The sequence below is a fragment of the Anomaloglossus baeobatrachus genome, unplaced genomic scaffold, assembly GCF_048569485.1.
Source record: "Anomaloglossus baeobatrachus isolate aAnoBae1 unplaced genomic scaffold, aAnoBae1.hap1 Scaffold_91, whole genome shotgun sequence".
Lineage (NCBI taxonomy): Eukaryota > Metazoa > Chordata > Amphibia > Anura > Aromobatidae > Anomaloglossus > Anomaloglossus baeobatrachus.
Window position 1 is genome coordinate 484,868 of NW_027445305.1, and position 72,089 is coordinate 556,956.

The 72,089-nt window shown below is 47.5% G+C and overlaps 4 pseudogenes; 1 reads left to right on the forward strand and 3 right to left on the reverse strand.

The window, feature by feature from the left end:
- Positions 1–11,473: 11,473 nt before the first annotated feature.
- Positions 11,474–11,680, reverse strand: LOC142289215 (U2 spliceosomal RNA; annotated as a pseudogene).
- A 12,294-nt stretch (positions 11,681–23,974) lies between these two features.
- On the forward strand, positions 23,975–24,181 carry LOC142289205 (U2 spliceosomal RNA; annotated as a pseudogene).
- A 12,215-nt stretch (positions 24,182–36,396) lies between these two features.
- Positions 36,397–36,603, reverse strand: LOC142289208 (U2 spliceosomal RNA; annotated as a pseudogene).
- Positions 36,604–68,754: 32,151 nt separating this feature from the next.
- On the reverse strand, positions 68,755–68,961 carry LOC142289195 (U2 spliceosomal RNA; annotated as a pseudogene).
- Between the last annotated feature and the right edge of the window lie 3,128 nt (positions 68,962–72,089).

Below are 72,089 nucleotides of genomic sequence, written 5' to 3' on the forward strand. Positions count from 1 at the left end.
AAGTCTAGTGAATACACGTCAGCACAGCATTGCAAAATGCGCAAGGGCGTTGGCAAGGAACAAGGAAGTGGACGTGATGGTGGTGCAGGCAGAGGCCGAGGTCGTGGGCAAGCTCTAATTTTGCCACAACAAAGGGCCACATCTAGTCGCTCGCACGTCCTGTCCCAAATTCTTGGGGACCGCAGCAGTACACCGCTCTTGAACCAAGACCAGTGTCAACAGGTTGTTAGTTGGATAGCGGATAATGCTTCCAGTCAGATTGGCACCACCACAAACACTCTGTCTTCCACACGGTCAAGTGTCAGTAGCCGTGATACTGCACCGCACATTTCAGAACCTGATCCTCCTTCCTACCACAAGGCTGAGTACACGTCCTCGGACATTAATGATCCCACACTTGGACACTCGGAAGAGCTGTTCACGTTTCCATTCGCACATTCTGGCCTCTCGCCAGCTCATGTTGAAGTGGGTCATGAGGAGATCGTATGTACAGATGGCCAAATATTTGAGCAGCCACGTTCTCACGAAGTTGGCAACGTGTCTCAACAAGGGGTGGACGATGATGAGACACAATTGTCAGGAAGTCAGGAGGAGGAGCAGGGTGCGGAAGAGGAAGACGACGTGGTGGATGATCCAGTAACTGACCCAACCTGGCAGGAGGATATGCAGAGCGAGGACAGCAGTGCACAGGGGGAGGGAGGCGTAGCATCCCAACAGGCAGTAAGAAGCAGGGTGGTGGCTCCAGGCAGAAGTCAGGCAACCGTTCCCCGGAACAACAACACGACACAAGGTGCCTGTACAAATGTTAGGTCTTCCCGAGTCTGGCAGTTTTTTAAGTTGGATCCAGATGATTCTAAAAAGGCCATTTGCAACACCTGGCGTGCCAGCATCAGCAGGGGTACCAAAACTAGCAGCCTGACCACCACCAGCATGATCAGGCACATGTCAGCCAAGCACCCGACTTTGTGGGAAGTACAACAGAGTCGAGGAGCAGTGCTTGCTAATGTCACTGCTACGTCTTCGCTGGTTGTGCATGCGAGCCAATCCCCTGTCCATGCTGCCTGCGAACAAGCCTCCTCCGGTCCTGCACCTGCAGTTGCCTACTCAGAAATAACACCATCATCAAGCACGTACTTGTCCCAGCGCAGCGTTCAGTTATCCATTCAGCAAACCTTTGAACGCAGGCGCAAATACACTGCCAACACCCCACATGCCACAGTTCTAAATGCTAACATTTCGCGACTGCTTGCGCTGGAAATGTTGCCTTTTAGGCTGGTGGAGACAGAAGCATTCCGCGACCTGATGGCGGCAGCTGTCCCACGTTACTCGGTCCCCAGCCGCCACTATTTCTCCCGGTGTGCCGTCCCCGCGTTGCATAACCACGTGTCACAAAACATCACACGTGCCCTGAACAACGCTGTTTCACCCAAAGTCCACCTAACCACAGACACGTGGACAAGTGCTTGTGGGCAAGGCCGCTACATCTCATTGACGGCACACTGGGTTAATATTGTGGAAGCTGGGACCCAGTCTGAGCGAGGGACGGAACACGTCCTTCCCACACCAAGGTTTGCAGGCCCTACCTCAGTCAGTGTTTCACCCACACTCTACAGCTCCGGAATGTCATGCTCTTCAGCCTCCTCCTCCTCCTGCGCATCCTCATCCACTGTACCCTCCACACCAGTCCCAAGCTGGAAGCACTGCAGCACTGCCTCGGCGAAGCGGCAACAGGCTGTGCTGAAGCTAATCTGCATAGGTGACAAACCCCACAATGCAGAAGAGCTGTGGACAGCTCTGAAACAGCAGGCAGATCACTGGCTCACACCTCTGAACCTAAAGCCAGGAAAGGTCGTGTGTGACAATGGCCGGAACCTGGTGGCGGCTTTGAGGCGAGGCCAGCTGACACATGTTCCATGCGTGGCCCATGTGCTCAACCTCGTGGTTCAGCGGTTTCTAAAGTCATACCCAGAGCTGTCTGATCTGCTGGTAAAAGTTCGCCGCCTGTCTTCACATTTTCGAAAGTCACCTACTGCTTCAGCCGGCCTTGCCGGCTTTCAGCGCAGTTTGCATCTTCCGGCTCACAGACTGGTGTGTGATGTCCCCACGCGTTGGAATTCAACTCTGCACATGTTGGTCAGGATATGTGAGCAGAAGAGGGCAGTTGTTGAGTACCTGCATCACCTAAGCCGTCGGGAAATGGGTCAAACTCCACACATAACACCTGAGGAGTGGAGATGGATGTCCGACCTATGTACCATCCTCCAAAACTTTGAGGACTCCACCAAGATGGTGAGTGGTGATGACGCCATTATTAGCGTCACCATACCGCTACTCTGCCTTCTAAAACGGTCTCTGCTCAAAACCAAACATGATGCATTGCAGGCGGAGCGCGATGAGTTGCAGCAAGAAACAGTAGTGGGTGTGGGTGATAACACACAGCCCAGCCTCGTCTCATCACAACGTGCAGTGGAGGACTATGACGAGGAGGAGGATGAAGACATGGAGCAAATCTCCGGCCAAATTGAGGATATGACATGCACACCAGTCATATCCTCGGTTCAGCGTGGCTGGCCAGAGGACAGGGTAGATGAGGAGGAGGAGGAGGAGGAGGAGGAGGAGGACAGCATGTTCAGTCAACGTGTTGGTCAGGCTACTGAAGTCCTGGCTGTTAAGAGTCTGGCGCACATGGCTGACTTTATGGTAAGCTGCCTGTCTCGTGACCCTCGCGTTAAGAACATCTTGGCCGACAATCATTACTGGTTGGTAACACTGTTAGACCCACGCTACAAGGAGAACTTTATGTCTCTTATTCCCGAGGCGGAGAGGTCAACCAAAATGCAGCAGTTCCGGAAGGCCATAGTCACGGAAGTAGGCAAAGCATTCCCCTCACAAAACGCTAGCGGCATAGGTCAGGAATCAGTGGACAACCAAGGCGTACAGCCGAGAGAGGCACAAGTCCAATCCGCCAGAGGTAGGGGAACAGTCTTTAAGATGTGGGACAGTTTTCTCAGCCCCTCACGTACCACAGCCCCTGAGGTGCGGGGTAGTGCCACAAGAAATCCTAAGTTTGCCCAGATGCTCAAGGAGTACCTTGCAGATCGAACAACTGTACTCCGACATTCCTCTGTGCCTTACAATTATTGGGTATCCAAGGTGGACACGTGGCATGAATTGGCTCTCTACGCCTTGGAAGTCCTGGCCTGCCCTGCCGCTAGCGTTTTGTCAGAGCGTGTTTTTAGTGCCGCAGGTGGAATCATTACAGATAAACGCACCCGCCTGTCAACTGAAAATGCTGACAGGCTGACTCTGATCAAGATGAACAAGGGTTGGATTGGGCCAGACTTCACCACACCACCAGCAAATGAGAGCGGAATTTAAAGTTTGTAACGGGAATTTGCCATGTACCTCCAGTCACCCATGGGTACACACTTCTGGACTTTGGATAATCGCTGGACTGCTCCTCCTTCTCCTCATGCGCCACCATGATGACCGTTACAAGAGTTAGGCCTTTGTTTCAGGTATACCCCCAGTGGTAAATTTTTTCGCCCATTCTTTGCAGAATGGACATTACAACGACAGGAGACCCGCTCCTTTGCAATGGGAACAATGTTTTGAGGCCCTCATGCACGTCTCTATGCAGGGACAACGTGGAGCCTCCCAATTTTTGGCTGCCCTGCCAAAGGGCTATACTATAATACACCCACTTCCTGACAATGGACACTTAATGTTTTGAGGCCCTCATGCACGTCTCTATCCAGGGACAACGTGGAGCCTCCCAATTTGTGGCTGCCCTGCCAAAGGGCTATACTACAAAAGACCCACTTCCTGACAATGGACACTTAATGTTTTGAGGCCCTCATGCACGTCTCTATCCAGGGACAACGTGGAGCCTCCCAATTTTTGGCTGCCCTGCCTAAGGGCTATACTATAATACACCCACTTCCTGACAATGGACACTTAATGTTTTGAGGCCCTCATGCACGTCTCTATCCAGGGACAACGTGGAGCCTCCCAATTTTTGGCTGCCCTGCCAAAGGGCTATACTACAAAAGACCCACTTCCTGACAATGGACACTTAATGTTTTGAGGCCCTCATGCACGTCTCTATCCAGGGACAACGTGGAGCCTCCCAATTTTTGGCTGCCCTGCCTAAGGGCTATACTATAATACACCCACTTCCTGACAATGGACACTTAATGTTTTGAGGCCCTCATGCACGTCTCTATCCAGGGACAACGTGGAGCCTCCCAATTTTTGGCTGCCCTGCCAAAGGGCTATACTATAATACACCCACTTCCTGACAATGGACACTTAATGTTTTGAGGCCCTCATGCACGTCTCTATCCAGGGACAACGTGGAGCCTCCCAATTTTTGGCTGCCCTGCCAAAGGGCTATACTACAAAAGACCCACTTCCTTCCAATGGGCACTTCAGGTTTACAGGCCCTCATGCACGTCTCTATCCAGGGACAACGTGGAGCCTCCCAATTTTTGGCTGCCCTGCCAAAGGGCTATACTACAAAAGACCCACTTCCTTCCAATGGGCACTTCAGGTTTACAGGCCCTCATGCACGTCTCTATCCAGGGACAACGTGGAGCCTCCCAATTTTTGGCTGCCCTGCCTAAGGGCTATACTATAATACACCCACTTCCTGACACTGGACACTTAATGTTTTGAGGCCCTCATGCACGTCTCTATCCAGGGACAACGTGGAGCCTCCCAATTTTTGGCTGCCCTGCCTAAGGGCTATACTACAATAGACCCACTTCCTTACAATGGGCACTTCAGGTTTACAGGCCATCATGCACGTCTGTATGCAGGGGCATTGGTGAACCTCACAATTTTGGACTGCCCTGGCAAAGGAAAATACTACAAAGACTCAGTTCCTCAAAATGGGCACATTAGACTCAGAGGCCTTTATGTACGTCTCTTCTCAGGGACATCGGAGTGCCACACAATGTTTTACGTAAAATCTTTCATGTATTGATCTCAAAAAGTAACATACATTAGCTCTATCTCACTATTGGGTATGTGCCCATAACATTTCCGCTATGAAAAATCATTTTGGTGTCATTTTGGAAGGTTTTCTGGTGAGTCCGTAAAAATGGCGTAAAACGCGGACAAAATTATTCACAGCTGTGACTTTTGAGTGATAAATGCTTCAAGGGGTCTTCCCCATGCTGTTGCCATGTCATTTGAGCACTCTTCGGAGACTTTTGTGCCATTTTTAGGGTTTCTACATGCTGCCGGTGGTCATTTCACAAAAATACTCGGGTCTCCCATAGGATAACATTGGGCTCGGTGCTCGGGCCGAGTACACGAGTATCTTGGGAGGCTCGGCCCGAGCTTCGAGCACCCGAGCTTTTTAGTACTCGCTCATCACTACTAATAAACCTAAAAAATAAAAATAAATTGAATAAAAATCATGAATGTTGTGTTATAACAGGAAATTCGGTGTAAGAATGAATATCCGGGATGAGAGTTCAGCGAATGAGTTATAGAAATTGTTACAAAAAGGAGTGTGTACGGTTTATGCGTAAATTTTCAGAATGCGTACATGAAAATTATATGTATGTGAGAATGTCCCCCATGCTTTGTAAAAAGTTATTTATGAAAATGTAAATAAAATATATAAAAATGCCTAATTATTTATAATTTATGAGAAAGATATATATGTATGGAAGAATGTTATAAGGTGTCCAAGAACCATAAAGAAAAAGGGTGCATATATAATGTTAGAGGTCTAGAGTTCCACCAGGCTATATCACCCCTAAAGAAATAGAAAGAAGACCTTACTACCTGTGTACCCCAAAAAAAGCTATATTTCTTAGCCAGGATTATGGTGGAGATATGCACAAGTGAAATAAGAATATAAAGTAATACAATAAGATTATAAAACCAATATGTGTGCATTCATGCACCACCCGGTACGCTACCCTTGCCAAATTGCTCACTCTAGATCCCCACACGATCCATGAAGCCGTTCCCCCGGTCACACCGCCTGCTGCCGGTTCCCACTCATCCCTGGGGGAGTTAGGCGAGTGGTATCGAGAGCTACATGTCGGCACTGATGATACCCCCATACACCACAAGGAAGGGGTATACCGGGTGGTACAGGAGTATGAGCGGGTTTTTAGCAAGCACCCTCTAGATTTTGGGCAGATTAAAGGGGTTCAACACCACATCCCTACCGGTACACACTCCCCTATTAAAGAGAGATACAGGCCTATTCCCCCTGCGCACTACCAATGCGCCAAAGACATGTTGAGGAACATGAAGGAGGCAGGGGTTATTAGGGACAGCTGTAGTCCCTGGGCCGCTCCGTTGGTGCTGGTTAAGAAGAAGGATGGCACCATGCGGATGTGTGTGGATTACCGGAAGATTAACCAGATAACGCATAAGGATGCTTACCCTCTGCCCCGCATCAAAGAGTCCCTGGCCTCGCTGAGAACCGCTAACTACTTCTCCACCCTTGACCTCACCAGCGGGTACTGGCAGGTGGCCGTGGCACCGGAAGACCGAGAGAAGACTGCCTATGGAACCGTTTTGCTGTACTTGGATGATGTGATTGTGTACTCACAGACGTATGAAGCCCACCTGGAGCACCTAGCCGAGGTGTTCGCGTCCCTTGCCAAGTATGGGATGAAGTTGAAGCCCTCAAAGTGTCATCTGCTGAAACCCAGAGTGCAGTACCTAGGACATGTGGTTGGTGCGGAAGGTGTCGCCCCCAACCCCGAGAAGATCACCGCCATCCAAGACTGGCCGAGACCGACCACAGTGAGGGAAGTGAGGCAGTTTCTGGGCCTGGTGGGATATTACCGTCGCTTCATTAAGGGGTACACAAAGATGGCTGCCCCCATGCAAGACCTCCTCGTAGGACAGACCAAGGGTGGTAGATCCCTAGTAGCCCCATTGGTGTGGGAAGAAAAGCATGAGGAATCCTTCCGCCAGCTGAGAACAGCCCTGACCGGAGAGGAAATCCTACCGTACCCTGACTACAGCCGCCCATTCATCCTCTACACCGACGCCAGCAATGTGGGCTTGGGGGCTGTTCTATCCCAGGTCCAAGACAGAAGGGAAAAGGTAATAGCTTATGCTAGCCGAAAACTCCGACCGACTGAGAGGAACCCTGAGAACTACATCTCCTTCAAGCTTGAGCTCTTGGCACTGGTGTGGGCTATCACCGAGCGGTTCCGCCATTACCTGGCAGCAGCCAAGTTCACCGCGTACACAGACAATAACCTGCTGACCCATCTAGATACGGCCAAGCTGGGCGCGTTGGAGCAGCGGTGGGTGACCAGGTTAGCCAACTACGATTTCACCATCAAGTACCGGGCCGGCCGTACCAACGTCAATGCCAATGCACTCTCCCGGATGCCCCACCTGTCGGAAGAGGGGCCAGAGGATGATGACCTCGAAGAGATCGAGTTGCCTGCATTTCACCGGCCATTCACTGAGAAGGTGCACGTCTACCAACAACGGGTGAACCTGGATCCGCTGCCCCGACAGGACTGGCAGGAAGCTCAGGACCAGGCACCTGCTGTCCGCCTGGTCAAGACTCTAGTGGAACAGGGTTCTGCTGGGATAGACCCTGCTGCCCCTGCCGAAGCCCAACGTCTGTGGCAAGAACGGACCCGGCTATACCTACACCAGGTGAAGTTGTATCGCGAGCTGATTAATCCAAAGACTCACGAGAAGATCCGCCAGCTGGTGATTCCCCAGGCTAACGTGCCCACCGTCCTGCAAGCATACCATGATGGTGCAGTGCACTTCGGGTGGAAGAAGCTAGAGATGTTGTTAAGAGAGCGGTTCTATTGGAGTGGAATGCGGGAATCTGTGGAGGCCTGGTGCCGAGAATGTGGCCCTTGCGCATTGAGAAGGAAGGACGAGGCCAGCCAGAAGGCACCCCTACACCCGATCATTACACACCAACCGCTGGAGCTGGTTGCCCTTGACCATGTAAAGCTCACCCCCAGCCGAAGTGGGTACACCTACGCTCTGACCATCGTAGACCACTACTCGAGGTTCCTGGTGGTTGTCCCAGTTAAGGACTTAACCGGCCGCACCGCTGCTAAGGCTTTCCAGGCTTATTTCTGTTGACCGCATTGGTACCCGGAGAGGGTGCTTACCGACCAGGGTCCGGCCTTTGAAGCAGAGGTATTCCAGGAATTCTGCCAGTTGTACGGCTGCAAGAAAATCCGGACCACGCCTTACCACGCCCAAACCAATGGCATTTGTGAAAAGATGAACCACTTGGTCCTGGGCCTCCTCAAGACGTTACCACTGGAAGAGCGGAACCTGTGGCTGGAGAAGCTACCTGACCTGGTCGATATGTACAACAACATCCCTTCCAGCTCTACGAAATGCACTCCAGCATACCTGATGAGAGCTCGTCCCGGCCGGCTACCAGTGGATCTGGAAATGGGCTTGGAAGCTTCAGAAGCACTCCTGTCGACAGCTGAATGGGACACTCGGCGGAGGACACAGTACCGACAGGTCCAGGAGTATGTTGAAAAGAACTTGTGCCGGAGTCGGGGACAACAGGAGCAGTGCTTCAACAAGAAGGCGCCTGCCGGTTCCTTCCAACCTGGGGATGTAGTGCTGAAGCGGAAAAGAAGGGCCCACAAGCTGGATGATCAATGGGAAAAAACCCCGTATGTAGTCCAGCCCACAGGATGGGAGAATGGGAAGGCCTACCAGATCAGCCGTGACCAGGGGGGGACTTTGGCCACGGTTTCCCGAGACCACCTGAAGAAGTGCCCACCAGCATTGAGAGTAGCGGATGAGGCTCCAGTTCCCAGTCCAGTGGAGAAGGAAAAAGAGGTAATCCACACCATGATGGGTGATTTTCCAGCAGACTGGCCTACACAGAACGGTGCGGTGATCCTTCCAGTGATACTGTTCCCACAACCCGTGGATGAAGAAATGATGGAAACGGTTAACCGCGAGCCAGTGCCCAGGGATGTACCTGTACCCAGCTCCCCTACGCCTCCGCCTGCCCCACATGATAGCAGGGAGGAGGAACTGACTGTTCCCTCTGCCCCACTGCCTGTCACCACTGACACCGGACCCCGAAGGTCCACTCGCCCCAACCTAGGTAGACCCCCACTTAGGTACAGGGAAACTACTCTTTAAAAGGGGGGGGGCTTTATGTGTTGAGTGTACCAGTTTGAAAGTTTTAAATGATAAGTAAAGATGATCAACCAAAGAAGTTTACCTGATTGAACCGTGATTAAACCGGCCGTTGCCGGCAACTGTTGTCCCCGTAGGGACTGTGCAACCATTGCGTAAGGAACTGCTTACGGACAAGCCCGAGAACTTGCAGGGCAACCACAAACTTAGCGCAATGTAAATAAAAATGTTTGTTGGCTTGACACCGTTACCGCCTCCGGAGAGGCTGATTTGGGAGGATGGGCCTGGAGGAAAGGGATGGCCTAGGCCCGCCACTACCGTAACCGGTGGCGATCCTCCGGGGGTTCAGGGGTCCCCTTGGACGTGGGCCCCCTGAAAGAGACAGAACCCGCTCGGGCAACTTGGTGCTGGACTGGGGTCAAGGGGTGCTGCCCGCTTCTTAGGAGCAGCATCAGGGCCAGGTTGTTTGGGTGGGAGAAGAGCGGAAGCTGTACCGTTGTAAAATGTTTATGATGCTTTTACATGTTTTACCGTTTTATTCTTTTTCAGTTGTGAAAATAAAACCGGTGATGGACGGGCAGCCCGCGGACGGTCTGCATTTTACTATAGGGGAATGTGGCGCCCTGGACAAGCCAGGTCGTCACAGGTACTACACCAACACACTCTACACTCCGGCTAGGCACACCGAAGCTAAACACAAATCCTAGTTGCCTTCCTCCAGGGGCTGATGTCCACACCAGGGGGTGGGCCAGGCGGTTGATCCCACCCACCGAGGAGTTCACAGTCCTGGAGGCGGGAAAAGGAGTCAGATTAGAGATCAGTTTTGGAGTTAGAGAAGTGAAGAGGAGAGGAGACTGACCGTGTCCGGGTGTGTGGCCCGGGCACTCAACAAGGTTGGCAGACGGTGGTGACCTTCTGCAGGAGAGGCTGATTGGAGTGAACCGTACGGACCGGGGATGGGCGGTGGCCCGCCGGTACCAGATCGGGGAGTGAAGAGAAGCCAGCACCATCCGGCAGGGCCTACGGACCCCGACCAGGCTAGGAGTCGCCGTAAAACCGGTCAAATCCGTTAGCGACAGGAACCTCCAGGGTTTCCCAGCAGTCAAGACCCGATTGAAGGCAACAGCTCACACCGTAGAGGGAAGCACAGTCACCGCCAAGGCTACAGTTCCCAGGGCCAGAGCCTGCGGGCAAAAGGGGCTCCCTCAGCATCCATCCAAGCTGGGGAGCGGGTTACCGGTGGGAAGCCCGCTAGATTTTGGGGGAATAAAAGGGGTCCAACACCACATCCCCACAGGTGCACACCCACCCATCAAAGAGAGCTATAAGCCAATACCACCTTCACATTGCCAGTGTACCAAGGACATGTTGAGCAACATGAAGGCGGCTGGGGTTATCCGTGACAGTTGTAGCCTTTGGGCAGCTCTGTTGATCCTATTAAAAAAGAAGGACGGCACCACTCCCCGTATTGAGGAATCGCTAGCTGCATTGAGAACTGCAAATTATTTTTCTACCCTTGATCTCACTAGTCACTATTGGCAAGTGTCCGTTGCTGAGGCAGACCGGGAGAAGACCGCCTTCGCCACCCCTATGGGTCTCTGCGAGTTCAAAAGCATGCCCTTCGAGCTGTGCAATGCGCCAGGAACCTTCCAGAGGCTGATGGAATGCTGCTTGGGACAAGATTTTAGGGTGTATAAAAAGGGAGATTAGATCCCGTGATCCCAACGTATTGTTACACCTCTATAAATCACTTGTAAGGCTACATCTGGAATATGGGAACCAGTTTTGGGCTCCACATTTTAAAAAGGACATTCAGAAGTTAGAGTCAGTTCAAAGGTGGGCAACTAGACTACTACAAGGAATGGAAGGCCTCCCATATGATGACAAGTTGAAAAAGTTATTAAGTGATTATTGGCTGCAATGGGGCTTTCTGGCTGGTGCCAGCCTCTCTTCTTAGCACACAGGAACCACAATCCCTACACCATGCTTCAATGGATTCTCTCATCCCAGCCCAGTAAAACTACATATTTTACACAGTCATAAGCAGCCAAAAGGGATCTATTCTATTCAATTGCAAATGATCTAGATAAGACTGAGAATAAGATACTGCACGGGACATAGCAGAGTTGGTCAAGTTGAGTGGAGATGAGTTTGCTATTTGGCACAGCTTTTTGCATCAATAAAGCAAGTAAAAGGTGTGAAAGATAAAAAAAAGGGTGAAAGTGTGAAAAGTGAATTGGCCAAATTGAGGTGCATATAAAGTTTTTGCTTTCTTTCAATTCACTAATGGGGCTCATTTGAATCAGGTGAATTGAGCTCTGCTTTTGGAAACTGGGTTAAGAAGGGGTGCACCGGTCCTGGAGGTACTGCAATACCAGGTCAATGCGTGGAGTGGACAGAGCAAGATTTTTTCCATCTCCTTGTTCTAAAAATCCATTTAATATATGGTCCCCAGAGAGGGGACGTATCAGATATTAAACTGATAAGAACAGATTTAATTTTTTTTTTTTTCTGTTTATCAGTAGGACTTCAAAATAACAAAGGTGATCGCCTCCCGTTGCCTGGGAACCGTCCAGGCACGAGAGGGCTATGTGTCACCAGAAGGCGCACACACTTCCTCAAGGCCGGCAGACGTGCAATCCCAGGCACCTTCCAGTACCGACCAAGGTAGCGTCCTCCGAAACTACACTTGATCTTAGCCAAAAGGCCGAGAAGCTATAACCCGAATTGGTTACGGCCTTGAGTGGCACCCTGGCCTATACCGGACACATCTTAGGGAGAGGGAGACAAACCCACGCCTACAGAAGACATTTTGTCACCCAAGCCAACCCTTGAAAAGGCTGTTTTGCAGAGCAAAAACAAGAAGAATGGTGCTTTTTGCAGCCGCCGCCCACTGCAATGAATCTGAATAACTCCTCCTTTTGGACACAAGCACCTCCCCTCCCCCTTGCAGTCTTTCCAATTCATGATACAAAAAGACGGACGGACAGGACAGGACAGGACAGGCTGCCTGACTTTCCGTCACTGCCACCCTTTGCCATCCTTGCCCGTAGAAAGCCCTTTCATCATCCCCAAACCCTAATCTTTTCCCTTCCCTTCCCAGATGCGTCTCACTCCCTTTCATTAGGAAGTGAGCGCAGCCTTTTCTCCGTTCTGCACATGCGCGACGTTAAACACAAATGCGCAGGCGTGCGTTCCATTACCCTCACTGCATTCCACTCCCATACAGGAAGTGGGCGCAGCTATTACTACGGTCGCACATAAAAGAACCCACGGCCACCACTGCACATAGCTGACTCCACCACAGGACACCCACTTCTACACCAACGCAGGTAAGACAGGATCGGCACCTCTATGCTCCCGTTACAATCAGGCTCAGTCACCATGTGATAACGCTCTCAACTCTTTAGTTGCAGGCTCCCCTTGCTTCACCTCCACTGGCTGTGCTGCCATTTCCTCTCCCACCTGGAAGGTATACTTTATTCCACTATTTTCCTGTTTCTCTCTTCCCCCTTTTCCCATAACCTACTTTTATCTGCATTTGTGGGGTATCTATATGCTATTTACATCATAGTTTTATTCATTAATATGGAAGGGAAGAGTGCCCATGAGAGTGTTGAACTGCGGAGAGCAAGAGATTAAGCTGCTCCGATTTGCCACCATTGATAAGCTGTTCTCAGTAGATACACATGCTATCCAAACAGCAGCATCCACCATTGCTTCAGCCCACCCATTCAGTGACAGCTCACCAAGTCAGCCAGAGGAGTGGTGTAAGGAATTACACGTAGGCACTGACTCCACACCTTCACATCACAAGAAGGGGGTCTACAGGCTAGTGCAAGAATACGAGCAAGTCTTCAGCAAACATCCGCTAGACTTTTGAAGAATAAAAGGGGTCAAACACTACATCCCCACAAGTGCACACCCACCCATCAAAGAGAGATATAAGCCAAAACTACCTGCACATTACCAGTGTACCAAGGACATGTTGAGCAACATGAAGGAGGCTGGGGTTATCCGTGACAGTTGTAGCCTCTGGGCAGCTCCGTTGGTCCTGTTAAAGAAGAAGGACAGCACCACTCCCCTGTATTGAGGAATAGCTAGCTGCATTGAGAACTGCAAATTATTTTTCTACCCTTGATCTCACTAGTCGCTATTGGCAAGTGTCCGTTGCTGAGGCAGACCGAGAGAAGACCGCCTTTGCCACCCCGATGGGTCTCTGCGAGTTCAAAAGCATGCCCTTCGAGCTGTGCAATTTGCCAGGAACCTTCCAGAGGCAGATGGAATGCTGCTTGGGACACCGAAACTTTGAAACGGTACTGCTATACCTTTATGATGTTATTGTTTATTCTAAAGCAAACAAGATTTTAGGGTGTATAAAAAGGGAGATTAGATCCGGTGATCCCAACGTATTGTTACCCCTCTATAAATCACTTGTAAGGCCACATCTGGAATATGGGGTAAAGTCCTGAGCAGGTTGATAACCATTGGTTTGAGCATGGTAGGGTGTAGTGCGCATCTTCCTGCATCGGTAAAAGCTGCAGAAGTCCTTGAAGATTTCCGCTTCAAAGGCTGTGCCTTGATCTGTGAGGACTCTCTCTGAGTAGCCATGAGGTCTGCATAAGTGTGCTTGGAAGACCTTCGCTGCAGTATGGGCCATTAGATCTTTGACTTGTACCACAACCATAAATCTCGAGTAGTTGTCTACCATCGTAAGTGCATACGTGAGCTCGCCTCGATATTCTGCAACAAAACTCCCTTTTTCGATTTCAGTTTCAGCAAACACTCCTCTTCCTGTAGAAAATATTTATCATTACCTAAGACAGTCATTCTAATGCATGACAATATTAAGGCAATTTAGTTAAAACTTGTTTTAACTCACCTTTAAGGGGATTGATGTATTTCATGGTCAATCCAGGTTTGTCAGTGATGGCACTGACATAATGTATGGCGTCTTTTTCGGGCGTTATCCTTTGCCTTTTCATTGTGAAAATCCAGTTGCCTATATCAAAGCAAATTCTACTACTTGTAAAGTATGCAGAAAATGAAATGTAGAACATATAACATCAACTGCTTAGGAACGCATCATAGGTTAGTACTTAAAAGGATATTGTCATGTTCTAGTCATAATGCAAGCTGGACATTTTTCATGTTACCCTGTAATCGCCGGCCTGTTCTAATGCTCACAAGCCAAGATATAGGCTCAGCTGCTAAGGCTTCCCTCTGCCTTCTGAATGAAACTTGAATATGTCTGGGTCACTGTGTATATAGCAGGTGCTCAGAAAAAATAAGAGTCAATTCAATAGAAATAGCTCTGGCACACTATAGTGATCAATAACGTAAGAAAAGAACTCTTGGAATGCTGAAAATTCTTTATTTGTGCAAAAGGATAATTCATCCAACGTTTCGACCTTGTTTTTAGGTCTTTATCAAGGATAAAGTTATCTAAGATCATAAAGGGTTACAAAACCATATAAACACGTAATTAGTACATAGTACAACATAACAGTACAATATATTGCTACTTGAGAGTACAATGGGTCAAATGACCATGATGCACATACAAAAAATTTTTCCAAAGCCATAGTGAAAACATTTGTACTGAGGAAAGAAAATTTCCACATGACCTATCTGGAGAAACATTCTGGATCAAACAACCAAAAATAGTCAAGCAGGTAAATACACACCTATATGGATAACAGGATGATATGTGTTCAATTGTATAGCGTCATTGCCATTAAGGTACAAATGGAAAACTTGCAATCCTATATAGTGAAGGAAATGAACACATATCATATCAAAGAACACAGGAACATGGGTGTGAGAAAAACCTCAATGTTTATACTTTGTTCTTTATAATGGTGTGAACATGTATATGTCTCAGTACCTTATGCACTTGAGAATTCTAGTGAGTAGATCATGAAAGCCTATTTCAGAACTGGAATCGGTAAATAATTGTAGGTGGAATCTAAATGAAAAGATGGTACAAGTGTTATCATGACACGTGGGCTATAACACAATGGACCGTGTGACAAAGAAGAAAGGAGAGAAAGAAGAGGAAGAAAATGCAACTACCTGTAACATTACGTGATAGTCACTGGTAAGTATCACTTGACAATTCAAGTGAAAAAGGATTCCTTTATTAAAGGGTTCTCAGTCGCCTCAGGATCATGAAATACTAGGGTAAATGATATGAGAATGGGTAAGAAGCACCACTAAAGGAAATATGAGATGCAGGACATATATCTATAAACCCCTGAACTACATGATAGAAATAAAAAGAAGAAAAAAGAAAAAAAAGAAGAAAGAAGAAGAACACATAGAATGCGGAAAGAGAATGGGTACAACTACCTGAGTTACTGCAGGGAGGCCCCTGGTTGGTATTGTGAGGGTTAGTGGAATTCCTTCACTGAAGGGTTCTCAGTTGCCTCAGGTTCATGAAAAATGCTATAGACAAATAATGCCCGGAGAAAAGGGGTTCATATACAGCGAATAATGGTAATACAAGGTACATGTGTCACATGTAATAGTATATATATATATATTGTACTAAGCTCTACACCAGAAATAGAAAGTAGTCCCTCTGCCTTCTGTCTAGGTGCCCTGAGTTATGTCCTGTAAACTGTCACAGGGACCCAGACACACATGTGTAGTAGGGGAATATCCCTGCTGAGATGCCAGTGCTAGAGCACTCGTTTGCTGTGGAGTTGAACGCTATGTGAGCAGTTCTTACCTTCAATGAGCAGAAGTCTCTTTTTTCAGATTTCAATATCTCTGTGGGTATCTGGCAGAAATATGGAATACTCTTTACTGCTAAGACCCTGTACACCACTCCCACTAAAGGGGGCTTTACACGCTGCGACATCGCTAATGCGGAGTCGTTGGGGTCACGGAATTTGTGACGCACATCCGGCCGCATTAGCGATGTTGCTGCGTGTGACACCGATGAGCGATTTTGCATCGCTGCAAAAACGTGCAAAATCGCTCATCGGTGACATGGGTCTCCATTCTCGATTATCGTTACTGCAGCAGTAACGATGTAGTTCGTCGCTCCTGCGGCAGCACACATCGCTCCGTGTGACACCGCAGAAACGAGGAACCTCTCCTTACCTGCCTCCCAGCCGCTATGAGGAAGGAAGGAGGTGGGCGGGATGTTCCGGCCACTCATCTCCGCCCCTCCGCTGCTATTGGGCGGTCGCTCAGTGACGTCGCTGTGACGCCGCACGGACCGCCCCCTTAGAAAGGAGGCGGTTCGCCGGTCACAGCGACGTCGCCGGGCAGGTAAGTATGTGTGACGGGTCTGGTCGGTGTTGTGCAGCATGGGCAGCGATTTGCCCGTGTCGCGCAACAGATGGGGGCGGGTATCCACACTAGCGATATCGGGACCGATATCGCAGTGTGTAAAGTAGCCTTTAATAAACTGTGTAAAGGATTTTAAGTAAAAATCCACAATAAACCAGCGCTAGATGGGTTTTTATAATTTTATTAATAGACCACAAATAAAAAATTTTTTGCTATCCTTGTTTCAAGACAGAGTATTTGATAATATACAATACACTGATTATTACTAAAACCAAGGACCACATAAAACAAGGACCACATAAAATAAAAAATGAAAGTAATGAGAATAAAATTCTTTTGTATAACCAATTAACTTCGAGGTGATACAATATTCACATTGATTTAGTTTTACCAGTCTAATGTAATGCCCCGGCCGGTGGCATATATTTTGTTTGGTTAATAATTTAGACTTATACAATGAAAGATGTACTATACCACCCCTGGCTAACTTACAAGTTTTAAGTTGTACAATATAAGTTTGCGACGTTATATTCATATATAGGAAGGCAAACAATATTGGCAATTTAGTGGCACCCACCATACGTAATCTTACAGCACCTAATAAGGGAGGATTATTTGGCCTGAAAGGTTTTTTTCCATGCAAAAGCTGTATAGTATGTAAGAATACAAAAAATATTTCACGGAAATCCTTCTTACAGGGGCAGTCAGAAGTCATGATTAGAGAATTTATTACATGTCAATCAAAGGGAGTAGTATATTGCATTCAATGTCCCTGTCAGAAAAAATACATTGGGAGAACTATTAGACCCCTATGGAAAAGGGTGGGTGAGCACATTAGAAGTGTTAAAAATAAATGTACTAAGCACCCCCTATCCAGACATTATGTGTTAAAACATGGAGGGTCCTTTAAAGGATCCCAAGTATGGGGCGTACAAAAAATAACTAAGGATTGGAGAGGTGGCGATTTCATTAAAAAAATGTCACGAGCAGAAAGCCAATGGATTTTTGAATTGAACACCTTGAAACCATATGGACTCAATAATGATATAGAACTGTTTGCTTTTAATTAATTTATATTTTTATAGGTAGAGGAGTAATAGGTACTGATAATAATACGGAGAGAAGGAAAAAAAAAAAAAAAAAAAAAAAAGCGATTGTCATGGAGATATATGTGTATATATGCATAATATATATTAAAATTGGTGCTTCACTTGCCCAAGGTTGATGTAGATATAAGGGGCTTTTCATATTATAGCAAATTTATATTACACCTTTATGATGTCCTTTTGTTAAATTTATTGTTGAAAAAAAGCATATGCATATATACACATTGTCTTCCCAGTATATGATGATACAAGCAAGGCTATATATAGGTCTTTTTAGAAAAACCTTTAGAAAAACCTTTGCACATAATTATATTATATGGCTATTATGAACGGTCTTTCACAAATTGATATATGTAGTGGTCATTGAATGTTGGTTGAATTTAAACATTGTTTAATTTTATGCAAATTATAACCAATTAAATATATGCATAAATAGTGCTCTAGGCAACAGCTGAGTTATCCTTGAGGAAGGGGGCCGTTACACGCCCCCGAAACGCGCGTCGGATCAGGACTCTGTTTTTGCCTACCTCACCTGTGCGGTGATAACCTGCCAAGTAATCTCTCCCTCGTGTGGAATCAACCGGCTTCCACTGGACACGGTACGGATTGCCTGCTGGAGAGGTTGAGAGGTTACCGCTGACATTTCCTTTGTCTGCAACCAGGATACATTGGTACCTCCAGCGGTTCTGCATTGCTCGTTTGGAAGCGGATCGGAGCCTTGTGTGGTGCTAACCTGCCAAGCAACTTCCTCCTGTGTGGAATCAGTCAGCTGACACTGGATACGGTCTGGACTGCCCGCTGGAGAGGCTGAGTAGTTACCGCTGATCTTATTGTTGTCCGCAGCCAACATCTTGGTGCTTTCAGTGGCTTCGTACTGCTTGATTTCGAAAGTACATTTGGGAGAATACGGGACCGGCTGGTTTGTGGCCTTGTGAAGTGTTATAAAGGCTCTGTAAAGAGGGATGTCGGTAACCATACATCTCCCCCAGAGCCAGCACTAGTCGCGGCCACTGGCCTCAAAACGTCCGCTCTGGAAGTCTAACAGGTCAATCCTGTACATAGCGGTTCCAGCCTAATCAACGGAGAAATCCGGGGTGTTTTTTGCGGTCAAGTTGTTGTGAGGTTTATTCCCCCAGGCCCTGGGGGCGAATATAACGTCGCAAACTTATATTGTACAACTTAAAACTTGTAAGTTAGCCAGGGGTGGTATAGTACATCTTTCATTGTATAAGTCTAAATTATTAACCAAACAAAATATATGCCACCGGCCGGGGCATTACATTAGACTGGTAAAACTAAATCAATGTGAATATTGTATCACCTCGAAGTTAATTGGTTATACAAAAGAATTTTATTCTCATTACTTTCATTTTTTATTTTATGTGGTCCTTGTTTTATGTGGTCCTTGGTTTTAGTAATAATCAGTGTATTGTATATTATCAAATACTCTGTCTTGAAACAAGGATAGCAAAAAATTTTTTATTTGTGGTCTATTAATAAAATTATAAAAACCCATCTAGCGCTGGTTTATTGTGGATTTTTACTTAAAATCCTTTACACAGTTTATTAAAGGCTACTTTACACACTGCGATATCGGTCCCGATATCGCTAGTGTGGATACCCGCCCCCATCTGTTGCGCGACACGGGCAAATCGCTGCCCATGCTGCACAACACCGACCAGACCCGTCACACATACTTACCTGCCCGGCGACGTCGCTGTGACCGGCGAACCGCCTCCTTTCTAAGGGGGCGGTCCGTGCGGCGTCACAGCGACGTCACTGAGCAACCGCCCAATAGCAGCGGAGGGGCGGAGATGAGTGGCCGGAACATCCCGCCCACCTCCTTCCTTCCTCATAGCGGCTGGGAGGCAGGTAAGGAGAGGTTCCTCGTTTCTGCGGTGTCACACGGAGCGATGTGTGCTGCCGCAGGAGCGACGAACTACATCGTTACTGCTGCAGTAACGATAATCGAGAATGGAGACCCATGTCACCGATGAGCGATTTTGCACGTTTTTGCAGCGATGCAAAATCGCTCATCGGTGTCACACGCAGCAACATCGCTAATGCGGCCGGATGTGCGTCACAAATTCCGTGACCCCAACGACTCCGCATTAGCGATGTCGCAGCGTGTAAAGCCCCCTTTAGTGGGAGTGGTGTACAGGTTCTTAGCTGTAAAGAGTATTCCATATTTCTGCCAGATACCCACAGAGATATTGAAATCTGAAAAAAGAGACTTCTGCTCATTGAAGGTAAGAACTGCTCACATAGCGTTCAACTCCACAGCAAACGAGTGCTCTAGCACTGGCATCTCAGCAGGGATATTCCCCTACTACACATGTGTGTCTGGGTCCCTGTGACAGTTTACAGGACATAACTCAGGGCACCTAGACAGAAGGCAGAGGGACTACTTTCTATTTCTGGTGTAGAGCTTAGTACAATATATATATATATACTATTACATGTGACACATGTACCTTGTATTACCATTATTCGCTGTATATGAACCCCTTTTCTCCGGGCATTATTTGTCTATAGCATTTTTCACGAACCTGAGGCAACTGAGAACCCTTCAGTGAAGGAATTCCACTAACCCTCACAATACCAACCAGGGGCCTCCCTGCAGTAACTCAGGTAGTTGTACCCATTCTCTTTCCGCATTCTATGTGTTCTTCTTCTTTCTTCTTTTTTTTCTTTTTTCTTCTTTTTATTTCTATCATGTAGTTCAGGGGTTTATAGATATATGTCCTGCATCTCATATTTCCTTTAGTGGTGCTTCTTACCCATTATCATATCATTTACCCTAGTATTTCATGATCCTGAGGCGACTGAGAACCCTTTAATAAAGGAATCCTTTTTCACTTGAATTGTCAAGTGATACTTACCAGTGACTATCACGTAATGTTACAGGTAGTTGCATTTTCTTCCTCTTCTTTCTCTCCTTTCTTCTTTGTCACACGGTCCATTGTGTTATAGCCCACGTGTCATGATAACACTTGTACCATCTTTTCATTTAGATTCCACCTACAATTATTTACCGATTCCAGTTCTGAAATAGGCTTTCATGATCTACTCACTAGAATTCTCAAGTGCATAAGGTACTGAGACATATACATGTTCACACCATTATAAAGAACAAAGTATAAACATTGAGGTTTTTCTCACACCCATGTTCCTGTGTTCTTTGATATGATATGTGTTCATTTCCTTCACTATATAGGATTGCAAGTTTTCCATTTGTACCTTAATGGCAATGACGCTATACAATTGAACACATATCATCCTGTTATCCATATAGGTGTGTATTTACCTGCTTGACTATTTTTGGTTGTTTGATCCAGAATGTTTCTCCAGATAGGTCATGTGGAAATTTTCTTTCCTCAGTACAAATGTTTTCACTATGGCTTTGGAAAAATTTTTTGTATGTGCATCATGGTCATTTGACCCATTGTACTCTCAAGTAGCAATATATTGTACTGTTATGTTGTACTATGTACTAATTACGTGTTTATATGGTTTTGTAACCCTTTATGATCTTAGATGACTTTATCCTTGATAAAGACCTAAAAACAAGGTCGAAACGTTGGATGAATTATCCTTTTGCACAAATAAAGAATTTTCAGCATTCCAAGAGTTCTTTTCTTACGTTATTGATCACTATAGTGTGCCAGAGCTATTTCTATTGAATTGACTCTTATTTTTTCTGAGCACCTGCTATATACACAGTGACCCAGACATATTCAAGTTTCATTCAGAAGGCAGAGGGAAGCCTTAGCAGCTGAGCCTATATCTTGGCTTGTGAGCATTAGAACAGGCCGGCGATTACAGGGTAACATGAAAAATGTCCAGCTTGCATTATGACTAGAACATGACAATATCCTTTTAAGTACTAACCTATGATGCGTTCCTAAGCAGTTGATGTTATATGTTCTACATTTCATTTTCTGCATACTTTACAAGTAGTAGAATTTGCTTTGATATAGGCAACTGGATTTTCACAATGAAAAGGCAAAGGATAACGCCCGAAAAAGACGCCATACATTATGTCAGTGCCATCACTGACAAACCTGGATTGACCATGAAATACATCAATCCCCTTAAAGGTGAGTTAAAACAAGTTTTAACTAAATTGCCTTAATATTGTCATGCATTAGAATGACTGTCTTAGGTAATGATAAATATTTTCTACAGGAAGAGTAGTGTTTGCTGAAACTGAAATCGAAAAAGGGAGTTTTGTTGCAGAATATCGAGGCGAGCTCACGTATGCACTTACGATGGTAGACAACTACTCGAGATTTATGGTTGTGGTACAAGTCAAAGATCTAATGGCCCATACTGCAGCGAAGGTCTTCCAAGCACACTTATGCAGACCTCATGGCTACTCAGAGAGAGTCCTCACAGATCAAGGCACAGCCTTTGAAGCGGAAATCTTCAAGGACTTCTGCAGCTTTTACCGATGCAGGAAGATGCGCACTACACCCTACCATGCTCAAACCAATGGTTATCAACCTGCTCAGGACTTTACCCCATATTCCAGATGTGGCCTTACAAGTGATTTATAGAGGGGTAACAATACGTTGGGATCACCGGATCTAATCTCCCTTTTTATACACCCTAAAATCTTGTTTGCTTTAGAATAAACAATAACATCATAAAGGTATAGCAGTACCGTTTCAAAGTTTCGGTGTCCCAAGCAGCATTCCATCAGCCTCTGGAAGGTTCCTGGCAAATTGCACAGCTCGAAGGGCATGCTTTTGAACTCGCAGAGACCCATCGGGGTGGCAAAGGCGGTCTTCTCCCGGTCTGCCTCAGCAACGGACACTTGCCAATAGCGACTAGTGAGATCAAGGGTAGAAAAATAATTTGCAGTTCTCAATGCAGCTAGCTATTCCTCAATACAGGGGAGTGGTGCTGTCCTTCTTCTTTAACAGGACCAACGGAGCTGCCCAGAGGCTACAACTGTCACGGATAACCCCAGCCTCCTTCATGTTGCTCAACATGTCCTTGGTACACTGGTAATGTGCAGGTAGTTTTGGCTTATATCTCTCTTAGATGGGTGGGTGTGCACTTGTGGGGATGTAGTGTTTGACCCCTTTTATTCTTCAAAAGTCTAGCGGATGTTTGCTGAAGACTTGCTCGTATTCTTGCACTAGCCTGTAGACCCCCTTCTTGTGATGTGAAGGTGTGGAGTCAGTGCCTACGTGTAATTCCTTACACCACTCCTCTGGCTGACTTGGTGAGCTGTCACTGAATGGGTGGGCTGAAGCAATGGTGGATGCTGCTGTTTGGATAGCATGTGTATCTACTGAGAACAGCTTATCAATGGTGGCAAATCGGAGCAGCTTAATCTCTTGCTCTCCGCAGTTCAACACTCTCATGGGCACTCTTCCCTTCCATATTAATGAATAAAACTATGATGTAAATAGCATATAGATACCCCACAAATGCAGATAAAAGTAGGTTATGGGAAAAGGGGGAAGAGAGAAACAGGAAAATAGTGGAATAAAGTATACCTTCCAGGTGGGAGAGGAAATGGCAGCACAGCCAGTGGAGGTGAAGCAAGGGGAGCCTGCAACTAAAGAGTTGAGAGCGTTATCACATGGTGACTGAGCCTGATTGTAACGGGAGCATAGAGGTGCCGATCCTGTCTTACCTGCGTTGGTGTAGAAGTGGGTGTCCTGTGGTGGAGTCAGCTATGTGCAGTGGTGGCCGTGGGTTCTTTTATGTGCGACCGTAGTAATAGCTGCGCCCACTTCCTGTATGGGAGTGGAATGCAGTGAGGGTAATGGAACGCACGCCTGCGCATTTGTGTTTAACGTCGCGCATGTGCAGAACGGAGAAAAGGCTGCGCTCACTTCCTAATGAAAGGGAGTGAGACGCATCTGGGAAGGGAAGGGAAAAGATTAGGGTTTGGGGATGATGAAAGGGCTTTCTACGGGCAAGGATGGCAAAGGGTGGCAGTGACGGAAAGTCAGGCAGCCTGTCCTGTCCTGTCCTGTCCGTCCGTCTTTTTGTATCATGAATTGGAAAGACTGCAAGGGGGAGGGGAGGTGCTTGTGTCCAAAAGGAGGAGTTATTCAGATTCATTGCAGTGGGCGGCGGCTGCAAAAAGCACCATTCTTCTTGTTTTTGCTCTGCAAAACAGCCTTTTCAAGGGTTGGCTTGGGTGACAAAATGTCTTCTGTAGGCGTGGGTTTGTCTCCCTCTCCCTAAGATGTGTCCGGTATAGGCCAGGGTGCCACTCAAGGCCGTAACCAATTCGGGTTATAGCTTCTCGGCCTTTTGGCTAAGATCAAGTGTAGTTTCGGAGGACGCTACCTTGGTCGGTACTGGAAGGTGCCTGGGATTGCACGTCTGCCGGCCTTGAGGAAGTGTGTGCGCCTTCTGGTGACACATAGCCCTCTTGTGCCTGGACGGTTCCCAGGCAACGGGAGGCGATCACCTTTGTTATTTTGAAGTCCTACTGATAAACAGAAAAAAAAAAAAATTAAATCTGTTCTTATCAGTTTAATATCTGATACGTCCCCTCTCTGGGGACCATATATTAAATGGATTTTTAGAACAAGGAGATGGAAAAAATCTTGCTCTGTCCACTGCACGCATTGACCTGGTATTGCAGTACCTCCAGGACCGGTGCACCCCTTCTTAACCCAGTTTCCAAAAGCAGAACTCAATTCACCTGATTCAAATGAGCCCCATTAGTGAATTGAAAGAAAGCAAAAACTTTATATGCACCTCAATTTGGCCAATTCACTTTTCACACTTTCACCCTTTTTTTTATCTTTCACACCTTTTACTTGCTTTATTGATGCAAAAAGCTGTGCCAAATAGCAAACTCATCTCCACTCAACTTGACCAACTCTGCTATGTCCCGTGCAGTATCTTATTCTCAGTCTTATCTAGATCATTTGCAATTGAATAGAATAGATCCCTTTTGGCTGCTTATGACTGTGTAAAATATGTAGTTTTACTGGGCTGGGATGAGAGAATCCATTGAAGCATGGTGTAGGGATTGTGGTTCCTGTGTGCTAAGAAGAGAGGCTGGCACCAGCCAGAAAGCCCCATTGCAGCCAATAATCACTTAATAACTTTTTCAACTTGTCATCATATGGGAGGCCTTCCATTCCTTGTAGTAGTCTAGTTGCCCACCTTTGAACTGACTCTAACTTCTGAATGTCCTTATTAAAATGTGGAGCCCAAAACTGGTTCCCATATTCCAGATGTAGCCTTACAAGTGATTTATAGAGGTGTAACAATACGTTGGGATCACGGGATCTAATCTCCCTTTTTATACACCCTAAAATCTTGTCCCAAGCAGCATTCCATCAGCCTCTGGAAGGTTCCTGGCGCATTGCACAGCTCGAAGGGCATGCTTTTGAACTCGCAGAGACCCATAGGGGTGGCGAAGGCGGTCTTCTCCCGGTCTGCCTCAGCAACGGACACTTGCCAATAGTGACTAGTGAGATCAAGGGTAGAAAAATAATTTGCAGTTCTCAATGCAGCTAGCGATTCCTCAATACGGGGAGTGGTGCCGTCCTTCTTTTTTTAACAGGATCAACAGAGCTGCCCAAAGGCTACAACTGTCACGGATAACCCCAGCCGCCTTCATGTTGCTCAACATGTCCTTGGTACACTGGCAATGTGAAGGTGGTATTGGCTTATAGCTCTCTTTGATGGGTGGGTGTGCACCTGTGGGGATGTGGTGTTGGACCCCTTTTATTCCCCCAAAATCTAGCGGGCTTCCCACCGGTAACCCGCTCCCCAGCTTGGATGGATGCTGAGGGAGCTCCTTTTGCCCGCAGGCTCTGGCCCTGGGAACTGTAGCCTTGGCGGTGACTGTGCTTCCCTCTACGGTGTGAGCTGTTGCCTTCAATCGGGTCTTGACTGCTGGGAAACCCTGGAGGTTCCTGTCGCTAACGGATTTGACCGGTTTTACGGCGACTCCTAGCCTGGTCGGGGTCCGTAGGCCCTGCCGGATGGTGCTGGCTTCTCTTCACTCCCCGATCTGGTACCGGCGGGCCACCGCCCATCCCCGGTCCGTACGGTTCACTCCAATCAGCCTCTCCTGCAGAAGGTCACCACCGTCTGCCAACCTTGCTGAGTGCCCGGGCCACACACCCGGACACGGTCAGTCTCCTCTCCTCTTCACTTCTCTAACTCCAAAACTGATCTCTAATCTGACTCCTTTTCCCGCCTCCAGGACTGTGAACTCCTCGGTGGGTGGGATCAACCGCCTGGCCCACCCCCTGGTGTGGACATCAGCCCCTGGAGGAAGGCAACTAGGATTTGTGTTTAGCTTCGGTGTGCCTAGCCGGAGTGTAGAGTGTGTTGGTGTAGTACCTGTGACGACCTGGCTTGTCCAGGGCGCCACATTCCCCTATAGTAAAATGCAGACCGTCCGCGGGCTGCCCGTCCATCACCGGTTTTATTTTCACAACTGAAAAAGAATAAAACGGTAAAACATGTAAAAGCATCATAAACATTTTACAACGGTACAGCTTCCGCTCTTCTCCCACCCAAACAACCTGGCCCTGATGCTGCCCCTAAGAAGCGGGCAGCACCCCTTGACCCCAGTCCAGCACCAAGTTGCCCGAGCGGGTTCTGTCTCTTTCAGGGGGCCCACGTCCAAGGGGACCCCTGAACCCCCGGAGGATCGCCACCGGTTACGGTAGTGGCGGGCCTAGGCCATCCCTTTCCTCCAGGCCCATCCTCCCAAATCAGCCTCTCCGGAGGCGGTAACGGTGTCAAGCCAACAAACATTTTTATTTACATTGCACTAAGTTTGTGGTTGCCCTGCAAGTTCTCGGGCTTGTCCGTAAGCAGTTCCTTACGCAATGGTTGCACAGTCCCTACGGGGACAACAGTTGCCGGCAACGGCCGGTTTAATCACGGTTCAATCAGGTAAACTTCTTTGGTTGATCATCTTTACTTATCATTTAAAACTTTCAAACTGGTACACTCAACACATAAAGCCCCCCCCTTTTAAAGAGTAGTTTCCTTGTACCTAAGTGGGGGTCTACCTAGGTTGGGGCGAGTGGACCTTCGGGGTCCGGTGTCAGTGGTGACAGGCAGTGGGGCAGAGGGAACAGTCAGTTCCTCCTCCCTGCTATCATGTGGGGCAGGCGGAGGCGTAGGGGAGCTGGGTACAGGTACATCCCTGGGCACTGGCTCGCGGTTAACCGTTTCCATCATTTCTTCATCCACGGGTTGTGGGAACAGTATCACTGGAAGGATCACCGCACCGTTCTGTGTAGGCCAGTCTGCTGGAAAATCACCCATCATGGTGTGGATTACCTCTTTTTCCTTCTCCACTGGACTGGGAACTGGAGCCTCATCCGCTACTCTCAATGCTGGTGGGCACTTCTTCAGGTGGTCTCGGGAAACCGTGGCCAAAGTCCCCCCCTGGTCACGGCTGATCTGGTAGGCCTTCCCATTCTCCCATCCTGTGGGCTGGACTACATACGGGGTTTTTTCCCATTGATCATCCAGCTTGTGGGCCCTTCTTTTCCGCTTCAGCACTACATCCCCAGGTTGGAAGGAACCGGCAGGCGCCTTCTTGTTGAAGCACTGCTCCTGTTGTCCCCGACTCCGGCACAAGTTCTTTTCAACATACTCCTGGACCTGTCGGTACTGTGTCCTCCGCCGAGTGTCCCATTCAGCTGTCGACAGGAGTGCTTCTGAAGCTTCCAAGCCCATTTCCAGATCCACTGGTAGCCGGCCGGGACGAGCTCTCATCAGGTATGCTGGAGTGCATTTCGTAGAGCTGGAAGGGATGTTGTTGTACATATCGACCAGGTCAGGTAGCTTCTCCAGCCACAGGTTCCGCTCTTCCAGTGGTAACGTCTTGAGGAGGTCCAGGACCAAGTGGTTCATCTTTTCACAAATGCCATTGGTTTGGGCGTGGTAAGGCGTGGTCCGGATTTTCTTGCAGCCGTACAACTGGCAGAATTCCTGGAATACCTCTGCTTCAAAGGCCGGACCCTGGTCGGTAAGCACCCTCTCCGGGTACCAATGCGGTCAACAGAAATAAGCCTGGAAAGCCTTAGCAGCGGTGCGGCCGGTTAAGTCCTTAACTGGGACAACCACCAGGAACCTCGAGTAGTGGTCTACGATGGTCAGAGCGTAGGTGTACCCACTTCGGCTGGGGGTGAGCTTTACATGGTCAAGGGCAACCAGCTCCAGCGGTTGGTGTGTAATGATCGGGTGTAGGGGTGCCTTCTGGCTGGCCTCGTCCTTCCTTCTCAATGCGCAAGGGCCACATTCTCGGCACCAGGCCTCCACAGATTCCCGCATTCCACTCCAATAGAACCGCTCTCTTAACAACATCTCTAGCTTCTTCCACCCGAAGTGCACTGCACCATCATGGTATGCTTGCAGGACGGTGGGCACGTTAGCCTGGGGAATCACCAGCTGGCGGATCTTCTCGTGAGTCTTTGGATTAATCAGCTCGCGATACAACTTCCCCTGGTGTAGGTATAGCCGGGTCCGTTCTTGCCACAGACGTTGGGCTTCGGCAGGGGCAGCAGGGTCTATCCCAGCAGAACCCTGTTCCACTAGAGTCTTGACCAGGCGGACAGCAGGTGCCTGGTCCTGAGCTTCCTGCCAGTCCTGTCGGGGCAGCGGATCCAGGTTCACCCGTTGTTGGTAGACGTGCACCTTCTCAGTGAATGGCCGGTGAAATGCAGGCAACTCGATCTCTTCGAGGTCATCATCCTCTGGCCCCTCTTCCGACAGGTGGGGCATCCGGGAGAGTGCATTGGCATTGACGTTGGTACGACCGGCCCGGTACTTGATGGTGAAATCGTAGTTGGCTAACCTAGTCACCCACCGCTGCTCCAACGCGCCCAGCTTGGCCGTATCTAGATGGGTCAGCAGGTTATTGTCTGTGTACGCGGTGAACTTGGCTGCTGCCAGGTAATGGCGGAACCGCTCGGTGATAGCCCACACCAGTGCCAAGAGCTCAAGCTTGAAGGAGATGTAGTTCTCAGGGTTCCTCTCAGTCGGTCGGAGTTTTCGGCTAGCATAAGCTATTACCTTTTCCCTTCTGTCTTGGACCTGGGATAGAACAGCCCCCAAGCCCACATTGCTGGCTTCGGTGTAGAGGATGAATGGGCGGCTGTAGTCAGGGTACGCTAGGATTTCCTCTCCGGTCAGGGCTGTTCTCAGCTGGCGGAAGGATTCCTCATGCTTTTCTTCCCACACCAATGGGGCTACTAGGGATCTACCACCCTTGGTCTGTCCTACGAGGAGGTCTTGCATGGGGGCAGCCATCTTTGTGTACCCCTTAATGAAGCGACGGTAATATCCCACCAGGCCCAGAAACTGCCTCACTTCCCTCACTGTGGTCGGTCTCGGCCAGTCTTGGATGGCGGTGATCTTCTCGGGGTTGGGGGCGACACCTTCCGCACCAACCACATGTCCTAGGTACTGCACTCTGGGTTTCAGCAGATGACACTTTGAGGGCTTCAACTTCATCCCATACTTGGCAAGGGACGCGAACACCTCGGCTAGGTACTCCAGGTGGGCTTCATACGTCTGTGAGTACACAATCACATCATCCAAGTACAGCAAAACGGTCCCATAGGCAGTCTTCTCTCGGTCTTCCGGTGCCACGGCCACCTGCCAGTACCCGCTGGTGAGGTCAAGGGTGGAGAAGTAGTTAGCGGTTCTCAGCGAGGCCAGGGACTCTTTGATGCGGGGCAGAGGGTAAGCATCCTTATGCGTTATCTGGTTAATCTTCCGGTAATCCACACACATCCGCATGGTGCCATCCTTCTTCTTAACCAGCACCAACGGAGCGGCCCAGGGACTACAGCTGTCCCTAATAACCCCTGCCTCCTTCATGTTCCTCAACATGTCTTTGGCGCATTGGTAGTGCGCAGGGGGAATAGGCCTGTATCTCTCTTTAATAGGGGAGTGTGTACCGGTAGGGATGTGGTGTTGAACCCCTTTAATCTGCCCAAAATCTAGAGGGTGCTTGCTAAAAACCCGCTCATACTCCTGTACCACCCGGTATACCCCTTCCTTGTGGTGTATGGGGGTATCATCAGTGCCGACATGTAGCTCTTGATACCACTCGCCTAACTCCCCCAGGGATGAGTGAGAACCGGCAGCAGGCGGTGTGACCGGGGGAACGGCTTCATGGATCGTGTGGGGATCTAGAGTGAGCAATTTGGCAAGGGTAGCGTACCGGGTGGTGCATGAATGCACACATATTGGTTTTATAATCTTATTGTATTACTTTATATTCTTATTTCACTTGTGCATATCTCCACCATAATCCTGGCTAAGAAATATAGCTTTTTTTGGGGTACACAGGTAGTAAGGTCTTCTTTCTATTTCTTTAGGGGTGATATAGCCTGGTGGAACTCTAGACCTCTAACATTATATATGCACCCTTTTTCTTTATGGTTCTTGGACACCTTATAACATTCTTCCATACATATATATCTTTCTCATAAATTATAAATAATTAGGCATTTTTATATATTTTATTTACATTTTCATAAATAACTTTTTACAAAGCATGGGGGACATTCTCACATACATATAATTTTCATGTACGCATTCTGAAAATTTACGCATAAACCGTACACACTCCTTTTTGTAACAATTTCTATAACTCATTCGCTGAACTCTCATCCCGGATATTCATTCTTACACCGAATTTCCTGTTATAACACAACATTCATGATTTTTATTCAATTTATTTTTATTTTTTTAGGTTTATTAGTAGTGATGAGCGAGTACTAAAAAGCTCGGGTGCTCGAAGCTCGGGCCGAGCCTCCCAAGATACTCGTGTACTCGGCCCGAGCACCGAGCCCAATGTTATCCTATGGGAGACCCGAGTATTTTTGTGAAATGACCACCGGCAGCATGTAGAAACCCTAAAAATGGCACAAAAGTCTCCGAAGAGTGCTCAAATGACATGGCAACAGCATGGGGAAGACCCCTTGAAGCATTTATCACTCAAAAGTCACAGCTGTGAATAATTTTGTCCGCGTTTTACGCCATTTTTACGGACTCACCAGAAAACCTTCCAAAATGACACCAAAATGATTTTTCATAGCGGAAATGTTAAGGGCACATACCCAATAGTGAGATAGAGCTAATGTATGTTACTTTTTGAGATCAATACATGAAAGATTTTACGTAAAACATTGTGTGGCACTCCGATGTCCCTGAGAAGAGACGTACATAAAGGCCTCTGAGTCTAATGTGCCCATTTTGAGGAACTGAGTCTTTGTAGTATTTTCCTTTGCCAGGGCAGTCCAAAATTGTGAGGTTCACCAATGCCCCTGCATACAGACGTGCATGATGGCCTGTAAACCTGAAGTGCCCATTGTAAGGAAGTGGGTCTATTGTAGTATAGCCCTTAGGCAGGGCAGCCAAAAATTGGGAGGCTCCACGTTGTCCCTGGATAGAGACGTGCATGAGGGCCTCAAAACATTAAGTGTCCAGTGTCAGGAAGTGGGTGTATTATAGTATAGCCCTTAGGCAGGGCAGCCAAAAATTGGGAGGCTCCACGTTGTCCCTGGATAGAGACGTGCATGAGGGCCTGTAAACCTGAAGTGCCCATTGGAAGGAAGTGGGTCTTTTGTAGTATAGCCCTTTGGCAGGGCAGCCAAAAATTGGGAGGCTCCACGTTGTCCCTGGATAGAGACGTGCATGAGGGCCTGTAAACCTGAAGTGCCCATTGGAAGGAAGTGGGTCTTTTGTAGTATAGCCCTTTGGCAGGGCAGCCAAAAATTGGGAGGCTCCACGTTGTCCCTGGATAGAGACATGCATGAGGGCCTCAAAACATTAAGTGTCCATTGTCAGGAAGTGGGTGTATTATAGTATAGCCCTTAGGCAGGGCAGCCAAAAATTGGGAGGCTCCACGTTGTCCCTGGATAGAGACGTGCATGAGGGCCTGTAAACCTGAAGTGCCCATTGGAAGGAAGTGGGTCTTTTGTAGTATAGCCCTTTGGCAGGGCAGCCAAAAATTGGGAGGCTCCACGTTGTCCCTGGATAGAGACGTGCATGAGGGCCTCAAAACATTAAGTGTCCATTGTCAGGAAGTGGGTGTATTATAGTATAGCCCTTTGGCAGGGCAGCCAAAAATTGGGAGGCTCCACGTTGTCCCTGGATAGAGACGTGCATGAGGGCCTCAAAACATTAAGTGTCCATTGTCAGGAAGTGGGTGTATTATAGTATAGCCCTTAGGCAGTGCAGCCAAAAATTGGGAGGCTCCACGTTGTCCCTGCATAGAGACGTGCATGAGGGCCTCAAAACATTAAGTGTCCATTGTCAGGAAGTGGGTCTTTTGTAGTATAGCCCTTTGGCAGGGCAGCCAAAAATTGGGAGGCTCCACGTTGTCCCTGGATAGAGACGTGCATGAGGGCCTCAAAACATTGTGTCCATTGTCAGGAAGTGGGTGTATTATAGTATAGCCCTTAGGCAGGGCAGCCAAAAATTGGGAGGCTCCACGTTGTCTCTGGATAGAGACGTGCATGAGGGCCTCAAAACATTAAGTGTCCATTGTCAGGAAGTGGGTCTTTTGTAGTATAGCCCTTTGGCAGGGCAGCCAAAAATTGGGAGGCTCCACGTTGTCCCTGGATAGAGACGTGCATGAGGGCCTCAAAACATTGTTCCCATTGCAAAGGAGCGGGTCTCCTGTCGTTGTAACGTGGAGCCTCCCAATTTTTGGCTGCCCTGCCAAAGGGCTATACTACAAAAGACCCACTTCCTGACAATGGACACTTAATGTTTTGAGGCCCTCATGCACGTCTCTATCCAGGGACAACGTGGAGCCTCCCAATTTTTGGCTGCCCTGCCTAAGGGCTATACTATAATACACCCACTTCCTGACAATGGACACTTAATGTTTTGAGGCCCTCATGCACGTCTCTATCCAGGGACAACGTGGAGCCTCCCAATTTTTGGCTGCCCTGCCAAAGGGCTATACTATAATACACCCACTTCCTGACAATGGACACTTAATGTTTTGAGGCCCTCATGCACGTCTCTATCCAGGGACAACGTGGAGCCTCCCAATTTTTGGCTGCCCTGCCAAAGGGCTATACTACAAAAGACCCACTTCCTTCCAATGGGCACTTCAGGTTTACAGGCCCTCATGCACGTCTCTATCCAGGGACAACGTGGAGCCTCCCAATTTTTGGCTGCCCTGCCTAAGGGCTATACTATAATACACCCACTTCCTGACAATGGACACTTAATGTTTTGAGGCCCTCATGCATGTCTCTATCCAGGGACAACGTGGAGCCTCCCAATTATTGGCTGCCCTGCCAAAGGGCTATACTACAAAAGACCCACTTCCTTCCAATGGGCACTTCAGGTTTACAGGCCCTCATGCACGTCTCTATCCAGGGACAACGTGGAGCCTCCCAATTTTTGGCTGCCCTGCCAAAGGGCTATACTACAAAAGACCCACTTCCTTCCAATGGGCACTTCAGGTTTACAGGCCCTCATGCACGTCTCTATCCAGGGACAACGTGGAGCCTCCCAATTTTTGGCTGCCCTGCCTAAGGGCTATACTATAATACACCCACTTCCTGACACTGGACACTTAATGTTTTGAGGCCCTCATGCACGTCTCTATCCAGGGACAACGTGGAGCCTCCCAATTTTTGGCTGCCCTGCCTAAGGGTTATACTACAATAGACCCACTTCCTTACAATGGGCACTTCAGGTTTACAGGCCATCATGCACGTCTGTATGCAGGGGCATTGGTGAACCTCACAATTTTGGACTGCCCTGGCAAAGGAAAATACTACAAAGACTCAGTTCCTCAAAATGGGCACATTAGACTCAGAGGCCTTTATGTACGTCTCTTCTCAGGGACATCGGAGTGCCACACAATGTTTTACGTAAAATCTTTCATGTATTGATCTCAAAAAGTAACATACATTAGCTCTATCTCACTATTGGGTATGTGCCCTTAACATTTCCGCTATGAAAAATCATTTTGGTGTCATTTTGGAAGGTTTTCTGGTGAGTCCGTAAAAATGGCGTAAAACGCGGACAAAATTATTCACAGCTGTGACTTTTGAGTGATAAATGCTTCAAGGGGTCTTCCCCATGCTGTTGCCATGTCATTTGAGCACTCTTCGGAGACTTTTGTGCCATTTTTAGGGTTTCTACATGCTGCCGGTGGTCATTTCACAAAAATACTCGGGTCTCCCATAGGATAACATTGGGCTCGGTGCTCGGGCCGAGTACACGAGTATCTTGGGAGGCTCGGCCCGAGCTTCGAGCACCCGAGCTTTTTAGTACTCGCTCATCACTACTAATAAACCTAAAAAATAAAAATAAATTGAATAAAAATCATGAATGTTGTGTTATAACAGGAAATTCGGTGTAAGAATGAATATCCGGGATGAGAGTTCAGCGAATGAGTTATAGAAATTGTTACAAAAAGGAGTGTGTACGGTTTATGCGTAAATTTTCAGAATGCGTACATGAAAATTATATGTATGTGAGAATGTCCCCCATGCTTTGTAAAAAGTTATTTATGAAAATGTAAATAAAATATATAAAAATGCCTAATTATTTATAATTTATGAGAAAGATATATATGTATGGAAGAATGTTATAAGGTGTCCAAGAACCATAAAGAAAAAGGGTGCATATATAATGTTAGAGGTCTAGAGTTCCACCAGGCTATATCACCCCTAAAGAAATAGAAAGAAGACCTTACTACCTGTGTACCCCAAAAAAAGCTATATTTCTTAGCCAGGATTATGGTGGAGATATGCACAAGTGAAATAAGAATATAAAGTAATACAATAAGATTATAAAACCAATATGTGTGCATTCATGCACCACCCGGTACGCTACCCTTGCCAAATTGCTCACTCTAGATCCCCACACGATCCATGAAGCCGTTCCCCCGGTCACACCGCCTGCTGCCGGTTCCCACTCATCCCTGGGGGAGTTAGGCGAGTGGTATCGAGAGCTACATGTCGGCACTGATGATACCCCCATACACCACAAGGAAGGGGTATACCGGGTGGTACAGGAGTATGAGCGGGTTTTTAGCAAGCACCCTCTAGATTTTGGGCAGATTAAAGGGGTTCAACACCACATCCCTACCGGTACACACTCCCCTATTAAAGAGAGATACAGGCCTATTCCCCCTGCGCACTACCAATGCGCCAAAGACATGTTGAGGAACATGAAGGAGGCAGGGGTTATTAGGGACAGCTGTAGTCCCTGGGCCGCTCCGTTGGTGCTGGTTAAGAAGAAGGATGGCACCATGCGGATGTGTGTGGATTACCGGAAGATTAACCAGATAACGCATAAGGATGCTTACCCTCTGCCCCGCATCAAAGAGTCCCTGGCCTCGCTGAGAACCGCTAACTACTTCTCCACCCTTGACCTCACCAGCGGGTACTGGCAGGTGGCCGTGGCACCGGAAGACCGAGAGAAGACTGCCTATGGGACCGTTTTGCTGTACTTGGATGATGTGATTGTGTACTCACAGACGTATGAAGCCCACCTGGAGCACCTAGCCGAGGTGTTCGCGTCCCTTGCCAAGTATGGGATGAAGTTGAAGCCCTCAAAGTGTCATCTGCTGAAACCCAGAGTGCAGTACCTAGGACATGTGGTTGGTGCGGAAGGTGTCGCCCCCAACCCCGAGAAGATCACCGCCATCCAAGACTGGCCGAGACCGACCACAGTGAGGGAAGTGAGGCAGTTTCTGGGCCTGGTGGGATATTACCGTCGCTTCATTAAGGGGTACACAAAGATGGCTGCCCCCATGCAAGACCTCCTCGTAGGACAGACCAAGGGTGGTAGATCCCTAGTAGCCCCATTGGTGTGGGAAGAAAAGCATGAGGAATCCTTCCGCCAGCTGAGAACAGCCCTGACCGGAGAGGAAATCCTAGCGTACCCTGACTACAGCCGCCCATTCATCCTCTACACCGAAGCCAGCAATGTGGGCTTGGGGGCTGTTCTATCCCAGGTCAAAGACAGAAGGGAAAAGGTAATAGCTTATGCTAGCCGAAAACTCCGACCGACTGAGAGGAACCCTGAGAACTACATCTCCTTCAAGCTTGAGCTCTTGGCACTGGTGTGGGCTATCACCGAGCGGTTCCGCCATTACCTGGCAGCAGCCAAGTTCACCGCGTACACAGACAATAACCTGCTGACCCATCTAGATACGGCCAAGCTGGGCGCGTTGGAGCAGCGGTGGGTGACCAGGTTAGCCAACTACGATTTCACCATCAAGTACCGGGCCGGCCGTACCAACGTCAATGCCAATGCACTCTCCCGGATGCCCCACCTGTCGGAAGAGGGGCCAGAGGATGATGACATCGAAGAGATCGAGTTGCCTGCATTTCACCGGCCATTCACTGAGAAGGTGCACGTCTACCAACAACGGGGCCTCCCATATGATGACAAGTTGAAAAAGTTATTAAGTGATTATTGGCTGCAATGGGGCTTTCTGGCTGGTGCCAGCCTCTCTTCTTAGCACACAGGAACCACAATCCCTACACCATGCTTCAATGGATTCTCTCATCCCAGCCCAGTAAAACTACATATTTTACACAGTCATAAGTAGCCAAAAGGGATCTATTCTATTCAATTGCAAATGATCTAGATAAGACTGAGAATAAGATACTGCACGGGACATAGCAGAGTTGGTCAAGTTGAGTGGAGATGAGTTTGCTATTTGGCACAGCTTTTTGCATCAATAAAGCAAGTAAAAGGTGTGAAAGATAAAAAAAAGGGTGAAAGTGTGAAAAGTGAATTGGCCAAATTGAGGTGCATATAAAGTTTTTGCTTTCTTTCAATTCACTAATGGGGCTCATTTGAATCAGGTGAATTGAGTTCTGCTTTTGGAAACTGGGTTAAGAAGGGGTGCACCGGTCCTGGAGGTACTGCAATACCAGGTCAATGCGTGCAGTGGACAGAGCAAGATTTTTTCCATCTCCTTGTTCTAAAAATCCATTTAATATATGGTCCCCAGAGAGGGGACGTATCAGATATTAAACTGATAAGAACAGATTTAATTTTTTTTTTTTTCTGTTTATCAGTAGGACTTCAAAATAACAAAGGTGATCGCCTCCCGTTGCCTGGGAACCGTCCAGGCACAAGAGGGCTATGTGTCACCAGAAGGCGCACACACTTCCTCAAGGCCGGCAGACGTGCAATCCCAGGCACCTTCCAGTACCGACCAAGGTAGCGTCCTCCGAAACTACACTTGATCTTAGCCAAAAGGCCGAGAAGCTATAACCCGAATTGGTTACGGCCTTGAGTGGCACCCTGGCCTATACCGGACACATCTTAGGGAGAGGGAGACAAACCCACGCCTACAGAAGACATTTTGTCACCAAGCCAACCCTTGAAAAGGCTGTTTTGCAGAGCAAAAACAAGAAGAATGGTGCTTTTTGCAGCCGCCACCCACTGCAATGAATCTGAATAACTCCTCCTTTTGGACACAAGCACCTCCCCTCCCCCTTGCAGTCTTTCCAATTCATGATACAAAAAGACGGACGGACAGGACAGGACAGGACAGGCTGCCTGACTTTCCGTCACTGCCACCCTTTGCCATCCTTGCCCGTAGAAAGCCCTTTTATCATCCCCAAACCCTAATCTTTTCCCTTCCCTTCCCAGATGCGTCTCACTCCCTTTCATTAGGAAGTGAGCGCAGCCTTTTCTCCGTTCTGCACATGCGCGACGTTAAACACAAATGCGCAGGTGTGACGCCCTAGCAGCAGTCGGACTGCTCGGCAGACACTTTGATGAAAAACCAAAAGGTTTTTTACGGGGGAGAATATTTGTGACGCCACCTGCGGTGTGCGGTAATAAGGAATACCGCCGCTGCTGTATGGGAGTGCCGGGGCTGATGGTGTTGGGGCAGCCTGGTGGTGATTCCCTCCGCAGGTAGGGGCCCCGGGACTCAGGGTAGGGAATAGGTAGGAACAGCCTATATTGATATAGGGCCGGCAGGACGCTGGGGGCCAGGGTACTCACTCAGGTGTGATGACGCATTCAGTGGACACAGACTCTGAGGTAAACAAAGTCTCTTGGTACTGCTGCACTCGGTGACTGCACGTGCGGTGGTCCCTTTCAGTGATTCTGTGGTGGACTGGAGCCTTCCTCCATACACTGTATACTGTGTGTGTCCCTGGCCCCGTTGGCTTGAAACCTTCGGGTCCCGTCCCTCTTTTTAATTGGGACCTGCTCTTAGCAGCTGGCACGTGGGATTTTCTGTGACTGCTCTGTGTGGGAAGTCCTATCCCTCCGCTGTGCTGACGCCGCTAATCTCTGAGCCGTCAAGTACAGGCCACTGTCTGCGACCCAGCCAGGCTCTCCTCAGGGAGCTCTTAATCCCCAGGTCCTCTCTCTTTTTCAGTTACTACCAACTGTCTAACTGACTCCTCCCACCAGCCTGTCTGACTCATAGGTGGGCGGTTCCTTTCCCAGCTGGAACCACGCCCCTGGTGTGCCTGACAAGTGTAGTGTTTGGGTGACTAGGATTTGTGCTGTTAGTACAGAATCACTGTTGCGGACCCCGGAACCAAGGAGGGTGGGCCCTGCACCAAGGATAGAGAATAGTGCAGTTCCCTGTGACACCCTGGATTAGTCCAGGGGCGTCACATTCCCCCTTGGTTAAACGTAGCTCGTCCCCGAGCTACAGTGCACCCAGAGTGTTTATTTTTATCTGCAAAAAGTGAACATTTTAATAAGAAAAACATATCTATCCATCCCACGCAGGGGAGGCACTTGAACCCAACGTTTCGCTTTCCCAGTCCTTCATCCCACCCCCAAAGTTCCAAAAGGAGGCAAGCCACCGTTCCTGTTGGTGGCCAGACCTGGGCCATATGTCTCCCAGGTCTCTCCTCCACCTGTGTCTTCTCCTGTAGGTGGGGATGCAGTCCGTGGCTATGAATGGGAAATAACCATTTACAATAGCACCAGTTCGTGCTGGCTACCACCAGTCCTGTAGCCAAAGGTCCATTTTCAATAAAACTTATCATTGGTCGTCAATCAGGTCATGAATCCAGGTAATTAAAATAAAATCAACATTCTTCTTATCAACACTCTATATCAACATGTCTTACATGACTATCTTTAGCATGGAAAATAGTAGAATTAAAAGCATGGAAAATACTAAACATTTTTAAATTTACTCTATATTTAGACTATTTACATTAGGGTAGAGTAGCCGGGTTCCGCTACCATTCCTCATCTCTGAACCTATGTGGGGGCTGACCAAAGTTCACACGGGTGGACCTTCTCAGCTCCTGGCTTCCCTCTAACCCTTGTACTGTGGTGTTTGCTACTACCTGTTCCCCACTACTGGTGCTAGGTGTTGTAGGTGGTAATCTACGTGTTCGTGGTGCTGGTATGGGTACTTCTCTAGGTGCAATGATTTCAGGCCTCCTTGGTTCTGGTTCTTCCGCGGGTTGCGGGAATGTGAGTACAGGCACAATCACTGCTCCATTGTACATAGGCCAATCTTCCGGGAAGTCACCTAGGATGGTGTGGATCACTCTCTTCTTTTTCTCAGTCACTTGAGGTTGGGGCTGTTCTTCCTTCTGGATGTTCAGGGGTTAAGGGCACTTTTTCAAGTGGTCACGGGAAATTACAGCTGTGGTTCTTCCTTGGTCCTTGCTGACAAGACAGGTCTTCTGGTTGTTGAAATTGGAAGGCTGGACCACATATGGCTCTCTTTCCCACTGGTCGTCCAGTTTATGCATCTTTCTTTTTCTTTTTAAGACCACTTCTCCTGGTGAAAATGGAGGGGCTTGGGCTTGCTTGTTAAAGCTTCTTTCTTGCTTTTCCCTACTTTGGTCCAGATTCTCCTCGACATACTCTTGAATTTGCCTGTATTGAGCTCTACGCTTGGTATCCCAATCTGCATTTGGGGAATAAACTTCAGGCATCTCAACTTCCATCTCCAGATCCACTGGCAGTTACTGAGGCCCGGTCCTGATCTGTCCAGGTCTCCGCCTCCAGCTCTGCGGCGCCTGATAACTGGCCGAGTAGTACAGACGCTTGCTGCCGGTCATTCATCCCAAACATATCCAGGAGTGTGCGGATTTTTCTTTTGAATCCTTGCAGAGTGTCAGGGGAACCATCATATTGTGGTAGCCAGGTAGCGCCTGGCACATACGGTAAAGTCATTGGCATTATCTGCGCGGTCGCTCGTGCGTCCATGTCACCTTGATCTTGAGGGGGAACTGCCGCTGCGCTCGCTTCACCCGGCGCCGACATCTTTCTATGCCCCCTTGGTTTTCAGCAGCAAGATGGCGGCAACTGAATTTTTTTTTTTTTTATTCACTTTGGGCTCAACAGTTTTGGAGAAGGCGCACGTCACCCAGGTTAGTGGGTCCAGTCCAATCCTGTTCGTGACGCCAAAAATCAATGTGTGACGCCCTAGCAGCAGTCGGACTGCTCGGCAGACACTTTGATGAAAAACAAAAAGGTTTTTTACGGGGGAGAATATTTGTGACGCCACCTGCGGTGTGCGGTAATAAGGAATACCGCCGCTGCTGTATGGGAGTGCCGGGGCTGATGGTGTTGGGGCAGCCTGGTGGTGATTCCCTCCGCAGGTAGGGGCCCCGGGACTCAGGGTAGGGAATAGGTAGGAACAGCCTATATTGATATAGGGCCGGCAGGACGCTGGGGGCCAGGGTACTCACTCAGGTGTGATGACGCATTCAGTGGACACAGACTCTGAGGTAAACAAAGTCTCTTGGTACTGCTGCACTCGGTGACTGCACGTGCGGTGGTCCCTTTCAGTGATTCTGTGGTGGACTGGAGCCTTCCTCCATACACTGTATACTGTGTGTGTCCCTGGCCCCGATGGCTTGAAACCTTTGGGTCCCGTCCCTCTTTTTAATTGGGACCTGCTCTTAGCAGCTGGCACGTGGGATTTTCTGTGACTGCTCTGTGTGGGAAGTCCTATCCCTCCGCTGTGCTGACGCCGCTAATCTCTGAGCCGTCAAGTACAGGCCACTGTCTGCGACCCAGCCAGGCTCTCCTCAGGGAGCTCTTAATCCCCAGGTCCTCTCTCTTTTTCAGTTACTACCAACTGTCTAACTGACTCCTCCCACCAGCCTGTCTGACTCATAGGTGGGCGGTTCCTTTCCCAGCTGGAACCACGCCCCTGGTGTGCCTGACAAGTGTAGTGTTTGGGTGACTAGGATTTGTGCTCTTAGTACAGAATCACTGTTGCGGACCCCGGAACCAAGGAGGGTGGGCCCTGCACCAAGGATAGAGAATAGTGCAGTTCCCTGTGACACCCTGGATTAGTCCAGGGGCGTCACACAGGCGTGCGTTCCATTACCCTCACTGCATTCCACTCCCATACAGGAAGTGGGCGCAGCTATTACTACGGTCGCACATAAAAGAACCCACGGCCACCACTGCACATAGCTGACTCCACCACAGGACACCCACTTCTACACCAACGCAGGTAAGACAGGATCGGCACCTCTATGCTCCCGTTACAATCAGGCTCAGTCACCATGTGATAACGCTCTCAACTCTTTAGTTGCAGGCTCCCCTTGCTTCACCTCCACTGGCTGTGCTGCCATTTCCTCTCCCACCTGGAAGGTATACTTTATTCCACTATTTTCCTGTTTCTCTCTTCCCCCTTTTCCCATAACCTACTTTTATCTGCATTTGTGGGGTATCTATATGCTATTTACATCATAGTTTTATTCATTAATATGGAAGGGAAGAGTGCCCATGAGAGTGTTGAACTGCGGAGAGCAAGAGATTAAGCTGCTCCGATTTGCCACCATTGATAAGCTGTTCTCAGTAGATACACATGCTATCCAAACAGCAGCATCCACCATTGCTTCAGCCCACCCATTCAGTGACAGCTCACCAAGTCAGCCAGAGGAGTGGTGTAAGGAATTACACGTAGGCACTGACTCCACACCTTCACATCACAAGAAGGGGGTCTACAGGCTAGTGCAAGAATACGAGCAAGTCTTCAGCAAACATCCGCTAGACTTTTGAAGAATAAAAGGGGTCAAACACTACATCCCCACAAGTGCACACCCACCCATCAAAGATAGATATAAGCCAAAACTACCTGCACATTACCAGTGTACCAAGGACATGTTGAGCAACATGAAGGAGGCTGGGGTTATCCGTGACAGTTGTAGCCTCTGGGCAGCTCCGTTGGTCCTGTTAAAGAAGAAGGACAGCACCACTCCCCTGTATTGAGGAATAGCTAGCTGCATTGAGAACTGCAAATTATTTTTCTACCCTTGATCTCACTAGTCGCTATTGGCAAGTGTCCGTTCCTGAGGCAGACCGGGAGAAGACCGCCTTTGCCACCCCGATGGGTCTCTGCGAGTTCAAAAGCATGCCCTTCGAGCTGTGCAATTTGCCAGGAACCTTCCAGAGGCTGATGGAATGCTGCTTGGGACACCGAAACTTTGAAACGGTACTGCTATACCTTTATGATGTTATTGTTTATTCTAAAGCAAACAAGATTTTAGGGTGTATAAAAAGGGAGATTAGATCCGGTGATCCCAACGTATTGTTACCCCTCTATAAATCACTTGTAAGGCCACATCTGGAATATGGGGTAAAGTCCTGAGCAGGTTGATAACCATTGGTTTGAGCATGGTAGGGTGTAGTGCGCATCTTCCTGCATCGGTAAAAGCTGCAGAAGTCCTTGAAGATTTCCGCTTCAAAGGCTGTGCCTTGATCTGTGAGGACTCTCTCTGAGTAGCCATGAGGTCTGCATAAGTGTGCTTGGAAGACCTTCGCTGCAGTATGGGCCATTAGATCTTTGACTTGTACCACAACCATAAATCTCGAGTAGTTGTCTACCATCGTAAGTGCATACGTGAGCTCGCCTCGATATTCTGCAACAAAACTCCCTTTTTCGATTTCAGTTTCAGCAAACACTACTCTTCCTGTAGAAAATATTTATCATTACCTAAGACAGTCATTCTAATGCATGACAATATTAAGGCAATTTAGTTAAAACTTGTTTTAACTCACCTTTAAGGGGATTGATGTATTTCATGGTCAATCCAGGTTTGTCAGTGATGGCACTGACATAATGTATGGCGTCTTTTTCGGGCGTTATCCTTTGCCTTTTCATTGTGAAAATCCAGTTGCCTATATCAAAGCAAATTCTACTACTTGTAAAGTATGCAGAAAATGAAATGTAGAACATATAACATCAACTGCTTAGGAACGCATCATAGGTTAGTACTTAAAAGGATATTGTCATGTTCTAGTCATAATGCAAGCTGGACATTTTTCATGTTACCCTGTAATCGCCGGCCTGTTCTAATGCTCACAAGCCAAGATATAGGCTCAGCTGCTAAGGCTTCCCTCTGCCTTCTGAATGAAACTTGAATATGTCTGGGTCACTGTGTATATAGCAGGTGCTCAGAAAAAATAAGAGTCAATTCAATAGAAATAGCTCTGGCACACTATAGTGATCAATAACGTAAGAAAAGAACTCTTGGAATGCTGAAAATTCTTTATTTGTGCAAAAGGATAATTCATCCAACGTTTCGACCTTGTTTTTAGGTCTTTATCAAGGATAAAGTTATCTAAGATCATAAAGGGTTACAAAACCATATAAACACGTAATTAGTACATAGTACAACATAACAGTACAATATATTGCTACTTGAGAGTACAATGGGTCAAATGACCATGATGCACATACAAAAAATTTTTCCAAAGCCATAGTGAAAACATTTGTACTGAGGAAAGAAAATTTCCACATGACCTATCTGGAGAAACATTCTGGATCAAACAACCAAAAATAGTCAAGCAGGTAAATACACACCTATATGGATAACAGGATGATATGTGTTCAATTGTATAGCGTCATTGCCATTAAGGTACAAATGGAAAACTTGCAATCCTATATAGTGAAGGAAATGAACACATATCATATCAAAGAACACAGGAACATGGGTGTGAGAAAAACCTCAATGTTTATACTTTGTTCTTTATAATGGTGTGAACATGTATATGTCTCAGTACCTTATGCACTTGAGAATTCTAGTGAGTAGATCATGAAAGCCTATTTCAGAACTGGAATCGGTAAATAATTGTAGGTGGAATCTAAATGAAAAGATGGTACAAGTGTTATCATGACACGTGGGCTATAACACAATGGACCGTGTGACAAAGAAGAAAGGAGAGAAAGAAGAGGAAGAAAATGCAACTACCTGTAACATTACGTGATAGTCACTGGTAAGTATCACTTGACAATTCAAGTGAAAAAGGATTCCTTTATTAAAGGGTTCTCAGTTGCCTCAGGATCATGAAATACTAGGGTAAATGATATGAGAATGGGTAAGAAGCACCACTAAAGGAAATATGAGATGCAGGACATATATCTATAAACCCCTGAACTACATGATAGAAATAAAAAGAAGAAAAAAGAAAAAAAAGAAGAAAGAAGAAGAACACATAGAATGCGGAAAGAGAATGGGTACAACTACCTGAGTTACTGCAGGGAGGCCCCTGGTTGGTATTGTGAGGGTTAGTGGAATTCCTTCACTGAAGGGTTCTCAGTTGCCTCAGGTTCGTGAAAAATGCTATAGACAAATAATGCCCGGAGAAAAGGGGTTCATATACAGCGAATAATGGTAATACAAGGTACATGTGTCACATGTAATAGTATATATATATATATATTGTACTAAGCTCTACACCAGAAATAGAAAGTAGTCCCTCTGCCTTCTGTCTAGGTGCCCTGAGTTATGTCCTGTAAACTGTCACAGGGACCCAGACACACATGTGTAGTAGGGGAATATCCCTGCTGAGATGCCAGTGCTAGAGCACTCGTTTGCTGTGGAGTTGAACGCTATGTGAGCAGTTCTTACCTTCAATGAGCAGAAGTCTCTTTTTTCAGATTTCAATATCTCTGTGGGTATCTGGCAGAAATATGGAATACTCTTTACTGCTAAGACCCTGTACACCACTCCCACTAAAGGGGGCTTTACACGCTGCGACATCGCTAATGCGGAGTCGTTGGGGTCACGGAATTTGTGACGCACATCCGGCCACATTAGCGATGTTGCTGCGTGTGACACCGATGAGCGATTTTGCATCGCTGCAAAAACGTGCAAAATCGCTCATCGGTGACATGGGTCTCCATTCTCGATTATCGTTACTGCAGCAGTAACGATGTAGTTCGTCGCTCCTGCGGCAGCACACATCGCTCCGTGTGACACCGCAGAAACGAGGAACCTCTCCTTACCTGCCTCCCAGCCGCTATGAGGAAGGAAGGAGGTGGGCGGGATGTTCCGGCCACTCATCTCCGCCCCTCCGCTGCTATTGGGCGGTCGCTCAGTGACGTCGCTGTGACGCCGCACGGACCGCCCCCTTAGAAAGGAGGCGGTTCGCCGGTCACAGCGACGTCGCCGGGCAGGTAAGTATGTGTGACGGGTCTGGTCGGTGTTGTGCAGCATGGGCAGCGATTTGCCCATGTCGCGCAACAGATGGGGGCGGGTATCCACACTAGCGATATCGGGACCGATATCGCAGTGTGTAAAGTAGCCTTTAATAAACTGTGTAAAGGATTTTAAGTAAAAATCCACAATAAACCAGCGCTAGATGGGTTTTTATAATTTTATTAATAGACCACAAATAAAACATTTTTTGCTATCCTTGTTTCAAGACAGAGTATTTGATAATATACAATACACTGATTATTACTAAAACCAAGGACCACATAAAACAAGGACCACATAAAGTAAAAAATGAAAGTAATGAGAATAAAATTCTTTTGTATAACCAATTAACTTCGAGGTGATACAATATTCACATTGATTTAGTTTTACCAGTCTAATGTAATGCCCCGGCCGGTGGCATATATTTTGTTTGGTTAATAATTTAGACTTATACAATGAAAGATGTACTATACCACCCCTGGCTAACTTACAAGTTTTAAGTTGTACAATATAAGTTTGCGACGTTATATTCGCCCCCAGGGCCTGGGGGAATAAACCTCACAACAACTTGACCGCAAAAAACACCCCGGATTTCTCCGTTGATTAGGCTGGAACCGCTATGTACAGGATTGACCTGTTAGACTTCCAGAGCGGACGTTTTGAGGCCAGTGGCCGCGACTAGTGCTGGCTCTGGGGGAGATGTATGGTTACCGACATCCCTCTTTACAGAGCCTTTATAACACTTCACAAGGCCACAAACCAGCCGGTCCCGTATTCTCCCAAATGTACTTTCGAAATCAAGCAGTACGAAGCCACTGAAAGCACCAAGATGTTGGCTGCGGACAACAATAAGATCAGCGGTAACTACTCAGCCTCTCCAGCGGGCAGTCCAGACCGTATCCAGTGTCAGCTGACTGATTCCACACAGGAGGAAGTTGCTTGGCAGGTTAGCACCACACAAGGCTCCGATCCGCTTCCAAACGAGCAATGCAGAACCGCTGGAGGTACCAATTTATCCTGGTTGCAGACAAAGGAAATGTCAGCGGTAACCTCTCAACCTCTCCAGCAGGCAATCCGTACCGTGTCCAGTGGAAGCCGGTTGATTCCACACGAGGGAGAGATTACTTGGCAGGTTATCACCGCACAGGTGAGGTAGGCAAAAACAGAGTCCTGATCCGACGCGCGTTTCGGGGGCGTGTAACGGCCCCCTTCCTCAAGGATAACTCAGCTGTTGCCTAGAGTACTATTTATGCATATATTTAATTGGTTATAATTTGCATAAAATTAAACAATGTTTAAATTCAACCAACATTCAATGACCACTACATATATCAATTTGTGAAAGACCGTTCATAATAGCCATATAATATAATTATGTGCAAAGGTTTTTCTAAAGGTTTTTCTAAAAAGACCTATATATAGCCTTGCTTGTATCATCATATACTGGGAAGACAATGTGTATATATGCATATGCTTTTTTTCAACAATAAATTTAACAAAAGGACATCATAAAGGTGTAATATAAATTTGCTATAATATGAAAAGCCCCTTATATCTACATCAACCTTGGGCAAGTGAAGCACCAATTTTAATATATATTATGCATATATACACATATATCTCCATGACAATCGCTTTTTTTTTTTTTTTTTTTTTCCTTCTCTCCGTATTATTATCAGTACCTATTACTCCTCTACCTATAAAAATATAAATTAATTAAAAGGAAACAGTTCTATATCATTATTGAGTCCATATGGTTTCAAGGTGTTCAATTCAAAAATCCATTGGCTTTCTGCTCGTGACATTTTTTTAATGAAATCGCCACCTCTCCAATCCTTAGTTATTTTTTGTACGCCCCATACTTGGGATCCTTTAAAGGACCCTCCATGTTTTAACACATAATGTCTGGATAGGGGGTGCTTAGTACATTTATTTTTAACACTTCTAATGTGCTCACCCACCCTTTTCCATAGGGGTCTAATAGTTCTCTCAATGTATTTTTTCTGACAGGGACATTGAATTCAATATACTACTCCCTTTGATTGACATGTAATAAATTCTCTAATCATGACTTCTGACTGCCCCTGTAAGAAGGATTTCCGTGAAATATTTTTTGTATTCTTACATACTATACAGCTTTTGCATGGAAAAAAACCTTTCAGGCCAAATAATCCTCCCTTATTAGGTGCTGTAAGATTACGTATGGTGGGTGCCACTAAATTGCCAATATTGTTTGCCTTCCTATATATGAATATAACGTCGCAAACTTGTACATAAATATTGTATAACTTAAAACTTGTAAGTTAGAAGGAATCACGCACAAGTGGGCGGGGCCTGTTCTTCGTGTTTCCTAAGCTAGGAGTCAGGTCTCCTTGTGTCTCTGTGATATACTTACCTATCTCTCTTCTAGAGCCGCTCCTGCCTCGCCATCCGGTCCTGCCGATTCCCGAACCCCGAACGCTGACTATCTGCCATCCCGTCAGTCCGTACCATCTCTGATCCCTGTGGTGACCCGTCCTCTCGCTCCATCGGTTCCGGACTGTTGATGTGACGATTCATGGAAGAAGTTGTCAAACTGCTGAGGTTTTGACCTCTACTATGAGAATCATGACAAATTTTACATATCACATGATTTGGGCGATCTTTTTCTATGTCAAAAAAGGACCAGGCTAGGCAAGGCTTAGAGGCCATGCGACCTGTTGATCCACCCCGAATAATGCTCATAGGCAGTGTGGTGGCTGAGGATGCAGTTGTAGACGTGCTACCAGTGCTCCGACTCTGTCCAGGAAGGCGCAAGGTAACTTCGTCGTCGGTTGCATCCTCCTCCACCGCCTCTGTTGACCTCCTCGAGTGCCTGACTGGGGGTTGACAGTAGGTGGGATCTAGAACTTCATCATCAATTGTTGTGTTTGCACTCCCCTTCCCCTCAGACCGAGCCTCTTCTTGCCCTGACCGAATATTTAAGTTGTCATCCCAATCGGGTATCTGCGTCTCATCTTCATCAGTATGTTCCTCATTGTCTATAACCACAGGTGTTACAGTTTGTGACAAAGGGTCAACATTATGCTCAGAAACTTGGTCCTCACGGCCTGAATCAGAGTCACAAAGGTTCTGGGCATCACTGCAGACCATTTCCTGTTCTGTACTCACTGTAGCTTGGGAGCAGACCTCTGATTCCCAGGCTATAGTGTGACTGAACAGCTCTGCAGACTCAGCCATCTCAGTTCCACCATACTGTGCAGGGCTGATGGAGACTTCAGAGCTGGGAGAAATCAAGTGTGATTGGGATGACAACTCAGAGGACTGGTGTTTTTTGGATGCGGTACTTGAAGTGGCTGAGAGGGCACTTGTTGGACCACTTGAGATCCATTCAAGCATTTTCCTTTTTTGCCCATCATCTACCTTTCTTCCTGTTGTTCGTGTCCGTAAAAAAGGGAGCACATCGGATTGTCCACGGTAAGTAGTAGACATCTTACTTTTGCTGGTAGATGGTCTATCTTCAGCAGATGATAATGGAGCTTTGCCACTTTCCCCACAGACAAAACCTTTTTTGCCTTTTCCACCACGCCTCTTCCCCTTTCCACCAGCATCTGTCATTTTGCCACTCATGTTGATTGCGACAAGATTGTGGACTGAAAATGTGGTAGTAAAAATTGAGAGGTGGTGAAGATTGCAGTGGTGGTCTAGCTTTATTAACAGCAGAATAATAAAGAATAAATATCCCTGAATATGCAACGCAGGCAGATGCGCTCTGCAAATGTCTTGGCACTAGTGGGACTATAGCAAAGTCCAATAGCCACGTATAGCATGCCACTAGGTACACTGAGTGTTTGCTAGTATAATGGCTAAGTTAAAATTAGTTGGAGTGTGCAACGCAGGCAGATGCGCTCTGCAAATGTCTTGGCACTAGTGGGACTATAGCAAAGTCCAATAGCCACGTATAGGATGCCACTAGGTACACTGAGTGTTTGCTAGTATAATGGCTTACTTATAATTAGTTGGAGTGTGCAACGCAGGCAGATGCGCTCTGCAAATGTCTTGGCACTAGTGGGACTATAGCAAAGTCCAATAGCCACGTATAGGATGCCACTAGGTACACTGAGTGTTTGCTAGTATAATGGCTTACTTATAATTAGTTGGAGTGTGCAACGCAGGCAGATGCGCTCTGCAAATGTCTTGGCACTAGTGGGACTATAGCAAAGTCCAATAGCCACGTATAGGATGCCACTAGGTACACTGAGTGTTTGCTAGTATAATGGCTTACTTATAATTAGTTGGAGTGTGCAACGCAGGCAGATGCGCTCTGCAAATCTCTTGGCACTAGTGGGACTATAGCAAGGTCCAATAGCCACGTATAGGATGCCACTAGGTACACTGAGTGTTTGCTAGTATAATGGCTTACTTATAATTAGTTGGAGTGTGCAACGCAGGCAGATGCGCTCTGCAAATGTCTTGGCACTAGTGGGACTATAGCAAAGTCCAATAGCCACGTATAGGATGCCACTAGGTACACTGAGTGTTTGCTAGTATAATGGCTAAGTTAAAATTAGTTGGAGTGTGCAACGCAGGCAGATGCGCTCTGCAAATGTCTTGGCACTAGTGGGACTATAGCAAAGTCCAATAGCCACGTATAGGATGCCACTAGGTACACTGAGTGTTTGCTAGTAAAATTGCTTAGTTTAAAAAAGTTGGAGTGTGCAATGCAGGCAGACGTGCTCTGCAAATGTCTTTGCACTAGTGGGACTATAGCAAAGTCCAATAGCCACAGATAGGATGCCACTAGGTACACTGAGTTTTTGCTAGTATAATGGCTTATTTATAATTAGTTGGAGTGTGCAACGCAGGCAGATGCGCTCTGCAAATGTCTTGGCACTAGTGGGACTATAGCAAGGTCCAATAGCCACGTATAGGATGCCACTAGGTACACTGAGTGTTTGCTAGTATAATGGCTTACTTATAATTAGTTGGAGTGTGCAACTCAGGCAGATGCGCTCTGCAAATGTCTTGGCACTAGTGGGACTATAGCAAGGTCCAATAGCCACGTATAGGATGCCACTAGGTACACTGAGTGTTTGCTAGTATAATGGCTTACTTATAATTAGTTGGAGTGTGCAACGCAGGCAGATGCGCTCTGCAAATGTCTTGGCACTAGTGGGACTATAGCAAAGTCCAATAGCCACAGATAGGATGCCACTAGGTACACTGAGTGTTTGCTAGTATAATGGCTTACTTATAATTAGTTGGAGTGTGCAACGCAGGCAGATGCGCTCTGCAAATGTCTTGGCACTAGTGGGACTATAGCAAGGTCCAATAGCCACGTATAGGATGCCACTAGGTACACTGAGTGTTTGCTAGTATAATGGCTTACTTATAATTAGTTGGAGTGTGCAACGCAGGCAGATGCGCTCTGCAAATGTCTTGGCACTAGTGGGACTATAGCAAGGTCCAATAGCCACGTATAGGATGCCACTAGGTACACTGAGTGTTTGCTAGTATAATGGCTTACTTATAATTAGTTGGAGTGTGCAACGCAGGCAGATGCGCTCTGCAAATGTCTTGGCACTAGTGGGACTATAGCAAAGTCCAATAGCCACAGATAGGATGCCACTAGGTACACTGAGTGTTTGCTAGTATAATGGCTTACTTATAATTAGTTGGAGTGTGCAACGCAGGCAGATGCGCTCTGCAAATGTCTTGGCACTAGTGGGACTATAGCAAAGTCCAATAGCCACGTATAGGATGCCACTAGGTACACTGAGTGTTTGCTAGTAAAATTGCTTAGTTTAAAAAAGTTGGAGTGTGCAATGCAGGCAGACGTGCTCTGCAAATGTCATTGCACTAGTGGGACTATAGCAAAGTCCAATAGCCACAGATAGGATGCCACTAGGTACACTGAGTGTTTGCTAGTATAATGGCTTACTTATAATTAGTTGGAGTGTGCAACGCAGGCAGATGCGCTCTGCAAATGTCTTGGCACTAGTGGGACTATAGCAAAGTCCAATAGCCACGTATAGGATGCCACTAGGTACACTGAGTGTTTGCTAGTAAAATTGCTTAGTTTAAAAAAGTTGGAGTGTGCAATGCAGGCAGACGTGCTCTGCAAATGTCTTTGCACTAGTGGGACTATAGCAAAGTCCAATAGCCACAGATAGGATGCCACTAGGTACACTGAGTGTTTGCTAGTATAATGGCTTACTTATAATTAGTTGGAGTGTGCAACGCAGGCAGATGCGCTCTGCAAATGTCTTGGCACTAGTGGGACTATAGCAAAGTCCAATAGCCACGTATAGGATGCCACTAGGTACACTGAGTGTTTGCTAGTATAATGGCTAAGTTAAAATTAGTTGGAGTGTGCAACGCAGGCAGATGCGCTCTGCAAATGTCTTGGCACTAGTGGGACTATAGCAAAGTCCAATAGCCACGTATAGGATGCCACTAGGTACACTGAGTGTTTGCTAGTAAAATTGCTTAGTTTAAAAAAGTTGGAGTGTGCAATGCAGGCAGACGTGCTCTGCAAATGTCTTTGCACTAGTGGGACTATAGCAAAGTCCAATAGCCACAGATAGGATGCCACTAGGTACACTGAGTGTTTGCTAGTATAATGGCTTAGTTATAATGAGTTGGAGTGTGCAGAGGACAGGAGGGTACAGTGGCAGGATTGTGGTGCTCTGGGTAGAGGAATGGAAGCCTGCCTTTCTATTCCCTCCTAATGGTGAAATGCAGGGAGGAAATCCCTGACCTTGGCTACACAGATGCTGTTGCTGTTTGCAGGACCTGTCACCTATGGCTCTCTGACCCTGCCGGTTTGAGCCCTTAAAAGGACTGCTATAAAGTGCTCTCCCTATGCTGTCTAACGCTGTGTATGCAGCGCATACAGCTGTATCGGCTATAGGACTCAGGAGGACGGAGCTGCGACAGTGATGTCTGACACCAAAGACGCAGAAGGCAGATAATGGCGTCCGTGAAGAAAATGTCCGGTTTTATAATGCAGGGACATGTGACATGCAGATCCTATCACACATGCCGTTGCTTCTCTGGCTCAAAGTCAACTTAGCTGTGTGTGTGTCTGTGATTGGCTGACATGCTGGCCCACCCCACAAGACGCGCGCACTTAGGGAAGGAAGACAAGAAAAAAAAAAAAAAAATGGCGATCGCCATTATAGAAACAGCAGTGATCTGAAGGCGCTGTTCACGCACACTATACACTGAAATGTGATAATAGTTTGATTCACAGAGTGACTTACACTATTACAGCAGAAACCAAGCTATGATTTAGCTGTTTTTTGGCTGCTAGAACCGTTCTCGAACGTTTCTAGAACTATCGAGCTTTTGCAAAAAGCTCGAGTTCTAGTTCGATCTAGAACATGCCCCAAAATCACTCGAGCCTAGAACTGGAGAACCACGAACCACGAACCGCGCTCAACTCTATCCAGGAGCTTTGGTTCCCTGAGTTTCCAATAGCAAATGTCTAGAAAAAACTCTGTCCATTGGCACAACTCAGCAAGAAAACGAGAAGACCGAGAAGATATATTTCATTTATCTTAATGCCACCTTATTAACAGCACTAAACCCTTCTATTATGTCCCTTAGCCTTTTGAGCTTATCCTCTGGTAAGCGGAAGACCATGCCTCTGGTATCGATCTCAGTGCCTAAAAACTGTATTATAGTAGCCAATCAGAATACAAAAGGATGCATAGGAAGCGTGACTTTATTTCAATATTTTAAAACAATCCAATAAAATGAAGAAAAGTCACTCATACAAGATCCACAGAAGTTGTATAATACATACATAAATCAAAACACTATAAGGCCTGTTTCACACGTCAGTGATTCTGGTACGTTTGTGCTTTTTTTTAAACATAACAGAATCACTGAGATACGCAGATCCATTATAATGAATGGGTCTGCTCACACATCAGTGATTTTTCACTGCACGTGTCTCCGTGCGGCGTACCCGCGTGTCCGTGATTGCTGCACGGAGACATGTCCATTTTTTTCTGGCATCACTGATAGGATGTCCATAAGGTGGCAGCAGAGCATAACAGAAAAAGGTGCCTATTGTGCACTGAAAAGACCCAATGTGATGCACCAGACATATAGAGCCCTAATGGATTCACAAATATAAGATATATCATGAATGACTACTGCATAATGAACGCTAGCATGAAAAAAGAAAGGAATCCATAAAAATAAATAATAAATGGTGCACATATGTTAGAGCCCCACCGAAGGACAAAAAAAGTCTGATGGAAATAGAGAGCATATAGGAACAATAAGAATGTGCAACAGAGAGGAAGGTGAGAATGCAGGATCAATCACTGCCTGTCAGATATTAATAATCAGGGAAATAACTCTGGAGCAGACGCACAAATTAGGGTCTTACCTGGTAAGGTAACAAATAATTAATAGTAGTTGCACTCACCTATTAAGGTTGTGCCAGTCACAACCCCTAAATGCACGTTACAAATGGCGACAGCCGCAGCCCCTAGTAAAAGAGCAATAACGTATAGGAGGAAAATCGGGTGCGTGCCGCGCTGTCACCAAAGGAAACTGATGTTAATTATTTCATCTCTTTATTCTTTTTTCCGGTCAATGTGTTTCAGAGATCACTGTCTCCTTCATCAGGGCTAAAAAAGAACAGTATGCAATCAAAGGAGGAAGAACCTCTATATATACACATATGGAGCTACGTCAGAGGACTGACTGCTGTATTTCAAATACTGCCGGGATGGTCAACTGTTACAATACCGGCCATAAAAGTTCTCAAGTGATATATTGAGAAACATTTATAAAATCACTGGGGTATAGTGTTTCAAATTTCATCAGCTTTTTGAGACAAAAATCAGAAAAAGAAGAAGAAGAAGGACAAAATGAAAAAAAGAAAAAAAAGAAGAAAAAAAAAACAAAAAGGGAGCATTGAGCTCCAGACCCTGTATTGAGTCTTAGAAGTGTAGTGACAAGTGCATCTGTCCACAACCCTGTAAGGGTGAACGGGATGACGGACAAGAAAAATTATGTTCGTGGCAAAAAATGGTGGTGTTGCTATATAAAATTGCATTAAGAATAAAGAAAGGAAAAATTTCTTTATAAAAGTAGTGAAGAAAAAAGTGGAAAAAAGGGGAGTGTAAGCCATTTTACTAATAAATAGTGATGAGCGAGCATGCTTGTTACTACTCGGTACTCGCACGAGTATCACTGTACTCGGTCTACTCGACGGGGACCGAGTAATCTCGCGATACTCGTGCTGTACTCGTGGTCTTCATCCCTGCATGTTGGCGCTCTTTTGAGAGCCAGCCCTCATGCAGGGATTGGCTGGCAGACCACTGCAATGCCACAGCCCTGTTAGTTGTGGAATTGCAGTGATTGGCCGGCCTGCACAGCGTGACCGAGCCTTTATACCGGCGGGCGCGCTGTGCTCTGCTCACAGCTATCCAGACAGTCAGTGCAGGGAGAGGGTCGCTGCTTCAGGGAAAGGTTTGCAGCCCTTTATAGCTATTTCCGTAGCAGGGCTGCAAACAGTGTGACCAAAAGTCCTTCTCAGGACTATTCTAGCTGTATACAGGCAGGCAGGGTATAGCCAGGTCGGAGTACAGTAGCAGAGTCCTTCTCAGGACTATTGTTGCTGTATACAGGCAGGGTATAGCCAGGTTGGAATACAGGCTAGTGACCAAAAGAGTCCTTGTCAGGACTATTGTAGCAGTATACAGGCAGGCAGGCAGGCAGGCAGGGTATATAGCCATTCCTAGTGGTGACCGTATACCAGCCTTCATCATATCTGGGGCTGGTGTACACAGTCTAAAACAGTCCTGATAGTGTCAGACTTCTCAGCAATTGTCGCTCCTAAAACCTGTTAGGTTCTTAGTGCGTCCGTGCTTGCATTTAAAAACCGCACGTGTGTGCCTGTCGGTGGCAGCGTACAGGTGCACTTGTGTGCGTTTTTACCAAACTATTATATAACGCACAAGTGTAGTGTATAATACACGTCAGTCAGCAGTGGCTGATAGTGTCAGAGTTCTCGTCATTAATTTTTGCTCCTAAAACCTGTGTTAGGTTCTTAGTGCGTCCGTGCTTGCATTTAAAAACCGCACGTGTGTGCCTGTCGGTGGCAGCGTACAGGTGCACTTGTGTGCGTTTTTACCAAACTATTATATAACGCACAAGTGTAGTGTATAATACACGTCAGTCAGCAGTGGCTGATAGTGTCAGAGTTCTCGTCATTAATTTTTGCTCCTAAAACCTGTGTTAGGTTCTTAGTGCGTCCGTGCTTGCATTTAAAAACCGCACGTGTGTGCCTGTCGGTGGCAGCGTACAGGTGCACTTGTGTGCGTTTTTACCAAACTATTATATAACGCACAAGTGTAGTGTATAATACACGTCAGTCAGCAGTGGCTGATAGTGTCAGAGTTCTCGTCATTAATTTTTGCTCCTAAAACCTGTGTTAGGTTCTTAGTGCGTCCGTGCTTGCATTTAAAAACCGCACGTGTGTGCCTGTCGGTGGCAGCGTACAGGTGCACTTGTGTGCGTTTTTACCAAACTATTATATAACGCACAAGTGTAGTGTATAATACACGTCAGTCAGCAGTGGCTGATAGTGTCAGAGTTCTCGTCATTAATTTTTGCTCCTAAAACCTGTTAGGTTCTTAGTGCGTCCGTGCTTGCATTTAAAAACCGCACGTGTGTGCCTGTCGGTGGCAGCGTACAGGTGCACAATTTGCACAAACTTTGATATAACGCCCAAGTCTAGTGAATACACGTCAGCACAGCATTGCAAAATGCGCAAGGGCGTTGGCAAGGAACAAGGAAGTGGACGTGATGGTGGTGCAGGCAGAGGCCGAGGTCGTGGGCAAGCTCTAATTTTGCCACAACAAAGGGCCACATCTAGTCGCTCGCACGTCCTGTCCCAAATTCTTGGGGACCGCAGCAGTACACCGCTCTTGAACCAAGACCAGTGTCAACAGGTTGTTAGTTGGATAGCGGATAATGCTTCCAGTCAGATTGGCACCACCACAAACACTCTGTCTTCCACACGGTCAAGTGTCAGTAGCCGTGATACTGCACCGCACATTTCAGAACCTGATCCTCCTTCCTACCACAAGGCTGAGTACACGTCCTCGGACATTAATGATCCCACACTTGGACACTCGGAAGAGCTGTTCACGTTTCCATTCGCACATTCTGGCCTCTCGCCAGCTCATGTTGAAGTGGGTCATGAGGAGATCGTATGTACAGATGGCCAAATATTTGAGCAGCCACGTTCTCACGAAGTTGGCAACGTGTCTCAACAAGGGGTGGACGATGATGAGACACAATTGTCAGGAAGTCAGGAGGAGGAGCAGGGTGCGGAAGAGGAAGACGACGTGGTGGATGATCCAGTAACTGACCCAACCTGGCAGGAGGATATGCAGAGCGAGGACAGCAGTGCACAGGGGGAGGGAGGCATAGCATCCCAACAGGCAGTAAGAAGCAGGGTGGTGGCTCCAGGCAGAAGTCAGGCAACCGTTCCCCGGAACAACAACACGACACAAGGTGCCTGTACAAATGTTAGGTCTTCCCGAGTCTGGCAGTTTTTTAAGTTGGATCCAGATGATTCTAAAAAGGCCATTTGCAACACCTGCCGTGCCAGCATCAGCAGGGGTACCAAAACTAGCAGCCTGACCACCACCAGCATGATCAGGCACATGTCAGCCAAGCACCCGACTTTGTGGGAAGTACAACAGAGTCGAGGAGCAGTGCTTGCTAATGTCACTGCTACGTCTTCGCTGGTTGTGCATGCGAGCCAATCCCCTGTCCATGCTGCATGCGAACAAGCCTCCTCCGGTACTGCACCTGCAGTTGCCTACTCAGAAATAACACCATCATCAAGCACGTCCTTGTCCCAGTGCAGCGTTCAGTTATCCATTCAGCAAACCTTTGAACGCAGGCGCAAATACACTGCCAACACCCCACATGCCACAGTTCTAAATGCTAACATTTCGCTACTGCTTGCGCTGGAAATGTTGCCTTTAAGGCTGGTGGAGACAGAAGCATTCCGCGACCTGATGGCGGCAGCTGTCCCACGTTACTCGGTCCCCAGCCGCCACTATTTCTCCCGGTGTGCCGTCCCCGCGTTGCATAACCACGTGTCACAAAACATCACACGTGCCCTGAACAACGCTGTTTCACCCAAAGTCCACCTAACCACAGACACGTGGACAAGTGCTTGTGGGCAAGGCCGCTACATCTCGTTGACGGCACACTGGGTTAATATTGTGGAAGCTGGGACCCAGTCTGAGCGAGGGACGGAACACGTCCTTCCCACACCAAGGTTTGCAGGCCCTACCTCAGTCAGTGTTTCACCCACACTCTACAGCTCCGGAATGTCATGCTCTTCAGCCTCCTCCTCCTCCTGCGCATCCTCATCCACTGTACCCTCCACACCAGTCCCAAGCTGGAAGCACTGCAGCACTGCCTCGGCGAAGCGGCAACAGGCTGTGCTGAAGCTAATCTGCATAGGTGACAAACCCCACAATGCAGAAGAGCTGTGGACAGCTCTGAAACAGCAGGCAGATCACTGGCTCACACCTCTGAACCTAAAGCCAGGAAAGGTCGTGTGTGACAATGGCCGGAACCTGGTGGCGGCTTTGAGGCGAGGCCAGCTGACACATGTTCCATGCGTGGCCCATGTGCTCAACCTCGTGGTTCAGCGGTTTCTAAAGTCATACCCAGAGCTGTCTGATCTGCTGGTAAAAGTTCGCCGCCTGTCTGCACATTTTCGAAAGTCACCTACTGCTTCAGCCGGCCTTGCCGGCTTTCAGCGCAGTTTGCATCTTCCGGCTCACAGACTGGTGTGTGATGTCCCCACGCGTTGGAATTCAACTCTGCACATGTTGGTCAGGATATGTGAGCAGAAGAGGGCAGTTGTTGAGTACCTGCATCACCTAAGCCGTCGGGAAATGGGTCAAACTCCACACATAACACCTGAGGAGTGGAGATGGATGTCCGACCTATGTACCATCCTCCAAAACTTTGAGGACTCCACCAAGATGGTGAGTGGTGATGACGCCATTATTAGCGTCACCATACCGCTACTCTGCCTTCTAAAACGGTCTCTGCTCAAAACCAAACATGATGCATTGCAGGCGGAGCGCGATGAGTTGCAGCAAGAAACAGTAGTGGGTGTGGGTGATAACACACAGCCCAGCCTCGTCTCATCACAACGTGCAGTGGAGGACTATGACGAGGAGGAGGATGAAGACATGGAGCAAATCTCCGGCCAAATTGAGGATATGACACGCACACCAGTCATATCCTCGGTTCAGCGTGGCTGGCCAGAGGACAGGGTAGATGAGGAGGAGGAGGAGGAGGAGGAGGAGGACAGCATGTTCAGTCAACGTGTTGGTCAGGCTACTGAAGTCCTGGCTGTTAAGAGTCTGGCGCACATGGCTGACTTTATGGTAAGCTGCCTGTCTCGTGACCCTCGCGTTAAGAACATCTTGGCCGACAATCATTACTGGTTGGTAACACTGTTAGACCCACGCTACAAGGAGAACTTTATGTCTCTTATTCCCGAGGCGGAGAGGTCAACCAAAATGCAGCAGTTCCGGAAGGCCATAGTCACGGAAGTAGGCAAAGCATTCCCCTCACAAAACGCTAGCGGCATAGGTCAGGAATCAGTGGACAACCAAGGCGTACAGCCGAGAGAGGCACAAGTCCAATCCGCCAGAGGTAGGGGAACAGTCTTTAAGATGTGGGACAGTTTTCTCAGCCCCTCACGTACCACAGCCCCTGAGGTGCGGGGTAGTGCCACAAGAAATCCTAAGTTTGCCCAGATGCTCAAGGAGTACCTTGCAGATCGAACAACTGTACTCCGACATTCCTCTGTGCCTTACAATTATTGGGTATCCAAGGTGGACACGTGGCATGAATTGGCTCTCTACGCCTTGGAAGTCCTGGCCTGCCCTGCCGCTAGCGTTTTGTCAGAGCGTGTTTTTAGTGCCGCAGGTGGAATCATTACAGATAAACGCACCCGCCTGTCAACTGAAAATGCTGACAGGCTGACTCTGATCAAGATGAACAAGGGTTGGATTGGGCCAGACTTCACCACACCACCAGCAAATGAGAGCGGAATTTAAAGTTTGTAACGGGAATTTGCCATGTACCTCCAGTCACCCATGGGTACACACTTCTGGACTTTGGATAATCGCTGGACTGCTCCTCCTTCTCCTCATGCGCCACCATGATGACCGTTACAAGAGTTAGGCCTTTGTTTCAGGTATACCCCCAGTGGTAAATTTTTTCGCCCATTCTTTGCAGAATGGACATTACAACGACAGGAGACCCGCTCCTTTGCAATGGGAACAATGTTTTGAGGCCCTCATGCACGTCTCTATGCAGGGACAACGTGGAGCCTCCCAATTTTTGGCTGCCCTGCCAAAGGGCTATACTATAATACACCCACTTCCTGACAATGGACACTTAATGTTTTGAGGCCCTCATGCACGTCTCTATCCAGGGACAACGTGGAGCCTCCCAATTTTTGGCTGCCCTGCCAAAGGGCTATACTACAAAAGACCCACTTCCTGACAATGGACACTTAATGTTTTGAGGCCCTCATGCACGTCTCTATCCAGGGACAACGTGGAGCCTCCCAATTTTTGTCTGCCCTGCCTAAGGGCTATACTATAATACACCCACTTCCTGACAATGGACACTTAATGTTTTGAGGCCCTCATGCACGTCTCTATCCAGGGACAACGTGGAGCCTCCCAATTTTTGGCTGCCCTGCCAAAGGGCTATACTACAAAAGACCCACTTCCTGACAATGGACACTTAATGTTTTGAGGCCCTCATGCACGTCTCTATCCAGGGACAACGTGGAGCCTCCCAATTTTTGGCTGCCCTGCCAAAGGGCTATACTACAAAAGACCCACTTCCTGACAATGGACACTTAATGTTTTGAGGCCCTCATGCACGTCTCTATCCAGGGACAACGTGGAGCCTCCCAATTTTTGGCTGCCCTGCCTAAGGGCTATACTATAATACACCCACTTCCTGACAATGGACACTTAATGTTTTGAGGCCCTCATGCACGTCTCTATCCAGGGACAACGTGGAGCCTCCCAATTTTTGGCTGCCCTGCCAAAGGGCTATACTATAATACACCCACTTCCTGACAATGGACACTTAATGTTTTGAGGCCCTCATGCACGTCTCTATCCAGGGACAACGTGGAGCCTCCCAATTTTTGGCTGCCCTGCCAAAGGGCTATACTACAAAAGACCCACTTCCTTCCAATGGGCACTTCAGGTTTACAGGCCCTCATGCACGTCTCTATCCAGGGACAACGTGGAGCCTCCCAATTTTTGGCTGCCCTGCCTAAGGGCTATACTATAATACACCCACTTCCTGACAATGGACACTTAATGTTTTGAGGCCCTCATGCATGTCTCTATCCAGGGACAACGTGGAGCCTCCCAATTTTTGGCTGCCCTGCCAAAGGGCTATACTACAAAAGACCCACTTCCTTCCAATGGGCACTTCAGGTTTACAAGCCCTCATGCACGTCTCTATCCAGGGACAACGTGGAGCCTCCCAATTTTTGGCTGCCCTGCCAAAGGGCTATACTACAAAAGACCCACTTCCTTCCAATGGGCACTTCAGGTTTACAGGCCCTCATGCACGTCTCTATCCAGGGACAACGTGGAGCCTCCCAATTTTTGGCTGCCCTGCCTAAGGGCTATACTATAATACACCCACTTCCTGACACTGGACACTTAATGTTTTGAGGCCCTCATGCACGTCTCTATCCAGGGACAACGTGGAGCCTCCCAATTTTTGGCTGCCCTGCCTAAGGGCTATACTACAATAGACCCACTTCCTTACAATGGGCACTTCAGGTTTACAGGCCATCATGCACGTCTGTATGCAGGGGCATTGGTGAACCTCACAATTTTGGACTGCCCTGGCAAAGGAAAATACTACAAAGACTCAGTTCCTCAAAATGGGCACATTAGACTCAGAGGCCTTTATGTACGTCTCTTCTCAGGGACATCGGAGTGCCACACAATGTTTTACGTAAAATCTTTCATGTATTGATCTCAAAAAGTAACATACATTAGCTCTATCTCACTATTGGGTATGTGCCCTTAACATTTCCGCTATGAAAAATCATTTTGGTGTCATTTTGGAAGGTTTTCTGGTGAGTCCGTAAAAATGGCGTAAAACGCGGACAAAATTATTCACAGCTGTGACTTTTGAGTGATAAATGCTTCAAGGGGTCTTCCCCATGCTGTTGCCATGTCATTTGAGCACTCTTCGGAGACTTTTGTGCCATTTTTAGGGTTTCTACATGCTGCCGGTGGTCATTTCACAAAAATACTCGGGTCTCCCATAGGATAACATTGGGCTCGGTGCTCGGGCCGAGTACACGAGTATCTTGGGAGGCTCGGCCCGAGCTTCGAGCACCCGAGCTTTTTAGTACTCGCTCATCACTACTAATAAACCTAAAAAATAAAAATAAATTGAATAAAAATCATGAATGTTGTGTTATAACAGGAAATTCGGTGTAAGAATGAATATCCGGGATGAGAGTTCAGCGAATGAGTTATAGAAATTGTTACAAAAAGGAGTGTGTACGGTTTATGCGTAAATTTTCAGAATGCGTACATGAAAATTATATGTATGTGAGAATGTCCCCCATGCTTTGTAAAAAGTTATTTATGAAAATGTAAATAAAATATATAAAAATGCCTAATTATTTATAATTTATGAGAAAGATATATATGTATGGAAGAATGTTATAAGGTGTCCAAGAACCATAAAGAAAAAGGGTGCATATATAATGTTAGAGGTCTAGAGTTCCACCAGGCTATATCACCCCTAAAGAAATAGAAAGAAGACCTTACTACCTGTGTACCCCAAAAAAAGCTATATTTCTTAGCCAGGATTATGGTGGAGATATGCACAAGTGAAATAAGAATATAAAGTAATACAATAAGATTATAAAACCAATATGTGTGCATTCATGCACCACCCGGTACGCTACCCTTGCCAAATTGCTTACTCTAGATCCCCACACGATCCATGAAGCCGTTCCCCCGGTCACACCGCCTGCTGCCGGTTCCCACTCATCCCTGGGGGAGTTAGGCGAGTGGTATCGAGAGCTACATGTCGGCACTGATGATACCCCCATACACCACAAGGAAGGGGTATACCGGGTGGTACAGGAGTATGAGCGGGTTTTTAGCAAGCACCCTCTAGATTTTGGGCAGATTAAAGGGGTTCAACACCACATCCCTACCGGTACACACTCCCCTATTAAAGAGAGATACAGGCCTATTCCCCCTGCGCACTACCAATGCGCCAAAGACATGTTGAGGAACATGAAGGAGGCAGGGGTTATTAGGGACAGCTGTAGTCCCTGGGCCGCTCCATTGGTGCTGGTTAAGAAGAAGGATGGCACCATGCGGATGTGTGTGGATTACCGGAAGATTAACCAGATAACGCATAAGGATGCTTACCCTCTGCCCCGCATCAAAGAGTCCCTGGCCTCGCTGAGAACCGCTAACTACTTCTCCACCCTTGACCTCACCAGCGGGTACTGGCAGGTGGCCGTGGCACCGGAAGACCGAGAGAAGACTGCCTATGGGACCGTTTTGCTGTACTTGGATGATGTGATTGTGTACTCACAGACGTATGAAGCCCACCTGGAGCACCTAGCCGAGGTGTTCGCGTCCCTTGCCAAGTATGGGATGAAGTTGAAGCCCTCAAAGTGTCATCTGCTGAAACCCAGAGTGCAGTACCTAGGACATGTGGTTGGTGCGGAAGGTGTCGCCCCCAACCCCGAGAAGATCACCGCCATCCAAGACTACATAAGGTACATAAAAGGTACATAAAATGAGAATAATGGGGATAGGGGAAATATGTGTAACTGGGTTAAAAACTGGCTCAGTGATAGGAAACAAAGGGTGGTTATTAATGGTACGTACTCGGAATGGGTCTCAGTTCATAGTGGGGTACCACAGGGGTCAGTATTGGGCCCGCTTCTTTTCAACATATTTATAAATGACCTTGTTGGGGGCATGCGGAGTAGAATTTCAATATTTGCAGATGATACTAAACTCTGCAGGGTAATCAATACAGAGGAGGATAATTTTATATTACAGGGAGATTTATGTAAATTGGAGGATTGGGCTGAGAAGTGGCAATTGAAGTTTAATGTAGATAAATGTAAGGTCATGCACTTGGGTAGAGGAAATAACATTTATGATTATGTACTTAATTGTAGAACACTGGGTAAAACAGACACAGAAAAAGACTTGGGTGTATGGGTGGATGGTAAACTTCACTTTAGTGGACAGTGTCAGGCAGCTGCTGCCAGGGCTAATAAAATAATGGGATGTATTAAAAGAGGTATAACTGTTCATGAAAAAAATATAGTTCTACCTCTGTACAAGTCACTAGTGCGACCGCACGTAGAATACTGTGTACAATTCTGGTCACCGATATATAAGAAGGACATAGCTGAACTGGAGAGGGTGCAAAGAAGAGCGACCAAGATTATTAGAGGAATGGGGGGGATGCAATACGAAGACAGGTTATTAAACTTGGGGTTATTTAGTCTGGAAAAACGAAGGCTTAGGGGAGATCTAATCACAATGTATAAATATATGAGGGGACAGTACAGAGACCTTTCAAAAGATCTATTTACACCTAGGCCTGCGACTGGAACACGGGGGCATCCGCTACGTCTTGAGGAAAGAAGGTTTAATCATAATCACAGACGAGGATTCTTTACTGTACGAGCAGTGAGACTATGGAATTCTCTGCCGCATGATGTTGTAATGAGTGATTCACTACTAACATTTAAGCAGAGCCTGGATGCCTTTCTTGAAAAATTTAATATAACCAGTTATGTATATTAGATTTTATGACAGGGTATTGATCCAGGGAACTAGTCTGATTGCTGGATGTGGAGTCAGGAAGGAAATTTTTTCCCCATTGGAACTTGTTTGCCACATTGGGGTTTTTTGCCTTCCTCTGGATCAACATGTTAGGCTACGGGTTGAACTAGATGGACTTAGAGTCTCCCTTCAACCTTAAAACTATGATACTATGATGACTGGCCGAGACCGACCACAGTGAGGGAAGTGAGGCAGTTTCTGGGCCTGGTGGGATATTACCGTCGCTTCATTAAGGGGTACACAAAGATGGCTGCCGCCATGCAAGACCTCCTCGTAGGACAGACCAAGGGTGGTAGATCCCTAGTAGCCCCATTGGTGTGGGAAGAAAAGCATGAGGAATCCTTCCGCCAGCTGAGAACAGCCCTGACCGGAGAGGAAATCCTAGCGTACCCTGACTACAGCCGCCCATTCATCCTCTACACCGACGCCAGCAATGTGGGCTTGGGGGCTGTTCTATCCCAGGTCCAAGACAGAAGGGAAAAGGTAATAGCTTATGCTAGCCGAAAACTCCGACCGACTGAGAGGAACCCTGAGAACTACATCTCCTTCAAGCTTGAGCTCTTGGCACTGGTGTGGGCTATCACCGAGCGGTTCCGCCATTACCTGGCAGCAGCCAAGTTCACCGCGTACACAGACAATAACCTGCTGACCCATCTAGATACGGCCAAGCTGGGCGCGTTGGAGCAGCGGTGGGTGACCAGGTTAGCCAACTACGATTTCACCATCAAGTACCGGGCCGGCCGTACCAACGTCAATGCCAATGCACTCTCCCGGATGCCCCACCTGTCGGAAGAGGGGCCAGAGGATGATGACCTCGAAGAGATCGAGTTGCCTGCATTTCACCGGCCATTCACTGAGAAGGTGCACGTCTACCAACAACGGGTGAACCTGGATCCGCTGCCCCGACAGGACTGGCAGGAAGCTCAGGACCAGGCACCTGCTGTCCGCCTGGTCAAGACTCTAGTGGAACAGGGTTCTGCTGGGATAGACCCTGCTGCCCCTGCCGAAGCCCAACGTCTGTGGCAAGAACGGACCCGGCTATACCTACACCAGGAGAAGTTGTATCGCGAGCTGATTAATCCAAAGACTCACGAGAAGATCCGCCAGCTGGTGATTCCCCAGGCTAACGTGCCCACCGTCCTGCAAGCATACCATGATGGTGCAGTGCACTTCGGGTGGAAGAAGCTAGAGATGTTGTTAAGAGAGCGGTTCTATTGGAGTGGAATGCGGGAATCTGTGGAGGCCTGGTGCCGAGAATGTGGCCCTTGCGCATTGAGAAGGAAGGACGAGGCCAGCCAGAAGGCACCCCTACACCCGATCATTACACACCAACCGCTGGAGCTGGTTGCCCTTGACCATGTAAAGCTCACCCCCAGCTGAAGTGGGTACACCTACGCTCTGACCATCGTAGACCACTACTCGAGGTTCCTGGTGGTTGTCCCAGTTAAGGACTTAACCGGCCGCACCGCTGCTAAGGCTTTCCAGGGTTATTTCTGTTGACCGCATTGGTACCCGGAGAGGGTGCTTACCGACCAGGGTCCGGCCTTTGAAGCAGAGGTATTCCAGGAATTCTGCCAGTTGTACGGCTGCAAGAAAATCCGGACCACGCCTTACCACGCCCAAACCAATGGCATTTGTGAAAAGATGAACCACTTGGTCCTGGGCCTCCTCAAGACGTTACCACTGGAAGAGCGGAACCTGTGGCTGGAGAAGCTACCTGACCTGGTCGATATGTACAACAACATCCCTTCCAGCTCTACGAAATGCACTCCAGCATACCTGATGAGAGCTCGTCCCGGCCGGCTACCAGTGGATCTGGAAATGGGCTTGGAAGCTTCAGAAGCACTCCTGTCGACAGCTGAATGGGACACTCGGCGGAGGACACAGTACCGACAGGTCCAGGAGTATGTTGAAAAGAACTTGTGCCGGAGTCGGGGACAACAGGAGCAGTGCTTCAACAAGAAGGCGCCTGCCGGTTCCTTCCAACCTGGGGATGTAGTGCTGAAGCGGAAAAGAAGGGCCCACAAGCTGGATGATCAATGGGAAAAAACCCCGTATGTAGTCCAGCCCACAGGATGGGAGAATGGGAAGGCCTACCAGATCAGCCGTGACCAGGGGGGGACTTTGGCCACGGTTTCCCGAGACCACCTGAAGAAGTGCCCACCAGCATTGAGAGTAGCGGATGAGGCTCCAGTTCCCAGTCCAGTGGAGAAGGAAAAAGAGGTAATCCACACCATGATGGGTGATTTTCCAGCAGACTGGCCTACACAGAACGGTGCGGTGATCCTTCCAGTGATACTGTTCCCACAACCCGTGGATGAAGAAATGATGGAAACGGTTAACCGCGAGCCAGTGCCCAGGGATGTACCTGTACCCAGCTCCCCTACGCCTCCGCCTGCCCCACATGATAGCAGGGAGGAGGAACTGACTGTTCCCTCTGCCCCACTGCCTGTCACCACTGACACCGGACCCCGAAGGTCCACTCGCCCCAACCTAGGTAGACCCCCACTTAGGTACAGGGAAACTACTCTTTAAAAGGGGGGGGCTTTATGTGTTGAGTGTACCAGTTTGAAAGTTTTAAATGATAAGTAAAGATGATCAACCAAAGAAGTTTACCTGATTGAACCGTGATTAAACCGGCCGTTGCCGGCAACTGTTGTCCCCGTAGGGACTGTGCAACCATTGCGTAAGGAACTGCTTACGGACAAGCCCGAGAACTTGCAGGGCAACCACAAACTTAGTGCAATGTAAATAAAAATGTTTGTTGGCTTGACACCGTTACCGCCTCCGGAGAGGCTGATTTGGGAGGATGGGCCTGGAGGAAAGGGATGGCCTAGGCCCGCCACTACCGTAACCGGTGGCGATCCTCCGGGGGTTCAGGGGTCCCCTTGGACGTGGGCCCCCTGAAAGAGACAGAACCCGCTCGGGCAACTTGGTGCTGGACTGGGGTCAAGGGGTGCTGCCCGCTTCTTAGGGGCAGCATCAGGGCCAGGTTGTTTGGGTGGGAGAAGAGCGGAAGCTGTACCGTTGTAAAATGTTTATGATGCTTTTACATGTTTTACCGTTTTATTCTTTTTCAGTTGTGAAAATAAAACCGGTGATGGACGGGCAGCCCGCGGACGGTCTGCATTTTACTATAGGGGAATGTGGCGCCCTGGACAAGCCAGGTCGTCACAGGTACTACACCAACACACTCTACACTCCGGCTAGGCACACCGAAGCTAAACACAAATCCTAGTTGCCTTCCTCCAGGGGCTGATGTCCACACCAGGGGGTGGGCCAGGCGGTTGATCCCACCCACCGAGGAGTTCACAGTCCTGGAGGCGGGAAAAGGAGTCAGATTAGAGATCAGTTTTGGAGTTAGAGAAGTGAAGAGGAGAGGAGACTGACCGTGTCCGGGTGTGTGGCCCGGGCACTCAGCAAGGTTGGCAGACGGTGGTGACCTTCTGCAGGAGAGGCTGATTGGAGTGAACCGTACGGACCGGGGATGGGCGGTGGCCCGCCGGTACCAGATCGGGGAGTGAAGAGAAGCCAGCACCATCCGGCAGGGCCTACGGACCCCGACCAGGCTAGGAGTCGCCGTAAAACCGGTCAAATCCGTTAGCGACAGGAACCTCCAGGGTTTCCCAGCAGTCAAGACCCGATTGAAGGCAACAGCTCACACCGTAGAGGGAAGCACAGTCACCGCCAAGGCTACAGTTCCCAGGGCCAGAGCCTGCGGGCAAAAGGGGCTCCCTCAGCATCCATCCAAGCTGGGGAGCGGGTTACCGGTGGGAAGCCCGCTAGATTTTGGGGGAATAAAAGGGGTCCAACACCACATCCCCACAGGTGCACACCCACCCATCAAAGAGAGCTATAAGCCAATACCACCTTCACATTGCCATTGTACCAAGGACATGTTGAGCAACATGAAGGCGGCTGGGGTTATCCGTGACAGTTGTAGCCTTTGGGCAGCTCTGTTGATCCTGTTAAAAAAGAAGGACGGCACCACTCCCCGTATTGAGGAATCGCTAGCTGCATTGAGAACTGCAAATTATTTTTCTACCCTTGATCTCACTAGTCACTATTGGCAAGTGTCCGTTGCTGAGGCAGACCGGGAGAAGACCGCCTTCGCCACCCCTATGGGTCTCTGCGAGTTCAAAAGCATGCCCTTCGAGCTGTGCAATGCGCCAGGAACCTTCCAGAGGCTGATGGAATGCTGCTTGGGACAAGATTTTAGGGTGTATAAAAAGGGAGATTAGATCCCGTGATCCCAACGTATTGTTACACCTCTATAAATCACTTGTAAGGCTACATCTGGAATATGGGAACCAGTTTTGGGCTCCACATTTTAAAAAGGACATTCAGAAGTTAGAGTCAGTTCAAAGGTGGGCAACTAGACTACTACAAGGAATGGAAGGCCTCCCATATGATGACAAGTTGAAAAAGTTATTAAGTGATTATTGGCTGCAATGGGGCTTTCTGGCTGGTGCCAGCCTCTCTTCTTAGCACACAGGAACCACAATCCCTACACCATGCTTCAATGGATTCTCTCATCCCAGCCCAGTAAAACTACATATTTTACACAGTCATAAGCAGCCAAAAGGGATCTATTCTATTCAATTGCAAATGATCTAGATAAGACTGAGAATAAGATACTGCACGGGACATAGCAGAGTTGGTCAAGTTGAGTGGAGATGAGTTTGCTATTTGGCACAGCTTTTTGCATCAATAAAGCAAGTAAAAGGTGTGAAAGATAAAAAAAAGGGTGAAAGTGTGTAAAGTGAATTGGCCAAATTGAGGTGCATATAAAGTTTTTGCTTTCTTTCAATTCACTAATGGGGCTCATTTGAATCAGGTGAATTGAGTTCTGCTTTTGGAAACTGGGTTAAGAAGGGGTGCACCGGTCCTGGAGGTACTGCAATACCAGGTCAATGCGTGGAGTGGACAGAGCAAGATTTTTTCCATCTCCTTGTTCTAAAAATCTATTTAATATATGGTCCCCAGAGAGGGGACGTATCAGATATTAAACTGATAAGAACAGATTTAATTTTTTTTTTTTTCTGTTTATCAGTAGGACTTCAAAATAACAAAGGTGATCGCCTCCCGTTGCCTGGGAACCGTCCAGGCACAAGAGGGCTATGTGTCACCAGAAGGCGCACACACTTCCTCAAGGCCGGCAGACGTGCAATCCCAGGCACCTTCCAGTACCGACCAAGGTAGCGTCCTCCGAAACTACACTTGATCTTAGCCAAAAGGCCAAGAAGCTATAACCCGAATTGGTTACGGCCTTGAGTGGCACCCTGGCCTATACCGGACACATCTTAGGGAGAGGGAGACAAACCCACGCCTACAGAAGACATTTTGTCACCCAAGCCAACCCTTGAAAAGGCTGTTTTGCAGAGCAAAAACAAGAAGAATGGTGCTTTTTGCAGCCGCCGCCCACTGCAATGAATCTGAATAACTCCTCCTTTTGGACACAAGCACCTCCCCTCCCCCTTGCAGTCTTTCCAATTCATGATACAAAAAGACGGACGGACAGGACAGGACAGGACAGGCTGCCTGACTTTCCGTCACTGCCACCCTTTGCCATCCTTGCCCGTAGAAAGCCCTTTCATCATCCCCAAACCCTAATCTTTTCCCTTCCCTTCCCAGATGCGTCTCACTCCCTTTCATTAGGAAGTGAGCGCAGCCTTTTCTTCGTTCTGCACATGCGCGACGTTAAACACAAATGCGCAGGCGTGCGTTCCATTACCCTCACTGCATTCCACTCCCATACAGGAAGTGGGCGCAGTTATTACTACGGTCGCACATAAAAGAACCCACGGCCACCACTGCACATAGCTGACTCCACCACAGGACACCCACTTCTACACCAACGCAGGTAAGACAGGATCGGCACCTCTATGCTCCCGTTACAATCAGGCTCAGTCACCATGTGATAACGCTCTCAACTCTTTAGTTGCAGGCTCCCCTTGCTTCACCTCCACTGGCTGTGCTGCCATTTCCTCTCCCACCTGGAAGGTATACTTTATTCCACTATTTTCCTGTTTCTCTCTTCCCCCTTTTCCCATAACCTACTTTTATCTGCATTTGTGGGGTATCTATATGCTATTTACATCATAGTTTTATTCATTAATATGGAAGGGAAGAGTGCCCATGAGAGTGTTGAACTGCGGAGAGCAAGAGATTAAGCTGCTCCGATTTGCCACCATTGATAAGCTGTTCTCAGTAGATACACATGCTATCCAAACAGCAGCATCCACCATTGCTTCAGCCCACCCATTCAGTGACAGCTCACCAAGTCAGCCAGAGGAGTGGTGTAAGGAATTACACGTAGGCACTGACTCCACACCTTCACATCACAAGAAGGGGGTCTACAGGCTAGTGCAAGAATACGAGCAAGTCTTCAGCAAACATCCGCTAGACTTTTGAAGAATAAAAGGGGTCAAACACTACATCCCCACAAGTGCACACCCACCCATCAAAGAGAGATATAAGCCAAAACTACCTGCACATTACCAGTGTACCAAGGACATGTTGAGCAACATGAAGGAGGCTGGGGTTATCCGTGACAGTTGTAGCCTCTGGGCAGCTCCGTTGGTCCTGTTAAAGAAGAAGGACAGCACCACTCCCCTGTATTGAGGAATAGCTAGCTGCATTGAGAACTGCAAATTATTTTTCTACCCTTGATCTCACTAGTCGCTATTGGCAAGTGTCCGTTGCTGAGGCAGACCGGGAGAAGACCGCCTTTGCCACCCCGATGGGTCTCTGCGAGTTCAAAAGCATGCCCTTCGAGCTGTGCAATTTGCCAGGAACCTTCCAGAGGCTGATGGAATGCTGCTTGGGACACCGAAACTTTGAAACGGTACTGCTATACCTTTATGATGTTATTGTTTATTCTAAAGCAAACAAGATTTTAGGGTGTATAAAAAGGGAGATTAGATCCGGTGATCCCAACGTATTGTTACCCCTCTATAAATCACTTGTAAGGCCACATCTGGAATATGGGGTAAAGTCCTGAGCAGGTTGATAACCATTGGTTTGAGCATGGTAGGGTGTAGTGCGCATCTTCCTGCATCGGTAAAAGCTGCAGAAGTCCTTGAAGATTTCCGCTTCAAAGGCTGTGCCTTGATCTGTGAGGACTCTCTCTGAGTAGCCATGAGGTCTGCATAAGTGTGCTTGGAAGACCTTCGCTGCAGTATGGGCCATTAGATCTTTGACTTGTACCACAACCATAAATCTCGAGTAGTTGTCTACCATCGTAAGTGCATACGTGAGCTCGCCTCGATATTCTGCAACAAAACTCCCTTTTTCGATTTCAGTTTCAGCAAACACTCCTCTTCCTGTAGAAAATATTTATCATTACCTAAGACAGTCATTCTAATGCATGACAATATTAAGGCAATTTAGTTAAAACTTGTTTTAACTCACCTTTAAGGGGATTGATGTATTTCATGGTCAATCCAGGTTTGTCAGTGATGGCACTGACATAATGTATGGCGTCTTTTTCGGGCGTTATCCTTTGCCTTTTCATTGTGAAAATCCAGTTGCCTATATCAAAGCAAATTCTACTACTTGTAAAGTATGCAGAAAATGAAATGTAGAACATATAACATCAACTGCTTAGGAACGCATCATAGGTTAGTACTTAAAAGGATATTGTCATGTTCTAGTCATAATGCAAGCTGGACATTTTTCATGTTACCCTGTAATCGCCGGCCTGTTCTAATGCTCACAAGCCAAGATATAGGCTCAGCTGCTAAGGCTTCCCTCTGCCTTCTGAATGAAACTTGAATATGTCTGGGTCACTGTGTATATAGCAGGTGCTCAGAAAAAATAAGAGTCAATTCAATAGAAATAGCTCTGGCACACTATAGTGATCAATAACGTAAGAAAAGAACTCTTGGAATGCTGAAAATTCTTTATTTGTGCAAAAGGATAATTCATCCAACGTTTCGACCTTGTTTTTAGGTCTTTATCAAGGATAAAGTTATCTAAGATCATAAAGGGTTACAAAACCATATAAACACGTAATTAGTACATAGTACAACATAACAGTACAATATATTGCTACTTGAGAGTACAATGGGTCAAATGACCATGATGCACATACAAAAAATTTTTCCAAAGCCATAGTGAAAACATTTGTACTGAGGAAAGAAAATTTCCACATGACCTATCTGGAGAAACATTCTGGATCAAACAACCAAAAATAGTCAAGCAGG